This window comes from Pantherophis guttatus, chromosome 18, assembly GCF_059756535.1.
Source record: "Pantherophis guttatus breed Tessera chromosome 18, ASM5975653v1, whole genome shotgun sequence".
In the NCBI taxonomy this organism is placed as follows: Eukaryota; Metazoa; Chordata; class Lepidosauria; order Squamata; family Colubridae; genus Pantherophis; species Pantherophis guttatus.
The window spans coordinates 14,296,473-14,352,697 of NC_142080.1; the positions used below are offsets into that span (position 1 = coordinate 14,296,473).

Genomic DNA, 56,225 nt, shown 5'->3' on the forward strand with positions numbered 1-56,225 from the left:
GTTGAGAAACGTCGCATGCTTTCCAAAGGAGATCAGGGCCCATGGGAAGACGCCTTTGGGATCCAGAGGTTTTCCCGAAGGCTTTTATTCAATGCTCCATCTATGTGGATAATAATGAGCATCTTTTTGGAGGACATTAGATCTCCCCCCACGGAGTGTTCAGCTCTCTGCATCTGCCCTACTCTAGGCGTTCCTATTTCTGTTGGAAGACGAGCAAGAGTGGAGATGTTCCAGATATCATCGATGGTTGATGGTTGCTACCACCCTTCTCCAATAGCACCTGTGGCTCTGTGACCTTCTCGTGGAACCTTCTCCTCTCTCTGACATTAAATTGTTCTGTCTGTCTCCAGGGCCTGTTTCCACAATCTCCCTGCCAGGTCTTGTTTCTGCGACGTTCCTTCGTGGTCCTTCGCGATGTAAGAATTATCTTCACGCTTCCTCGCTTTCCCCAAAGACCAGCTGGAAGGCAGGTGCCCAGAGGGTCATGGGTTGCCCCTTCCCCACTTTGGAAGAGCTTTATAGCTCCCGCTGGCTTTAGAAAGTTCAAAGCATCCTTAAGGATCCATTTCATCCTGGGCCCCCCTCTTTTTGAACTATTACCATCTGGCAGACGGTACAGGACAATAAAAACAAGGACAAGTAGGCTGAAAAACAGCTTCTATCGCAGAGCAGTAACTATACAATTCTACGTACAGTGCAATATGAATACAATACGAGGGTTTTTTAATTCAATTGCATACAATGTGAAGGAAGTGTGTTTTTGTTTTATTTTTATAGGGTTTTTAAAAAGTATAATATACAGTGAGGATGGCACTTAATTTCATTCTATGAGGTGCCATGACAATAATGGAAACTATGAAACTATGAAACTATTATTGCTTGGTCTCGGAGATCCTCCTGATGCCTTTGGAGGGGAGTTGACTACTAACAAGACCCGGCTTGATCAGATGGCCACACTGCCGAAAGATTTCTTGCATTGAGTCAGCTGCAGCCTGAGCCACTGAGGCTTCGGAATCGCCTTGCAGATCCTGGAGACCTGAAACGAATCCAGAAAACAAAGGATTTCCGGGATCAACCGTGAGAACCAGCCCTGATCAGCGACAGAGCTTCTGGAGAAAAACTCCTTGTTTCAAGCGAGGGAACTTTGAAACTCACCCAGGAAAACTTCTTTCATTTGTTTTGAAGTCATCACTTCCGGTTGCATGTATTGCGCGCAGCAGCCTGGGCACGTAAAAAGAAAACGTTGGTGGGGTTAACAGAGACGGCTAAATCGACTGATTCAGGAAAAAAACGCGCAATTCATTGGTTTCCACTTGGAAGAGTCGCTTTGGGACTTTACGGGATGGTTCCAGGGATTGGGTCTGTCTAATAATAAGAAGGACGAGGGGTAGCCGTTCTTCCTCTGTTTTTGTCTCCAGGCCTCACTGGAGGCTTTCAAGAAGAGATTAACGAAGAGATTGGACAGCCACTGGTCTGAAATGGAATCGGGTCTCCTGCTTTAGCAGGGGGTTGGACTAGAAGACCTCTAAGGTCCCTTCCAACTCTATTACTTTATGTTCTAGGACTGTGCAAACAACCATCATCTTGGAAAAAAATCTAAGCAGCCTTGAATCCAGTTAATACTAGAATGGGAGGCCAGCTGGAAATATTTCCAGAGAAAAAGCCACGGCTGTGGGTTTGCCTATACAAGAGAGAGGGATACAGGCCAGGTAGTCCTCGACTTCTAACAGTTCATTTAGTGACCATTCAAAGTTACAATGGCACTGAAAAAAGGAACTTACGACTGCTTTTCACCCTTAGAAGCGATGCCACATCAAGATCAAAATCCGGATGCTTGGCAAACCGACTCGTATTTATGACGCTTACAGTGTCTTGGGGGTCAAAGATCACTTTTTGCGATCTTCGGCTGAGCCAAATCCGGGAGGAAGCCAGATTCACTTAACAACCATGTGGCTAACTTAACAACGGCAGCGATACCCTTAAGAAAGAGGGCAGGAACTGCCTGAGAAACTGTTGCGCGATCGTAGCCGTTCCGGAGAAGCCACACGGTATAAGAGCAGCTTCCAGTCTGATTAAGCGACATGGCTTAATTCTGCATAGATTCTTTTGGTGACAAGGCCGCCCGCCTGTCTTGGGTTTTCCTGCCCTCCTTCCAGAGTTGGCATTGGTGATTACCAATTAAGAGGGCAGCTGCCTCGCGATGGGAAGAGTTCCGGCTCCTCAGGAATCCCAGCATCTGATCCAACATCGCAGGAAGGTTTTGCTTGCATTTATTCATCTGGGGAAAACAAGGCAACAAAGAAGCCAATGAACTATAGAGTTTTTTTTTTTTTTTTACCAAGGGGCTGCTTTCTTGGTCAAAGCCAGCTGGGTGACTTTGGGAGTTCTAGTCCCTCCTTAGTCACGATGGCCAGCTGGGTGACTTTGGTGCAGTCCCTCTCTCTCAGGGCAACCCACCTCACAGGGTTGTTGTGAAGAAAAGAAGAAGTATTAGGGATGCCCACCGTCTTGAACTATTTATAAAAATAAGAAAGGCAGGGCAAAATAAAGAAATAAACGGTTAGTATACTCTAATCTGGAAGAAAACAGGCCAGCTTGGCTCCTACTTACAACCACGTAGCAGATGTTGGAGTACATGCTATGAAGACTGGTGTACATTTCATAGTCAAACAAGTTGCTGGGAAAGCCCCCCCAGTTCATAAAGGACACGCAGGAGTCGAGGGTCTTCCTGGAGACCTGGCCGAGGGAGGAAAGAGGGAGATCCTGTCACCTAGTTGGGTCAGGAAAGGTCTTCAAGGAAACAACCAAGTTCAGGGAGCACCAAGGACCCCACAACTTCAGGATTGTCTACAATGTCTTTGCATTCTCCAGAGTGTCCACGTGGTACAACCACGTTGCTCTGAGTGAAGATGGGGGTACAGAGTGGTCTCTGTGAAGGTAGCATGATCAGAGCAGGAGCTCAGCTTAGCCAGCCCTTCAACTCACCTCTTTTGTCCGATCATTTGACAGTTGTATGAGGAGGGGAATAAGGCTGTTCAGGATGTTTTCGGCCATATTACTGTTCCGTAACTCCTTCAGTCCTTTCAGGAGCATGCCAAAAATGGTGATGGAGGTATTCCTCAGTTCGATGTCGTCCTACGAAGGAAGAGAGACAGGTTAGTCCCTCCAATAGCAGAATAGCCATGCAGAAGTTTCTTGAAGTTTGCAGGAGAACACACAAGTTCAGAGCACACCTATTCCCAGTTCAATGTCCATGGAGATGGTCAATCATCCAGGTCATGGTTGCCCCAAAGATGGGGAGCCCAACTCCAGTATGCTGGCTGGAGAGTTCTGGGAGTTGAAGTCCTCACCTCTTAAAGTTGCCAAGGTTGAGAAATCCTGATCTAGACCAGAGTTGTTCAATCTTAGCAGCTCCTTCTGGACTTTCTCCCATCTTTATGGGAGAAAGAGAGAGATAGAGGGAGAGGGAGAATGAAAGGGAGTGCAGGAGGGAGGGAGGGAAGGAGGGAGGAAGGAGGGAGAGAGAGAGAGAGAAAGAGAGAGAGAGAGAGAGGGAGGAAGGGAGTGAGGAGGGAGCGAAAGAGAGGGAGAGAGTGAGTGAGGGAAGAGGGGGAGAGAGGGACGGAGGGAGGGAGGGAGAGAGAGGTGGAAAACCAGTTTGTTATGATTTGGTTGACTTACATCATGAAAATGTTTCAGAAGGAGCGGAATGAGGTTGACTGCCTTCACCGCATGGGTTTTGATATCGAGGTTCCTGAGGAGGAAATGCAGGGTCCTTATAGCTTCTTTTGCCACCGTCTTCTCTTCGTGACAAGCGCAGTTTAGCACTGGCATCAAGAGGGGTTCCAAGATGTTCTTCTGGAGGAAGCAGGGAAAGAAACGAGCAATTAAACGGTCACTGGAGTTCTCTGAGTCTCACAGCGATCATGACAAATGCAAGAGAAGGCCACAGAGCATAGAAGAAGAGGGTTGAAAGGGAACTTGGAGGTCTTCCAGTCCAACCCCCTGCTCAAGCAGGAGACCCTAGACTCTGCTGGACAAATGGTTATCTAAACTCTTCTTGAAAAGCTCCAGTGATGGAGCACCCATAACTTCTGGAGGGAAGTCGTTCCAAGGATGAATTGTTCTCAGGGTCAGGAAATTTCTCCTTTGTTCCAGGTTGTTTCTCTCCTTCATTAGTTCCCATCCGCTGCTTCTCGTTCTGCTTTCAGGGGCTTTGGAGAATGGGTTGACCCCCTCTTCTTTGGGGCAGCCCTTCAAATACTGGAAGACTGCTCTCAGGTCTCCCCTGGTCCTTAACAGAATACCAGAGATGGAAGGGACCTTGGAGGTCTTCGAGTCCAACCCCTGCTCAAGCCAGAACCCCTATACCATTTCAGACAAATGTCCTCCAAGAGGATCTGGCCTCTACTTGCACCTTCAGATCTTCCAGGGTTGCAGCCATCTTTGTAGAAGAGACACCACTCTAGCTGTCCTCTTTCTGCTGGTTGCCTTCTTCTTCTCCTTCTTCTCTCCTTCCCAGCCTTGTAGACTTCCCAGAGAGCGAGGTCACACCTGCTACTACCTTGGAAGCCACTCCCTTCCTGCCCCCCATCTCTTACCTCAAACGGGTGTTGGATGAGGTTCCCCAGTCCTCTAACGCTGAAAGTCTGTATCAGCGGATATGGCTGGGTCATCCATTCCTTCAGCACCTGGAGGATGTCTTGGATGACAAAGAATTGGCAAATTTCCGGGTGAAACAGCAGCTGAAGAAGAAGAGTGGAGATATGGAGCGTTAGCCAAGCCAAGGAAGAGAACTTCCCTGAGAGCCTCGACTAAGGATGCCACTTTCAGCCATTACGGGGAGAGAAAAAGAAAATAAACACAGTCCTCGGTTAATGACCGCTGAAAGTCACAACGGCACTGACAAAAGAGATACGTCCATTTTTCAGAATTATGACCATGGTAGCATCCTCATGGTCATGTGATCAAAATTTGGGTACTTGCCGGTCCATATTTGAGTTGAAGATGTGGCCCTTTCGTCAACTTAACTGATCCGTTATGGGTGTACATTGTTATAATTTTAAATTGTTTTAATTGGGTTGTTGATTTTAATTTATTGTGATTTGTATTGGATATTGTTTTTGTAAGCCGCCCTGAGTCCCTCGGGAGAATGGCGGCATATATATATATATATATATGACGGTCGCAGTGTTTCGAGGTTACGTCATCCCTTTTGTGACTGTCTGATAGGTAGTGTAAATGATAGTTGCAAGAATACAAAAAATAATGCAAAAAGTAAAAGGAATTTGGGGTCACTGAGTCTTCCTCCCTCCCTCAATCTCCTTCCTTCCTTCCTTCCTTCCTCCCTCCCTCCCTCCCACAACTTCTGGAGGCAAGCCATTCCACTGATTAACAGAATACCAGGAGACCTTGGAGGTCTTCTAGCCCAACCCCCTGGTGAAGCAGGAGACCCTCTACCATGTCAGACAAATGGCTGTCTAGTTTCTTCTTCAAGACCTCCAGTGATGGAGAACCCACAACTTCTAGTTTCTAACCATAAAGTTCTGTTGAACCCTGGGCAACTTTCCTTGAGCTCCAGAAGGTTGGGGTGCATCTCAAGGTCTCCTCACCTCCGAAAAGAAAACCATCCCAATGGTTTTGTGTCTTAAATCGGGGTGGCGCACGTAGGTCTCAGCCTGTCGGAGCATGACCTTCAGCTCATGTTTCGAGTAGTTGAACAAGATCCTAAGAGAATAAATATGGAGAGATCAGACAAGATCTGCTGTTTAGGGAGAAGAAAATCACCAAGCTAGAGAAATCATGAGCTGAATGATCGATAAATGAATTACTCAATGAATTACTCCATTTAGAGAATTTCTCACCCTCCCTCTCTCTCTCTCACCCTCCCTCTCTCTTTCTCCCTCTCCCTCTCCCCTCCCTCTCCCTCTCCCCTCCCTCTCCTCCCCTCTAATCTTTCCTCTCTCTCACTTTTGCCTTCTGTGTGTCTCTCTCCCTCTTTCTCTCCCTCTTTCTCTCCCTCTCCCCTCTCCCCTCTCCCTCTCCCCTTCCCTCTCTCTCCCCTTCCCCCTATCTCTCTGCCTCTTCTTCTTCCTCCTCTCCCTCTGCCTCCCCTCCCTCTCTCACCCACTGCCCCTCGTAGCCAAGCTCTTTTGACTTTTAATTTCTTACCGGACCAGGTGGAAAATGCCTTCAAACACACTTTCAGGACTCATCAGCATCGCCCAACATTGAACCATATCTAAGTCCTTGAACTCCTCCTGATAGCCGGTGCGCAAGATGAGGTGTTTGACGGCTTTGACTGCGTTGCTAAATGAAACAAAGGCAGAAGAGTTGGTGCCAATCATTCAGCTGATCCCACTGCACTTCCGACCGTTACAGTATCCCTATGGTCATGTGGTCAGAATTCAGACTCTCGGCAACTGACCCATATTTATGACGGTCGCAGTGTCTCAGAGTCACGCGATCCCCTTTTGGGACCTTCTGACAAGCAAAGTCAACGGGGAAGCCAGATTCACTTAACGACCATGGGACTTAACCAGTGCAATGATTCACTTAACCACTCTGGCAAGAAAGGTTGCAAAATGGGACAAAGTTCACTTAATGACTGTTTCCTGAGCTTTGCAGAAATGGAGAAAGGATCCAGATTGGGCCCAGGAGATTCCTTACCCCAGATGGTAGGTCTGTTCTGACCCGCTCTTGCCTGCTCCCAGCAGAAAATAGATGTGCGTCACGAGCGCCAGGAGCAGGCTGGAGAACTTATGCTGGACAATGGTTGCTGCCTCAGGAAGCGAGAGGAGGAAGGAGAGCGCATTGGTGGCCTAGAAACAGGAGGAGAGGAGAGTCAGCTCGGGCTCATCAGGTTACTTAGATTCATCATCATCATCTATTTCTTCTTTTAACGACCCCCTAATCCCTTGCGGGGTGGAGTCTGGGCAACTGAATGGAGCTGAGGCTTTCCTGGCTGGATGCCCTTCTTGTCGCCAATGCAGAGTTTTGTTCGGCAGATACATTCTCATTGTGCCCAGAGAAAGAAAAAAATCCTCATGTCCATGAAAGCTGAGCCAGGAAAGTCCATGTCTGAGACACGGAGCAAAAGGTTGCTAGAAGTGGGACTTCTGAAACTCCCATTCTACACCCCCTCCAGACTTTGAGAGGCCAGTGGGGTGTAGATACAGGACAAAAGGGAGACAACGAGTAGCACAAGTGAGACAGAACTGGGGACAAAGAGATTGGTAACCTCACGTTTCTCTGTTTGTCTTCATTCCTAAGTGGGCTCTTGACTCTCCACCTCTTAGGGGTCCTTGGAGGGGCCCTGGGTGCTGTCTGAGCGTGTGTTTTTTGGTTGCAGATGTTTCATGACCCAGCTAGGTAACCTCATCAGTGCTGGAAGAGTTAGGCTTAGAGGTAGGGTTAGACTGGTTGGGTCGTGAAACATCTGCAAGAAAACCACCAAGCTCAGTAAGCACCAAGGACCCCACAGTTCAAACCTGGACTACAAATCTATTGGTCTTAATTAATTAAATTTCTCCACCGGCCATCTGAGCAATCTGACACTGGGAAGTTTACAACAATGTAATAAAACAATATAACACATAATAAAAATACAGATTAAGAATATTTAAAATAAGATATGACACAAAGTACTCCGTTGGGTGTTTGCCTTTGTTGGTTCCTATCATGTATTTTCTTAAATCGAACTCTTTTTTAGTTATTTCTGTAAGAAATAACGTAAGAAATGAATAAAGGAATCAATTGAATTATGAATGATTGGATGAGTAAAGGAATGAATAAATGAAGGAATGTATGAATAAACGAATAAATCAATGAACGGATACATGAATGAATGGATTAATGAATAGATGAACCGATGGATGGATGGGTGGATAGATGATAGAGCTGGCTGGCTGGCTGGCTGGATGAATGGGTGGATGAATGGATGGATGGATGAATATCAAAGCTGTTCTGGTGAGGAAGCCCACAGATGCCTCTACTTTCAATGGGGCATTTTGGGGGGAAGGGGGGCTTACGTCAAATTTTGCTCCGATTTCAGCCCCCACCAGTTTGCCCTCTGCCTCCCTCCAGCCAGGGCGTGCCTGCTCCTGATGAGGAGACCCCCGAGGGTGACTCTTCTGCTCAGCCCCTTCCCCCTTTCCTCAGGCCTGGCCCACCTGCAGATCTCAGGAAAGGAGAGCCACCGGTTGAGGGCTTACCGCAATGGGCATGATGGATTTGCTTGTTCCCCTCCCAATAGCTTCGGTGCTGGGATCGTGGTCATCAAGCCTTTTGAGGAGGGGCTTCATGATCTTCAGGTTAGCATAGGGGTCTGCAGCCAGCGCCCTCCACAGTTCCCTGGCACTTCTGTGCAGGTGGAAAAATGGATTGGGGAAAAAAATCAGATTCTTTCCCCATTTTCAAAGAGACGGCCATTCCAGATAGATTAACCCCCCCAACGGAAGAAAGGGTTAGAGAACCGATGGCCAAATGAACTGCTTTAAGGCATGGAAAAAAATAAAGCTACAGGTAGTTCTCGACTTGCAACCGTTTGTCTAGTAGCCATTCAAAGGAGGGCCTCTGCGCCACCGGAAGTGCCAGAGAACCCAGAACTGGTCAAGGGGGGGGAGGTTTCTAGGAGCAGTGTGTCTACAGAATTAACCCAAAGGTGCTTTTCACAGAAGGACCGAGTTGGAAGGGACCTTGGAGCAGTGGTGAAATTCAAAAATGTTCCCAACCGGTTCTGTGGGCGTTGGTTGGTGGGCATGTGACCGGGTGGCCGTTTCTTGGTGGTCATATGACCAGGCGGCCGTGGCTTGGTGGTTATGTGTCCGGGTGGGCGTGGCTGCACAACTGATTCACACACAATGCAGAACCTCACTGAATCACAGAGAGCTCAAAAGCAAACGATCACACTTTACACAAAAGTAACACAAAAGCTACACAACTGACTCACATACAATGCAGAAGCAGCTGGACTTTACACAAAATGGCCCCTGCAACAAACAGGAACCTCACAGACAATCAGGCACAGCTGATTTTCTCACAGCTGACTGGTAGTAAAAAAATGCTGAAATTAGAAATTACAAAAAGGTTCCGACATTGCCCGGCACAGCTGATTGTCGTACGTTTTAAAGCGTTTTTTTTTTACTACCGGTTCGGGCAAACAGTAGCAATTATTACTATCGGTTCGGGCGAACCAGACCAAACCAGAGGATTTCACCCCTGCCTTGGAGGTCTTGTACTCCAAACCGCTTCTCAGGCAGGAAATCTTATCCCATTTCAGACAAATGGCTGTCCAATCTCTTCTTGAAAACCTCCAGTGATGGTGCACCCGCAACTTCTGGAGGCAAGTTGTTCCACTGGTTAATTGTTTGCACTGCTAGGAAAGTTCTGCACATTGTAGGTTGCTTCTCTCTTTGATTCGTCTCCACCCTTTGCTTCTTGTCCTGCCCTCAGGTGGTTTGGAAAATAGGTTGACCCCCTCCTCTTTGTGGCAGCCCCTCAGATATCAGAACACTGCTATCCTGTCCCCCCTCAATCCTTCCTTTCATCGAACTAGAGAGACCCAATTCCTGCAACTCTTCTTCATATGTTTTAGGCTCCGGTTCACTAATCATCTTCGTTGCTCTTCTCTGCACTCTTTCAGAGTCTCTGCATTGTTTCTACAGTGTGGCGACCAAGAAAGTTAAAAAACCAAGGAGGTCCAGCTGCCTTTTGGAAAAGCACCTTTGGGACAATCATGACCTGGATGGTGGAGACAACCAGCCTAGGAAGCTCTCAGAATTCAGATCGACTGCACAGCCAACCAGCGACTGCACTGGCCCTCAACCAACCCAATGCAACCTCCCCCCCAATCAGCACATGACCTGCCCACCCCAAGCTACAGATATTCACCCCTATCGCAAATGGTTGAGAATCTCTGTAGAGTACAAGAAAACAGGAGGCACATCTCCTTGAGGTTCTTCTTACCCATCGCACGCCACCGAGCACTCGAGGAGAATATCCACGACTTTGTTCACCCGTTTGGACGCCAGGTGACACACTGCCTTTAGCGTTTGTTGTTTGGTGGCAGGGTCCAAGATCTTCGGGAGACGTCGGTAGATCTCCTTGAGGATCATGGGCAGCTATGGCAAAAGAGAAATCCAAGGGATGACCAACTTTCTCAACAGCCCTAAGATTACCTGGTGGTCTCCATCCAACCCTAGCCTTCTTAAATCCAGCCGAAGTGTTGTCACCAAGTCAACAAGGTCTCACCCATTCTCATCTTTCTTTTCTACAAAATCTCCTCTATCCCTTTTGCTCCAAACCCTGCCATTTTCTTACCTCCTCCATGTCCATCCCACATTCTTCCAAGAACGAATTGAGCAGGAGTCCCGCAGTGTGTGAAATGTTTTTGTCCAGGTGTGTCAGAGCTGCCAGGGCTTTTAAGATCAGGTCGTTTATTTGAGACGGGCTCAGATGCTCGCCAAAGGCCTATCGGAAAGAAGAAAAGGAGACCATGAAGAGATGCATCAGGGTTTTGACAAGCCAGAGACTTTGACCCGTATCTGGGGACAGCACCCCATGTAGAGAGGCAGGCCGTATTCCATGACATCCACCACGTGATATTAGGATGTGGGTGAAAGAAGCCAACATGGCAGCCGAGATCGCCTGCTCCTAGACATTGTGGGGGATGGATATCCACCCTCCGGCCTTTGGAGCCTGCCGTCCCCACTGTGATATTGACTTTTTTGAGTATCTCCAGGTCAAGAGGAGGAGAAAAAGGAAGGTCAATAAGAAGCCAGGCAAAATGCTGAACGAAAACGTACCGTAGCCATTTTGGAGACGTTATTATAAAATATTGTTGGGCCCGAAAAGGAGAAGTCTTCCCTCAGCCAAGTGACGACCTTCCCCTTCTTGTTTCTAGGTTTCTCATCCATTTCTTTGGCTTTGGAGGGAGGAAAACAAGAGAAGGTCAGATTTTGGCATTCGGAACTTCTGAACATCCTTCGTCTGACGGCCGGTTTAGTCGTTCCAACAGAAGAGAAGATCTGTAGCTCAGGGCTGACCTGAGGGGTCCCTGGTGCTCTCTGGGCTCGGTGGTTTTCTCGTTACCTAGTTGGGTCATGAAACCTTCACAAGAAAACAACAAAGCTCAGAGACACCAGTCCTCCTCCTCCCCCCTCGCTCCCTCTTTCTCTGCCCCCCCCTTCTCTTATCTCACTGATCAGGAACGAAACAGGTACAATGACCTCTTTAGTGGTCCAATTACAGGCAGTCCTCGACTTACGGCCACAATTGAGTCCTAAGCAAGACAGTTATGAAGCGAGTTTTGCCTCAGGTTGCGATTTTTTTTCTTGCCAACCTGGTTAAGTGAATTGCCGCAGCAGTTAAGTTAGCAAAACGGTTGTTAAGTGAATCCGTCTTCCCCATTGACTTTGTTTGGCAGAAGGTCACAAAAGGGATCACATGACCCTGGGACACTGCGACCGTCATAAATCGGAGTCAGTGGCCAAGTGTCCAGATTTTGATCCCGTGAGCATGGGGATGCTGCAACGGTCGTAAGTGTGAAAGACAATCACAAGTCACTTTTTTTCAGTGCCGGTTAAACTTTGAATGGTCACTAAATGAATTGTTGTAAGTCAAGGACTACCTGTAACCCCTTTTCTAGGTTAACACAATAGATGGGACTGTAAATGGAGGGGAAATATAGGGCTACATAAGAGACAAATTACATAAATGAAGGAATGAAGGAATGAACCAACAAACGAATGAACAAACGAATGAATGAATCTAACCGGATTTAACCCAGACTACCTTGGTCTGATGTGCAAATGAAGCATTAGGTTGTGAATTGATTGTGTGCTGCCTGGGGAATTCTGGGCATTGAAATCCACATGGCTTAAAGTTGCCACTGGGTTAAGCTTTTAACTAGCCAAATTTAACCGATCCTTTTCTTTAGGTAAACCATTGATATAAGTGCCTGTCTTTCAACCGATTGTGGACGGCTCCCAATTAAAAATTAGAAGACACGTAAAATGGGGTTGAAACTATAAAATTAACAAATAATGTATTGCAATTATAAACCCTCTTTAGCTCTTTCCTTAACAATGCCCACTCAACCCGTAACTTGGTTAACCCGTTTTCTGGCTCCCTGCAATACATGCAGCCATCCAATGACTAAAAGGTGGCTTTGCAAAACACGCTAAGACCCAATCCATGTGCCAAGACTCACAAGCCCAGGCTGGCTGATGGCAGATGCCTAGCCTAACTCTGTGGTCGGCAAACTGCAGCTCGCGAGCCACATGCGGCTCTTTGGCCCCTTGAGTGTGGCTCTTCCACAAAATACCACCTGCGGGCGCGCACGCACAGTGCGATTGGAACTTCGTGGCCCATGCGCAGAAGTCGGTTTTCGGCCTGGGCGAGTCTATTCTGAAGAAGTGGCATTAGAAGAAGTGGGGGTGTCTTGCGGGCGAGAGACGGGAGACGGGAGACGCGGCGCAGGTGGGCCATGGGATACGCAGCGTGGGAGAGGCGCACGCGATTCATGCACGAGTTGAGTCAGCCAGTCAGTCAGCAATCTCCTTGTGCAGTGGTTAGTGCTAGTCGCATCCGCCAATCACGCGCGGGTGACAAAAGTAACTACTCGGAGCATAAAGTTACCTGTATTTTTCCAACCAGCTGCAAATCCTACAGGTATTTTTGTCATCAATTTAAGAATTGTAATTATTTTGTGTTGGTGGCTTTATTATTATAAAATGAAACATTTTTTTAGGTGCCCTGTTTGACATGGCTACAAAGAAGAAGCAAAGAAAAACGGAAGACGAAAACCATGAATTTAAAGTTGAATGGACCGAGACTTTCGCGTTTGTTCAAAACTTAAATGGCCTTCCGACCTGTCTCATTTGTCAGGAAAAATTGGTGCATAACAAGAAATCAAATTTGGAGAGACACTTTAAAACTAAACACGTGCCATTTAGTAGTAAATATCCTGTCGGTGATGCAAGGAAGAAAGCAGTTGAGGAACTTCAGAAGAGTCAAGAAAAATCAAGTTCTGTATTTGATTACTGGATTCAATCTTCCAACAATGTTAATATTGCAAGTTTTGTGGTTAGTCAAAAGATTGCTAAGAGAGGAAAACCATATACAGACGGCGAATACATAAAAAGTTGTTTTATAAATGCATCCGAAGAGCTATTTCGGGATTTTAAGAACAAAGCCGATATTCTAAAAAAAATTAAAGAGTTACCATTGTCTGCTAAAACAGTGAAAGACAGAACAGTCAAAATGTCTTCGAATATACTGATTAAACCTCTTAATCATCACCAATTTAAAGGATTTTTAGTTGAAATGGAGAGCGAGTACGCCGATCTTCTGCTGCATAACAAGGTACGTTGGTTATCAAGAGGAAACGTTTTGAAACGTTTCGCTTCCTTATTAACAGAAATTAAAGCATTTCTCCATGAGAAGGGGATTCGCTATCCAGAACTAACGAACGATCAGTGGATCCAAAAATTTTATTTCATGGTAGATATTACGTCTCATTTGAATCAGCTTAATCGTAAACTACAGGGGAAAGGAAACACCATTTTTTCGATGTTAGAAGAAGTTATTTCATTCGAAAACCAATGATCTCTTTTTGCTCAAGATTTTGAAAGAGAAACTTCGATTCACTTTCCAAGCCTGTTGAAACATCGCTGATGCTGATCAAAAGTATGGTAATGCAGAAAATCTGCAACAGAAGATTGAAAAAGAGATTTTAATGGTACAATATAATTTCACAGAATATGCGATAAGATTAAGAGGTTTGCAGGAAAATAATAGAGAGGATTTAAGGAAAATATCTTCTGAATTTCTAGCTGGGATTCTAAAGGTTCAACCTGACGAAGTGTTTTGTAGGATTGACAGAGTTTATCGAATTAACTCCTGGATTGCCAAGCAAAGGCAATTGCCTAGAGATGTGGTGATTTATTTTACAGACAAAGAAATTAGGAATAATATCGTGCAAAATTCCTTCAATTCTAATTTGCAATTGTATGGAAGAAAGATTTGGATTTACAAGGAACTCCCACCTAAGATATTGATGGAAAGGAAGAAATTTGGTTTTCTGGTGAATGAGTTAAAAAAGAGAAATATCTCATTCAGGTGGGACGCCCCAGTTGGTATTATATTTAGATACCAAGGAGAAAGATATCAGCTAAATACTGTTGAAAGAGCGGAAGAATTTTATCAAAATAGGTTGAAAATGAACTTAATATCTTCAGGTATAATACAGGATAAGCAGAAGGAGCCGGAAATAAAGGTAAAATATCGAATTACAGAGACTGTACTAGATGAATTGCCTTTGGATTTATTGGATACCCCAGCTGGACTATCTACAAATTTGAGAGAAGTGGCATCTAACATTAATGTGATGACTTATCAAGGCAAGGATAAGTATGGAAACCAATTAGGGGATGTACAAGGGATAAAAAAGAAACATGAGATACAAAAACAAAACCAACAAGACCAATCTACAAAGCAGAATAAAAACCGACCAGATGATACACAATTTGTAGAAAGGAAACCAGGATGGAAACCAAACCCACAAAAAGAAAAGAAAAAAAGAAATAGGTGGCATAAAAATAGAAATTTCTAAATTAGGCAACAGTGAAGCCAGTGACTTTAAAATATGAATGATTATGTCTAAACACAGAAGAGGCGATGTATTGGTTAATATCATCCTGAGGATTGTGGCAGATCTCTGCATGGCCGTAATTTGGGGACGTGAAACGAGCCTTAAACTGATGGATTTGAATTATCCATTTTGGAATTTCTTTTTGTGTTGATAAACATATTATATTATCTTGAATTACAAGGCAAGAGAATTATGCTGGGGCATGCAGAAGATCGGGTTGTTACCCACTACGATGATGGGAATTAATAATCCTGATGAAACCCACAATTATTACTATATGGAATATAATTATAATGTCACTCGGGTGGTTGTTTTTACTTTTATACATATAAGAAGATATTTACTACTGACGGGGGCAGATATGATTGAAGATCCTGAATAAACTGTTGCACCAGTAAGCTATGTTACCCGATTATGGATGTTGGTTCTACCAATCCAGTGGAAAGACCTCAAAGAAGATACTACATGGATTATAAATTTAAAGTCATTGTCTTTTCTTTTTTTTTATTTAGATATAATGGAAAATATAGACATATATTTTTAAGTAGTGTGGGCAGTGATTCAAAGATATTAAGAAATGTTGTGTATGGTAATTTTGCATGATAGTGGGTGAATAAGCTAGTTAGTAGATTGATTAGTCTAAGAAAAGGGATTTTTAAGTGATATATTTAGGGGAGTGGAGGAAATGGATAGAGTGGAATAAATGTTAAACTAGATTTTATGGGGAAGGCCACTTTGAAATGTTATACTAATATATATAGAAGATTAAATGTTAAAGTAGGACTTATTGTATAGTTTTAAAGTGGAGAAGTTATTCTATAATGTCATAGTATAATGTCTTTTTTTTTCCCTTTCTTTTCTCTTTTCTGAAATGTATGGATAAAGGGGGATGTTATAATATTAATAATATTTTTAGTAAGTAAAGGTCAATATCTAGAGGAGGGAGTAAGTAATCTGTTATGAATTAGGTTTTTTTTTTTTGTTATGAAGAAGTCACAGGGGGGGATGGGTGGGGAGGGGGGGTTAGGGAGGAGGAGGGAGAGGGGAAAAAAAAGGGGGGGAAATTTGTATTTGAAAACTTTTTCAATAAAAAAAAAAGAGTAAATTGAGAAGTTGTCTTATTGATGAGAACCTGGAATCGTGCCTAAAATTAAAAACAACATACAAACCTGACTTACTCAAACTTTCCAAGGAGATGCAAGGCCATTGTTCACATTAGTGTTTGTCAGTCATTGTCATGATTTAATTTTATGGATATTGTAAGGTCAATTGTAAGGAATTTAATTTTATCAATAAATAATATCGTTGTTAAGTATGAGATCAAGTTTTATTCAACGTACCTATAGTTTAACTAAGACTTAAAACTTTAAGTAAAGTTTATTAAGTTAATTTTAGGGAATGTTGTGGAGTGAAAGAAGATGTAGTGTCGAGGAGATGGTTTGGACATATAAAGAGGATGAACGAAAGGAGATAGACGAAAGAAGTATACAGGACGAGTGTGGATGGGAGAGATGGAAGGGGTCGACCTCAGCGAACGTACCTCCATCAGATTGAGGACGTTCTTAGCAAAGGCCAGTTTAGGAGTACCCTAATTAAGTTAATAACAATGTACCTACCTATCTAGTTTAAGTTTAACCAATTTGGCTCTCCAAAGAAATTTCAATCGTTGTACTGTTGATATTTGGCTCTGTTGACTAATGAGTTTGCCGACCACTGGCCTAACGGATCCACTTAACGTGAGAAACTCAGTCTTCAAATGACCCCTGGCCCTGAGAGGTGCCAATACCAACGGCCAATTCCAGGCATCTCTGCCCAGGCAAACGACCGGGGTCTTGGTCACGCCACAAGCTGTGCCACCCAGTGCTCTCCTGGGCAGTGCGCATCCCTGGGCTCCTGGCAGCCCTTGGAGTCCAACTTTCTCACCCATTTTGCTCATGATGAGGTGGTGGAGGTGGTAGGCGGCCTCTGCGGACGTCTGGCCAACTTCTTTGCTGGTGTCGCCAACGTGCAGGCCCAGCAAAGCCACCAGCTGTCCCAGCAAAGAAAAGTCACCTGTGGGCTAATGAAAGGAAGCAAAAAGGAGGGGAAAGATGAGAAGGGGGGCTCATGAAGGTTTCAGCCAACTGAAATCAGAGCATAGGAACCATAGCACCACAGAATCCTAGAATCCTACCTTTTAGAATTCTAGAATCACAGAATCTTAGAAACATAAAATCTTAGAATTTTAGAATTATCCAATATTTGAATCTTAGAAGACTAGAATCATAGTCATAGATTCATAAAATCAGTGAATCCTAGAATCTTTGAATAATAGAATCTTAGAATCCAAGAATCTTTGAATTTCTAAATCATACAATCTTTGAATCTCTGAATCTCTGAATCTTAGAATCTGTGAATCCCAGAATCATAGAACCTTAGAATCCCAGAACCTCAATTGCTGGAAGGGACTGTGGAGGTTTTCTCCTCCAACCCCTTCATCAAGCGGGACTCCTTATATCCTCCTGGTCACATCCCAAAGATGCTTTTTCCAAAAGGCAGCAGGACTTGCTTCTTTTTCTTCCTTTCTTTGAAAACATCTCACTGCGCATCCCAAACGGTGACTTACGTCGAAATTGACGTTTTCAGAAACGAACTTCAGGAGGTGTCTGATGCTCTTGATGGCCCTCTCTCTCTCGTGTCTCTTGGGAGATTCAATCCAGGGATTAATGTGCTGCCAGGAAAAACAAAGGAGGAGGAGGAAAGGAAGAATTTGTGATTCACAGTTGGAAGAGCCACAGAAGTTGCCAGGACTGGGGAGAAAATCTAAGGAGCTCAACAAATTTGAGACATTGGTCAATTGAGGTCTATTTTAGACTGAAAACTAGAGTAGCAATTGAAGATTTCTGGAATACAACTAGTCTTACAACAGTTCATTTAGAGCCGTGGTGGCACAGTGGTTAGAACGCAGTATTGCAGGCTAATTCTGCCAACTGCCAGAAGTTCAGCAGTTCCATCCTGATCGGCTCCAGGTTGACTCAGCTTTCCGTCCTTACCAGGTCGGTCAAATGAGGACCCAGATAGGAGAAGAACCTGGGTCCTCATTTAGAGAGGGCTGTAAACCACGGTGAAGCGGTATGTAAGTCTAAGTGCTATTAGTATTTAGTCACTGTTCAAAGTTACAATGGCACTGAAAAAGGGACTTACGACCATTCTTCACACTTATGACCATTGCAGCATCCCTATGGTCACATGATCAAAATTTGAACACTTGGCCAATGACTCATCTTTATGACGGCTGCAGCATCCCAGCTCGGTCCCTAAATGAATGGCTGTATGTCGAGGACTTCCTGTATAAGTAGTCCTTGACTTACGACCAGAATTTGGGGTGCTTACCAAGGTGGATGTTAGGCGACTTGTGACTGGCTTTATGACCTTTTTTTGCCAGGGTTGAACGAATCCCTGTGGTCCTTAAGTGAATAATGCAGTCATTAGCCGAATCTCGCTTTCCCCGTAGACTTTGGCTTGTCGGAAGCCAGTTGGGCAGTTCGCCAATGGTGGTCAGGTGACACCCCCCCCCCAGGATGCTGCAACCATCACAAATACAGGTAGTCCTCGACTTATGACCACAATGAGTCCAAAATTTCTGTTGCTAAAATGAATCCCATCGGCATCGACATAATCTGCATCGGTCAATTGCAGAAGGCAGCTTTACTCGGAACAGCTGCGAGGCTCTATGACAGGGGTGTCAAACTCGATTTCATGGAGGGCCGAATCAAGGTTGTGTTTGACCTCGAGGGGGGCGTGGCCGAGGTGGGAGTGGCCAGCTCAACGTCTCTCGTGTCAGGGGCACCTGTGGACTTCCCTGAGACCCTCCCTCACTCTTATTATCATCTCCTCCCTCCCTCCCTCCCTTCCTCCTTGCCGTGGGACAAGAGAGACACGAATATCAGAGAAATAGTGGAATAGAATCATTAGTGAAAAGATGCCAGAGGAGGGACAAAACAAATGTAAATGACAAAAATGAACATCATTTTTTAACTATTGAAATGAGTTCAATTGAATGGTTGAATTGTCCCATGGGACGAGTTGTCCACCCAACAGCCACATTTGCCTATCCCGGGTCCTTGGGAGGGGCTCGACAGCTGGACAGAATCGCCAAATCCAGCCTAAACATCTGGCTGACCAACCCCGAGAAAGAATCACTCTTTACCGTCAAGACATCCTGCAGGGAATCCAAATTGGGAGCCTCGGACAGCAAGGCGGTGAGCATGGTGTTGCAGGTGGTCACCATCTGGTCATAAAAATCCTAGAAGGAGAAAAAGAATATCTAAAGGAAGAAGTGGTGTAAAGGAAGAAAGAGGAAGAAATCCAGGGCTGGGGAATTTATGGCCCTTTTAGGACGACTGGTGGACTGCAACGCCCAACAATCCTGAGCCAGCCACGGACTTCTGGGAGTTGAAGTCCACCCTTCTGCAATCAACGGAGTGGCCCGTCTTGCAGGGCTGGTTTTTCTTCCAGAGTTGGAGGAAATGCTTTCTCGGCTGAACACGAGGAACAAAAGGACATTGGGCTCGATGGATGGATCCAGAGTTTTGGAGGAGATTTTGAATCATGCTTATTTCCAGGTGGATCTCAGATGGCTTGGCTCCATCTGGACTGCTCACCTGAGTTTGAGCTGGTTGTCCTGGGCCGTTCACGTTCAGTTTTGTCACCAGGTAAGCCGGCAAGGAAAACACCTTCTGGATGCTTTTTCTCACCACTTTAGACCTCATCTCGGAGTTCAAGGGGGGCTTCATACGGCTGATGAAAGACGAGAAAAGAGGAGGAGGGTGAGAAGATCATAGACTCATTAGGCTAAAAGGGACCTCGGAGGTCTTCTACTCCAACCCTTGCTTGATGGTCCTTAAACCATCCCAGTCATATGGTTGTCCCCTCTTTTCTTGAAAACCTCGAGGGATGGAGCACCCCCAACTTCTGGAGGCAAACTGTTCCACTGATGGATTGTTCTCGGTGTCAGGAAATTTCTCCTGGATCTCTCTTTGATAAGCTTCCATACATCGCTTCTCATCATGCTCTCAGCTACTTTGGAGGGGAAGTTGACCCCCTCCTCTCTCTGAGAGCCCCTCAAATATCAGAACTCCCCTCATCATCCTGGTTGCTCTTCCCTGCACTCTTTCTAGAGTCTCAACATCTTTTTTATATTGTGGTGACCAAAACAGGATGCAGGATTTCTCTCTCTCTCCCTCCCTCCTTCCTCTGTCTCTCTCTCTCTCTCTGTCTCTCTCTCTCTCTCTCTGTCTCTTGGCAGGTACATACCTCATGCAGGTGATGGTGATGATCGCTTGATGGAGATTTTCGATGGACAAGGGTCTCGCGGGCTCATCTTCAATGACTTCCTGAAAAGAGAAGGAAACCCATCTAAGAAAGAACCTGAGATATGGCCACCCTCCAGCTGGCCCTCTTCCCAGCCCTACGCTTTTTCTGGTTGACACAGGAAGTCCCCAGCTTACAACTGGTCACTTAGCCACCATTTAAAGTTTTGAGGGATCTCTTCAGGACTACTTATGACCCAGATGCCAAGTTCCGAGAGGCGCCCCTTCCTCAGCGATCCTGTGACCCCATTTCGGTCACTTGGCCACCAGCTTGCATTGATGGCAGTTTGCAGTGTCCCGTGACCATGATTTAAGTCAGGGGTGGGTAACTGTGGCCTCTTGATGACCTATATAAAATTGGGAAGCCAGATTCCCTTAACAGCCGTGCGATTAACTGAACGAAAATGATTCGGCTAACAACGGTGGCAAGACAGGTCGTACAATGGGCAGAATTCCCTTAACAAATGTCCCACTTAGCAACAAAACCTTTCAGGCTCCATTGATTGGCATTCAATTCGGTTCAAATTCACTTCCAAAAAGAAAGACGCCCAGGAGCACCTGCCTCCCCCCCTCTCCCCACTTACAACGATGTTTGTGACCAGTTCCTGTTTCTGGGGCAAATCGAGGTCTTGCCTCCTGCTGTTGGCAACAGCTTTGGTGATCATGATGATGGACCTCATGAAGGCTTTCTTCAGCCCTTCGTCCTGGAAAACCCCAGTGGGAATGAAAAGAAACCAGAAGGAAGAGGATGTATTTATTTACTGAAACCTTTACGTAGCCGATTGTCTTTGGTTGAACTCTGGGGGCCCCCAATCAAAACATCACTGGACACTCTGGGTTCTAGTCCCACTATAGGATGAAAGGCAGCTGAGAGACTTTGGGCCAATCACCAGGAGATGGTGAGTTCTAGTTCCTCCTTAGGGAAAAAGGCCAACTGTCTTTGGGCCAATCACCAGGAGACTGTGAGTTCAAGTCCCGCCCTAGGCACGAGAGCCAGCTAGGTGAGTTGGGGCCAGTCTCAATCCAAAACACGTCACAGAGTTGTTGTGTGGAAAGGAAGAAAGAGTGTAATGCAGGAGCGCTGCCTTGAGGATAATAAATGCAACAAGACCATAGATTCTCCTCCTCCTCCTCCTCCTCCTCCTCCTCCTCCTCCTCCTCCTCCTCCTCCTCCTCCTCCTCCTCCTCCTCCTCCTCTCCCACAACATGCTAGTTGGGTCATGAAATGTCTTTAAGAAATCAAACAAGCTAAGGACTCCGGATTATAATTGTTCTTGTGATTAAACTCAGCATTAAGAGAAGTAGAGGGTGGAAACCTGCCTACCTTTTTCATGCTGGAATACTGATAGAGTATTTCTGAGACAATGTTGTCCAGGAAAGGCATCATGTCCTCTACTTGCGCTCCCAGGACTGCCTGGCCATAGCAGAGTATTAATGTGGTCCGAATCCATCTCTCGGAGAGAGTCTGTGAGTCCTGTCAGTCCAAAGACGAGGGGGTCAAACTCTTTCCCAAAGCACCAGAAGACAAGACAAGAAGCAATGGATGGAAACTGATGGAGCTTCTTAGTCATCCAGGTCACGGTTGCCCCAAAGGGGCTTTTTCAAAGGCAACTGGACTTTGTTTTTCCTTGAAGAGGTTTCGCTTCTCATCCCAGAAGCTTCTTCAGGTCTGACTTGGGTCAAAAGAGAAGAAGCTTTTTGGATGAGAAGCGAAATGTCTTCAGGAAAAAACCAAGCCCAAGCCTTTGGAAAAAGCACCTTTGGGTCTACTCGAGGTGTTTGTTGGGGCAGCTCCTAATCTTCTCTAGCCTTATAAAATAGTTCTCCAGGAGATGGAGATGGAGAATTTCAGCACCACCTATATCTACGAGATCTATGACCAATCTGAGGAGACCAGACAGCCTGGAGCCTAAGTCCTTCTAAGCACATTGGACTTTCCTTCCCAGAATCCCCCCAGCCTCCTTCTGTACTGAGTTTCAGACCTTGCAACCCCATCCCTGGTCTTACCTCAATGGGGGCTTCTACTGCAAACGGTCCTTTTGTCTGCCTGAACTGGCCAGCCTCCTCCAGGGCCACCAGAATCTCAGGCAGGTGGCAAAAGGATGCCATTCGAATGGATTCCGAGATTCCCTAGGCAAAGCGATGTTTGTGAATTAGGACATTTATTGATTTATAGGTTCGATTTATATGCCGCCCTTCTCCGGAGACTCAGGGCGGCTTACAATGCGTTAAGCAATAGCCTTCATACTTTTGTATAGACCTGCTTAGTAGGTCTTTCCCCCCCCCAAAGCGGTGTTCTTTTTAATACAAAGTCAGCTTATTGCCCCCACAATCAGGGTCCTCATTTTACCTACCTCGGAAGGATGGAAGGTTGAGTCAACCTTGAGCCTGGTGAGATTTGAACTCACAGTAATTGCCGGCAGCTGGCAGCTAAGTGCTACTTAACAGCATTTTAGTCCGCTGCACCACCAAGGCTCTTATTTGCACCTAACCCTTTGTCTTTACCTTCCGCTTTCTCCTCCCCTTCTCCACCTCCTGCTCCTCCTCCTCTCTGCAAACCCCAGGCCCTTCTAGCACTGATGAAATTACCTAGCTGGGTAATGAAATGTCTGCAACAAAACAACCAAGCACAGAGAGCACCAAGGACCCCACAGTCCTCCTCCTCCTCCTCCTCTCTGTAACCCCCATTCTCTTCTAGCACTGATGATGTTACCTAGCTGGGTCATGAAACATCTACAGGAAAACAACCAAGTTAAGAGAGCACCAAGGACCCCACAATTCTCCTCCTCCTCCTCCTCCTCCCTTCACCTCTATTCTGCAAAACCTGTTCTCTTCTGGCACTGATGAGGTGACCTAGTTGGGTCACTAAACGTCTGCAAGAAAACATCCAAGCTCAGAGAGCCCCAAGGACCCCACAAAGATGGAGGTCTCAGCCCCCGCAGGCATCCCACTGCCACTCACCTCTCGGTCTGTTTCTTCCTGGAGTGAAAAACTTAGAAGGCTTTGGAGCTGTTCCGTCACCAGGTCCTTCTGTGTTGAGTTTCGCAGTTTAACGCCATAATATTTGTAGAGGCTAATCTGAAGGTGGGAAAAAGAGTCCGTGAGTCCTAGGGAGCTCCACCAAACGGCCAGGAAAAGGAAATATAGGAGAAATTAGGATCAGAAAAGGACTCCGTGTGGTCAAGCACACGGAAACTGGTCCTGGGTGACCTGATTGGGGAGATGGGCAGCATACGAATCTAATAAGTCAATAATTGCCATTTTGACTTTCTTCTTCTTCTTGAAAAGCTACTTTAACCCCCCTCCCCCATCCCCATAGGTGCCCTTTGCTGATTCTCTGTTTGGCCGTCCTGAGATCCTTTATGGTTTCTGTGGAGATCTGGCAGCTTCATCTTTTTACATGCATTAGCTCTCCGTGGTGGATTGGGACAACTTGCCATGGCCCTCTTGGCTTGGCCAACTAACCATGGCCAACTAGCCATGGCCTACTTGCCGTGGCCAACTCACCAGGGAACAAGAGTTACACTAATAGCAGGGTTCCAATACCTCAAGGGTTGCCAAAAAGAGGAGGGGGTCAGCCTATTCTCCAAAGCACCCGAAGGCAAGACAAGAAACAATGGATGGAAACTTATCAAGGAGAGAACCAATCTAGAACCAAGGAGAAACTTCCAAACAGTGAGAACAATTAACCAGTGGAACAGTTTGCCTCCAGAAGTTGTGGGTGTTGCATCACTGGAAGCTTTTAAGAAGAGATTGGACAACCGTTTGCCTGAAATGGGAAAGGGTTTCCTCCTTCAGTAGGGGGTTGGACTAGAAGACCTCCAAGGCCCCCTTCCAAGTCTGTAGTTCTATTATTCATTGTCTGTCTAATATCGAGGAAATGGTGGAACAGAAGCGTCAAAGAAAGGAGGCCTCAAAGGAGGGACAAATGAAACATAAACGACAAATGTTAAAATGATTTTTAACATTATTGGAGAGAACGGAATGGTTGAATTAACCCGCGGTGAGTCTGCTGTGGCTCGTGGGCAGCCACGGTGAGTTGGCCATGGCAAGCTGTCCTCTTCTGATGTTGCATCTAAGATAACTGCGGCCCTAAAAGTGTAAAACCTCCGCATATTTACCTTGTCTTTAGACAAGACCTGGGACGTGCTTTGCTTCTGGTCGATGGGCGGCAATGCGCTTGTTTTCCTCCTGGGCAGTTTGTGGTCTGAAGGAATCTGCTTTGCCAACAACAACAAGAACAACAAAAAAGAAGTTGTGAGAAAGTGAAGGAGCAGAGGAAGGAACAGCTTTCTGTGTGTTTCCAAGGGGAGGATTGGTTTCCCTTCTGCGTCCGGATGCATATTATAAGTAATTTGACTTTTCTAGCTGGGACAGACACGAAGCACGTAACAAGGAACATCCGGATTGTATCAGCTGGAGCAGAGGCAGCTTTTGAGATGAACGGTTGGAAAATCTCTGCCACAAATTGTGAGAACTTGATTTATCACCATTTATTGTTGTGGCCCTCCAGCAGCCGAATCAGAGGAGGAGGAGGAGGAGGAGGAGGAGGAGGAGGAGGAGGAGGAGGAGGAGGAGGAGGAGGAGGCGGCGTGGGAGTCAGGGCCAGCATCAAGGCAACCTGAGAGCTCCGAGGGGGAAGAGGGAATGGGGCTGGCAGAGAGAGAGACAGAGGAGGAGCCTGGGCCATCCGTCAGCCCTCAGATGGTGAGTCAACAGACCGCAGGTCTGGAGGTGGATGAGGAAGAGGAGGAACATCTGGGTCCAGTGCCTGACGCGCGGATACACAGAAGGCAGAGGAGAGGAGAGCAGTGGAAATCTATGGGCCGGTCCTTGGGACAGACGAGCCACCACTGCTAGCGAAGCCCCTCCCTAGCTCTGGGGATAAAAGGCAGGGGGCGGAGATGAATAGATGTGGCAGACAACGATTCTTCTCCCTGCCGGATGGACTTGTTAGCCTGTGGTGGGAGAGAAACTTTTTGTCGGGGCTGCTGGCTCTCCTCATAAAGGAATCTTTGAGTTCACTTCAGAGGGTTTGTCGTGTTTGGGTCAGAACATTTATTTACTGACTGTTCGAAGTTATAAAGGATAGTTTACAACTGAAAAAAATGGACTGTTTCTCACACTCAGGACCATTTCGCATTTCCGTGGCATGCAGAGAGCTTCCGGTCCCTGTTGTTGCTGCCCAGCATTCAGTGCCAGACAGTGCAACAGGGCGGATGGTTGTCTTGTAGGTCTCAGATTTAAGATGGGTGGCCATTCGTCTGTCCAGTAACACACTGGTGAGTTCTCGCCAACGTATCCAGGCTGCATTCTCCTTTGCTCTCACCTCGCCATTGATGTCACCATTGACATTGGAGGTGGGATCCCAGATACCAAAAAATGTCCACCTGCTTTAGGTTTTCTCCATTGATTTGAAGCATTCCAGGGGTGGTGACAGTCCCTAAGTATCCTGTCTTGATGTTGAGGTGGAGTCCAAAATGGTTGAGGCAATCATTCCATGGTCGTTCCATGATCCTTCCAGCAAGGACCCCCTAGTTCAGCAAATTCTCCATAACTACATTTGTCTACTTTTGGGATAAATGATCTCCACCGAGGCAGCCCTGGCTTCTGGACCCTCTCCACGATGGACCTCAGGGCCCACCGCGACACAAACCCAGCTGCTTACCTGGAAAGGACGAAGATGGTCCAAGATGGTCTCTAATATTTCTCTCTCGTCCATGAGATCCAAGATTTGTTTGACGGGTCTGCCTTTTAATGGCTTCCTGCTCTCCCATAAATTTTTGAAAGACTTGTCAGAGAGTTCTGAGAAGAAGAGACAGACAGAGATTGATGGGCAATTCGACAGGACAAGCCTTCTCAAAGCAGAGAGAGACAAGGAGTGCGTAGTGGATCACCAGGCTGAGCCTGAGGGAGGGGTCAAACGTGTCATAAGTCTCGAGGCCCTGATCTTCCTGTCCTTAGACAACCATCTTATATATGGAATTGGAATTTTTTATTGCTTTGAAATTTCATGATGTTGTAATCTTATAATTTAGATCTAGCCTTTGAAAAAGGCTAAGAGGGAGGGGTCTTTCCTCACCTCTGAGGGTAAGATGTTCCCTAATACAGTGGCAGCAGTAGAGAAGACCCTCTTCCTAGGCCCCACAGTCGAAACTCTTTGACTGATGGAGTCTGCACCATAACGTCCCTACCTGATGAAGGACGATTGCAGGATTTGGATTTGGGTAGTTAGGAAAAGGAAGGAAGGGTGTACTAGTGACATGAGAGCAGTCTTCCAGTATTTGAGGGGCTGGCACACAGAGGAGGGGGCCAACTTATTTTCCAAAGCACTAGAAGGTAGGAAGAGAAACTTATTGCTTAATGCAATTGGTCTCTGGAGAAGGAAGACCTCTAAGGTCCCTTCTGGCTCTGTCCTGATGGATTGATTGATGGAGGGATGGATGGATTGATTGTGTGGGGTGGGCTGATGTGATAGGACAAGGCTGGTTCCATAGGTAGCCCAGCCCTGTAGCATCTATACCTGGATATGAGGGAAGGATGGTGTCTTGAGAGCTTTTTCTCCCCGGAGCCCTTTCCCTCTCGGGCCTCCTTGGCAAGGAAGGGGGCTCTTTGAGGCCAGGCTTCATTTCCCCCTGAGAAGCCCTCAGAGGGGTCCTGCGCACCAATTCTGGCAGCACCAGTGCTGGAGGCTGCACCTTCTTGCTCATGTCCACTGGAGCTGGGGAACCCTTTACAAGAAGGGGCAAGACCTGCGTGGTTCTTTGAGTGGCCGAAGAAGTGGACGGGTGGGAGCCAGAGAAGTGACTGTTCCACTGCCATGGGTCATTATTCGTAATTTGTGGATGGGACTCCTTGCTGTCCTCCTTCTTCAAGAAGGGCAACTTTTTTAGCATGTGGTCCATCCTCTCGTGAAGAGGGAGTTCTTGAACTGGATGGAGATCCTGTCAATAAAGGAGAAGTTTTGTAACTCCAGGTTGAAAGGAGGGGTCCTTGGTGCTCCTATCTATCTATCTATCTATCTATCTATCTATCTATCTATCTATCATCTATCTATCTATCTATCTATCTATCTATCTATCTATCATCTATCATCTATCATCTATCATCTATCATCTATCATCTATCATCTATCTATCTATCTATCTATCTATCTATCTATCTATCTATCTAGTTGTCTATCTATCTATCTCTATTTATCACATGTTCTTCCTGGGTCAAGAAGCTCAGACTGCCCAAGGAGCTGCTGATCTACAGAGGAATTTGGGAGTCTCTCCTTTGTACCTCTACAACTGTCTGGTTTGGCACAGCAACCAAACTAAAAGTCCCCTAAAGAGAGAAGACGGCAAGGAAATTACAGGCAGCAGAGAGAAAGCAGAGTTGCTTAACTCGTTCTTTGCATGCAAAAAGAAACTATAGCCCAACCTACCAACAACGTAACTGTGAAAGACAGACTAGAAATAAAAGTTGAAAGGCTTCAGCGAGGTATTTGACAAAGTAGAACACTCCCCTCCGCTCTGCTCTGCTCTACTCTGCTCAACACAACTCAACTGAACTCAACTATCCTCTACTCTCCTCAACTCTCCACAGCTCCCCTCTCATCCCTTCTGCCTTTATATCTCTGCCCCAGGGGCTGTGACATCAGCGCATTATGTTCTCATGGGGGACAGCTGGTGTCATGACCCAAGGGGCCTCTTACTCCCCAAGATAATAGGGATGGGATATGGAGGGTCCCCTGGATAACCCCCTTGATAACATTAGCGACATTATGGGGAGCAAAGCTAGGGGTCACTATGGAATGACCCACTGTGATGGTGTCCCTCAACATGCTAGATCTCAAAAGAACCTAACCAAGATTAAGGCTGATCAACTTTGTTCTTTGATTGGCTAAGTCTGCCACTGAGCATAGGACTAAAACATTCCAAATTAGTAAGGGAGTAAGGCAAGGTTGCCCCCTATCCCCATTATTGTTTATTTTGGCCTTAGAAGTTCTTTTACGGAAAATTAGAATTAATGAGGAAATAAAAGGACTGAAGATCAGGAAGGAAATTTACAAGACGCAAGCATTTGCAGACGATGTAGCCTTAATCCTTGAAGACCCCATAGAATCAGGACCAAAAGTGCTAGAGGAATTAAGTAAATATGGAGAGGTGGCAGGCTTCACATTGAACAAAACCAAAACCAAAGTATTGATTAAGAATACAACTGAGAGCCAGAAAAACAAGTATTAGGACTACAGGTTGCCAAAAAAATTAAATACCTAGGAATTTGGATTACATCAAGATGTTCGACCTTAAAAGACGACAATTATACTCCCCTAATTAGGAAGATGAAACAAGACCTTGACAGATGGAAGAAAATAAGATGATCACTTTTGGGCAAGATAGCCACAATTAAGATGAATATTCTCCCCAGAATACTATTTTTATTCCAAAACATACCGGTAAATTTAGAGAAAAAGTTTTTTTTAGAATTAGACAAAATCATCAGAGAATTTATATGGGAGGGGAAAAAACCGAGGTTTTCTATTAAAATTTTAAGGGGCAAAAGAGATATAGGTGGATTTGGACTCCCCGATTGGGAAATATATTACAGGGCAGCTAAGCTAGTCTGGATAAGAGATTGGATCACCCTGGAAAATGAGAGGATTCTTACCCTAGAAGGCCACGATTTGCAAAAAGGGTGGCATGCCCACATTTGGGATGTAGAGAAGAAAAGGAAGACATATTTCCATAGACATAAAATTAGAGACTCATTGATACAAACATGGACCCCGATTAGGCAAAGATATTACAAAAAAATTCCAAGTTGGCTCTCAACGATGGAGGCCCTGATCCACCCCAATAGATGGGGGATGGAGAAAATGGGCAGATACAAAGATATCTTAGACGAAGGAGGGAATCTTAAATCAAATGATACTTTACGAGAGCAAGGAATAACTTTAGATTGGTGGACCTATTCACAAATAAAATCTAGATATCAGAAAGACAAAGAACAATACGGTTTAGAACTTGGATCAAATGGATTGGATAAAGTCCTGATGGGAACAAATAAAAAGATTCTGGCCAAACTATACAACTATTTATTAGGTGATGACAAGTCCGAAGATATCACAAAGAATCAAATAAATGCATGGGAGAAAAATATAGGGCGTGATATAAATTTTGGGGAATGGGAGGAGGCATGGAATAGGAATCTTAAATTGACTACAGCGGCGACATACAAGGAAAACCATTATAAAATGCTACATAGATGGTATTTAGTCCCGGCCAGACTAGCAAAGATATACCCTAATATACATCCTAATTGTTGGAAATGTGGCCACGGTCAAGGCACCTTCTTTCACATGTGGTGGACATGCCCGGAAGCGAAAGGATATTGGAACAAGATCAGGAGATGGTTATATGAAATAATTGGCGAAAATATTGAATTAACACCAGAGATATTTCTCCTGGGAATAGTAAAGAAGCCATATGGAAAGGAAAAGATACATTTAATGATCCACATAATTACAGCCGCCAGATTGGCATACGCACAGTACTGGAAAGAGAAAACCCAACCACCAGAAGAGCTCACAATTAGGAAAATATTGGAGTGCGCAGAGATGACTAAATTAACTCATGAATTAAACGATGATGAGAAGTCAGTTTATTATATTGTGTGGGAAAGGTGGTACAAGTGGATGCATGATAAAATGAAAGAAAGACCTAAAGGTGTGTTAAATAACGGTAAAAAGTGATTTGAAATATCACCAAGTATTATTTATGTATATAGTTAAAACACTGCACATCTGATACTAACTGTAAATGTCAGTACACTTATGTTTTTTTTCTTTTTTGTAAAAAATCTCAATAAAGTTTCTCAAAAAAACCACAAAAAACATTAGCGACATTATGGGGAGCAAAGCTAGGGGTCACTATGGAATGACTCAGTGTGATGGTGTCCCTCAACGTGCTAGATCTCAAAAGAACCTAACCAAGATTAAGGCTGATCAGCTTTGTTCTTTGATTGGCTAAGTCTGCTACCGAGCTTGGTTTTTTAATTTTTCTTATTATGAGATATGAGATATAGGAGATATGATATACTGGTGTAGGGTTTCCTGCATGGGCAGGGGGTTGGATTAGGAGACCTCCAAGGTTCCTTCCAACTCTCTAATTCTATTCTATTCTATTCTATTCTATTCTATTCTATTCTATTCTATTCTATTCTATTCTATTCTATTCTATTCTATTCTATTCTATTCTATTCTATTCTTATGGAGTCCTTGGCTTACAACCGTTCTTTTAGTGCTGGTTCAAATTACAACAGCACTGAACAAAGTATTTTTCACACTTATGACCATTCTGGCATCTCCACGGTCATATGATCAGAATTTGGACCTTTGGCAAGTGACTCACATTTATGACAGTCGCCGTGTCCCAGGAGTCACGTGATCCCCTTTTGCAGCCTTCTGACAAGCAAAGCCAAGGGGGAAACCGGATTCACTTAACAACCATGTTACTAATTTAGGAATTGCAGTGATTCACTTAACAACTGGCAACAAAAATGTTGGGCTCAGTTGTGGTCGTAAATCGAGGACTACTTGTATATATGATTTTTTGGGGGGGTCCAGTTTCTGCACTGCCCATCATCGCTGAAGTGTTGTAGTAGTTTTGGTAAAACTCTCCAACGATACAAAAGCTGCAGTTGAAAGCAAAGTTTTTTTTAAAAAAAAGCCAAACAGGTTTGTTTTTTTAAAAAAGGCAAAAGGGACAATTGCAGAGTTGAAAGGAGAGGAAGCTCCTTCTTCCCCAACCCCCCCCATGGCTTGCAGGGCCCCCCTGGGCCCCCAGACAGCTGGCAGAGTTGAGTCTTCATGCTCTTGGGGAAGGTCAGGAGGTTGGGGGCCTGCCTCGTCTCTGGGGCTGGGCTACCTAGACGTACAGCCACAATTCAGCTCAAGAGGCTTGGCAACTGGCATGTACTTATGACAGTTGCAATGTCCTGGGGTCCCATGACCCCTTTTCTGACTTTCTGACCAGCAAAGATGGTGGGGATGTGAGGGATCTCACAAAGATCGATGGTTCGTTGAGGCCACTTCCAAGAAAAGGCAGCACACAAGGATGCAATCACATTGAATCTTTATTTAGAAGTAAAGTAGAGTAAAATGAGTTCCCTGGCATGGAGGCATCCATGCCTGGATTGAGCCCCTGGTTCAGTCCTGTAGGAAGTTAGAACAAGAGCCAAAGAGCAGCCCCTGTGCAGGGATTCTTAGAGGGGCCCCTGGCCTCTCCCTTACCAAAGTGTGAGGGGGCCGGAGGGCCATTAACTCTCCCCAATGGGGCTGCAGGGGCCGGAGCCCTTTGGCCCACCAGTGGGATCAAAGGTGCCTCTTTGCTCCCATCTGGTGGCCTTTTAAGAAACTGCCATGGCTGGCACAAAACACCTAACAATTCCCCTTCTTGCCAGCCAATGACAGGTGCCAGTGAGTATGAGTGAGGGGGTGAGCAGGCGTCATAGACATGCAGATGCATCGTTTACAGGAGCAAACACAAACGCTTACACAGAAGGTTGTGTCGGTCAATGGGCACAGGTTTTGTGAACAGATCAGCTAACTGGTTGGTTGTATTACAATGTTTGATGTGTACAAACCCCATTCTGGCAAGCTACCTGACATTCTTGTAGCGGATGTCTATGTGGCGTGACCTAGAGCCCACCGTGTACGCCCCCGAGATTCCAATTGCGGCCGTGTTATCTTCTTGAATTTGGATGGGCAGAGTAGGAGGTGCCCAGATGCTCGTTACCAGAGCATTGAACCAAATCAAGTCGTTTGTTGTGCCCGATAGGCTGGCATATTCTGCCTCGGCCGTGGAGCAAGAATCAAATTTTTGCTGCCTAACATGCCAATGGATAGGACAGCCATTTAGCAGTATGAGGAAACCAGAGGTGCTCCGTCTACTCTTGGTGTCACCAGCCTAGTCTGCGTCCGAGTAAGCGGAGAGCTGGGCCGGCTTCCCCTTCTCTGGTTCCAGCATAAAGAGGGCATCGGCCGTGCCCCTGAGGTACCTAAGTACCCTCTTGACAGCATTCCAGTGGAATTCCTTTGGGTTTTCCACATGCCTGGACAATAGATTTACAGCTAAAGCGATGTCAGGCCTGCTCCAATTGCTAATGTATAGCAAGGAGCCAATCACAGATCTATAAAATTTATTATTTGTGAACTCAGGGCTGTCCTTGTCATTATGGCCATAGTAGTCACTTTGCATGGGGCTATGCGTTGAGTTAGACTCCGCCATTTTGCATTTGGCCAACAACTCCTCAATTTTTTTTTGGGGGGGGGATAATGCAAATCCCTTTTTAGTGGCCAAGATATGTACACCCAGATACCTGTCAACCCGCCCCAAGGACTTCAGGGTAAACTTTTCCCCCAGAGCCTTGGCAAATTCGTCACACCTTTCCCTTCTGGCTCTGTCCTGATGGATTGATTGATGGATGGATGGATGGATTGTGTGGGGTGGGCTGATGTGATAGGACAAGGCTGGTTCCATAGGTAGCCCAGCCCTGTAGCATCTATACCTGGATATGAGGGAAGGATGGTGTCTTGAGAGCGTTTTCTCCCTGGAGCCCTTTCCCTCTCGGGCCTCCTTGGCAAGGGAGGGGGCTCTTTCAGGCCAGGCTTCATCTCCCCCTGAGAAGCCTTCAGAGGGGTCCTGGCAGATGTCCTGCGCACCAAATCAGTATTGTTTCATTCACTGCAACAAAAAATTACATCAACAGAAAATTATAGCAGAGATTGATATTTTTATTTACATGCTCTGGATTTGCATTATTATTATAGCTTGGTCTGACATTGGGTTTTTAGTCCTATTAATTGAGCTGTCCTGTATCCCCACACCCACCCCCACCTCCAAATAAGAGACATTGTTTATAAAATGACAAAAAATGAACCCATGTTTTATAAAGGCAAAGAAATAATTACGGTAAAGCAAGTACCTAAGAGAATAAGAGAACTAAGAAAAGAATATTGGTTCCTAGCCACATTATTAAATAAACGGCATATACCATTTAGATGGATAATACCGGAAGGAATGGTGGTGTCGTGGCAAGGGAAAAAAATAAAAGTGGATTCACAGCACAGAGCACAGAACCTGCATGACCAAAGGATGGGCATAGAAGGAGCAAATAGTAACAGGGAGGAACCGGAACGGAGGACTTAAAGGACACAAAAACAAGAAGAGCGAGAAAAACTACTAGAGGAAGGAGATAAAGAGGAAGAAGGGGAACCTCAAGAGGAAGAAGGAGTGAAAAGAAGAGCTAAGAGAAAGGACAGGAAGTAATAGGAAATATCGCATAGTAGAACCACAAAGGAATGGAACAAAATTTTAAAATCTTATCATTAAATGTAAATGCTCTCAATTCTCTGGCTAAACGACATCAAATTTTTAGAAAAGTGATAAAACAAAAAATGGATATTGTGTGCCTTCAAGAGGTACACATAAGAAAACAAGATGAAAAATACTTATTACGTAAAAAATTAGGGGAATCATTTGTAACACTAGCGGAAGAAAAGAAAAGAGGAATAGTGGTGTACATTAAAGAAGGAATAGAGTGTAAATTGAGATATGCAGATTCAGTAGGAAGAATATTGATGATAGAAGTAAAATTTAAATATAAAAGTATGTTATTGGTGGTTATCTATGCGCCGAACAGTGGACAATTAGAATTTTACAAAAAAAAGTACATCAAAAGATAATAGAAGAAAAAATAGGGAATATATGTTTGATCGGCGATTTCAACGCAATTGTAGATGTAAAAAGGATTATAGCAGTGATCAGAGTAATAAAAAAAAGAAAAATGTACTGCCTAGAACTTTTATGGATTTAGTACAAGAAGTGAATTTAATAGATGGTTGCAGATTTTATAATTCCGAGGTAAAGAAATTCACATATTATTCTAACCCCCATAAGTCCTGGTCCAGAATAGACATGGTTTGGGTAACCAAGATACTTATGCAAGAAATAGAAACAAATGTAAAATTTATGCAAGCACAAAATTTAAGAGAAAATTTTTATATAATGTTTTACAGATGGCATTTAGATCCTAAAAAGTTGGCTTGTATGTATCCGAATTTGCAATCTAAGTGTTGGAGATGTGATTGTGATTATCATATATGGTGGACTTGTAAAAAAGTTAAAGCATTTTGGATTAAAATATGGTGGATTATCCAAAATATTCTTAAAAAGAAGATAAAGTTTACCCCACAATTGTTTTTCTTGGGTATAATTGTACGGTTATAGAGACTAAATGGATTTTAAATTTAATAACTGCAGCTAGACTTTTGGTGGCGCAATACTGGAAGAAGGAAGAATTGCCTACTATTGAAGAGTGGACATTAAAAGTGGCAAATTTGGCAGAAATGGCGAAAATTTCAGCATATTTGAAAGATCACTCACAAGAAAAATATATATTGGAATGGAGAAGATGGATTGATTATATTCAAAACAAATATCGGACTAAAAAGTATCAAATAGCTTATGAATGAATGGAAAAGTTAAGAGTATGTATATTTAGTTAAGTAAAAGGTGAGTTAAAGTGTCGAGGGGGGGATAGGAATCTGTAGTTAGTTAGCTTAGCTTAGCATATGACTGTTAATTGTTTTACCTGTATTTTGTTCTGGGAAGTCCGGGGGGGGGGTAGAGGGGGGAGGGAAAGGAGCGGGGGAGGGGAAATATTTGGAAAAAAAATTCTTGTTTGTAAAACTTTTCAATAAAAGAAAACAATTAAAACCCATCCACACCATTCATGGCCAGATCTCGCCAAATCGCAACAAAAATGTGGTGGAAGAGTCCTTTGACGTGAGTGTTTCTAGTAGGTATCCCAATCATGTCAGGAAGTTCCTGGCCTCCTTCCTTTGCCCAGGATGATGTTGTTAGGCTTGCCAAAAGTAGGTCGTTAGGAAAGAAAGACCCTCCACTCCGTTTTATTTATTTATTTATTTATTTTATTAAATTTCTATACCGCCCTTCTCCCGAAGGACTCAGGGCGGTGAACAGCCAGAAGATAAAACACAGAGATACAAAATTTAAAATAGATTAAAACGAATTAAATAATTTGGCTGAATTTTAAAATACCCCATAATTAAACAGATTAAAATTTGTATTTAAAATTTAAATTTAAAAGAGGAGAAGATTTAGGCCAGGCCAGCTTGATGAAATAAAAATGTTTTAAGCGCATGACGGAAGGTGTGCAGATCCGGGATCCTCCTGGACACTTGGTTGAAGTGTCACTTGGTTGAAGTGATAGGTTTTTAAAAGAGGAATTAGTGGTTGCAGCAAAAGCCGGCTAGAACTAAAGCTCCTGGTCAAAAATTTGCAAATTTCTCCCCTTCTCACCATCCCATCCACCCACCCCGACCGGTCCGTCTTCAACCAATGGTGTGCCGAGGAGGTGTTTGGGGAACCGCTCAGATGTTTGGTGCCTCTTGGTGGAGTTTGCATTCTTTTCTCAGGCTTTGTGGACTTGAAGACTGGAACAGGCTGGTTCTCACACCTGTGGTTTCTTTGAAGCCTGTTACACGCCCTCCCTGTAGGCCAACTCTACCCTGTCCGTGACAATTGCCTCCATCCTCTCCCCTAACAATTGGTGGCAGGACGCCAGTGAAGTGCCAAGTTGAAGATTGCAGTTCTGACATTCTGCCCCCTTTTTCAGAGATGTTAGTCCTGCAAAAATGCTTAAAACGTTTTTCTTTCATCAAGCTGGCCTGGCCTAAATCTTCTCCCCTTTTAAATATAAATTTTAAATACAAATTTTAATCTGTTTAAATTATGGGGTATTTTAAATTCAGCCAAATTATTTAATTCGTTTTTAATCTATTTTAAATTTTTGTATCTCTGTGTTTTATCTTCTGGCTGTTCACCGCTCTGAGTCCTTCAGGAGAAGGGCGGTATAGAAATTTAATAAAATAAATAAATAAGGAAACACAAATGGGAGGGGAGATAAAGACAAATACGAATGGAGAGTTAACTGATGTTCAATGAGGTTTCAGGGCTTTGAAGACTGGCATAGGCTGGTTCTGTTATGTATAAATGCCCACCATTCACCATCCCAGGTATGATAAGGGTTAACTCTACATCCACCTAGATCCTCCCCTGACCCCTCCTTACCTTAGCTCCGCCTCCCAGGTACTTAAGTCATGGTCCAGGAGTCCAGGGGCCACTTCCAGCTAAATACCTGTAATAGAAACATTGATCAATAAAGAGAATTGGTTCACTGCATCCTGTGTTTGGATTCATTGGGTAAGATCCTAGAAATCAGTCACAGGTTGGTAGCAGAGGACGGTTTACCCGCAACTCACAGAGATGGCAGAATCAAGAACCCAGACAGAGGCAGAGAAAAGAATGGCCACCAGAGCCTACATCAAACAGATGAAAGAACTGCAGGCTCTCGAAGGTGCCACAGCAAGGACCACCACAACTGAAGGTGATGGAGACTACAACCCGAGTCCACAACTCAGGGACGAAGGGCCAAGAGAAGAAACCTACTACTGCGAAAGGGCAGAGCCACCAAGCAATGAAGAATTCCGATCCACCATCCTGGGGATGATGGAAGCGACTGCCAGCAAAGAGGAGCTCATCGCGAAACTCCAAAGCCTACTCGAAAGCAATGGAGCAGCGATGAGCACCCAGCAACAGAGAGAAGAAATCCTCAGCCCGGCAAGAGGAAGGTATCCCGAAGCTGAAGCTCCGGACGTAGAGGATTTCATTTCCGCGCCATGCTCTCGGTGGCCATCTTGGAATGGCCAACAGCCAATGGGAAGCTGAGATTCAAATAGAATGGCGGGAAACAGCGAGAACCCCAACTTCGCTGGGGAAGACCCCCAAAACAGCACCCAAGCAAGATCACAAGCCTGCGGGGGCTCACCCATCGAGCCCGAAGCAGACAAAACGATCGAAAACCTGGCTGCAGCACTCGGCTCAGCACTCAAGTCCCCAGGAGCCAGGAAGAAACAAACCGACGCTCAGCACCCCCAAAAGAGCAGCAGGGTAGCCACCGGAACTCTTGCAGCACGCCAGCAGACACCACGTGGGACAACGCACCCCAAAAACTACACCCAAGACCCGGCCACTTGCAGGACTGAATACCTGCAGGATTCGCACTCGCCACCCGCCGCACCAACTTCCCTAGGCCGCGGAATGAGGAGAAGAAACAATGACTCACCAACCACGCGGCCTCCACCAGGCTTCCTGGCCCATCCGGAGGTCCTCCAACGTCGCCCAAGATCCACCGCCTGTCAGCCTCAGTTTTGCCTGCTTCAGCTGCCATAAGAAACCGCACTACCAATTACAGACTTGCTAAAAAGGAAAGGGGAAGTAGAGCCCAAACCCTCGAAACCACTAGAATGGACTATGGACTGTCAAGCCGCTTTTGAAAAATTGAAACAGCTGTTTGCGGCTGAACCAATGCTCAAACACCCCGACATGGAACAACCTTTTGTAGTACAAGCTGACGCCAGTGACGTAGCTGTAGGAGCAATACTCTTGCAAAAGAATGAGAACGGGATATTACAACCCTGTGCTTACACATCCCGTAAACTATCAGAAACGGAAAGGAGATGGGCCATATGGGAGAAAGAGGCGTTTGCAGTTAGATGGGCGCTGTTAACATGGAGACAATTTTTAGAAGGGGCGAAACACCCTTTCGAAGTGTGGACTGATCACAAGAATTTAGAGGCATTAAAAACACCACGCAAACTATCACCAAAACAGGCTCGTTGGGCCCAACATTTCAATCGTTTCAATTTCACCCTACGTTATCTTCCTGGTGGAAAGAACTTCATGGCGGACGCACTTTCCAGATTGCCGCAGTATAACAGCATCAAGAAGGAGGTGGTTCAACCTATGATCCCCTCGACACAATTGGCAACACCTGTCACTACCAGAGCGCAGGGAAAACCCGAACCAGAACTCTTGGGGGATTTACTCGAAAAATTGCGAGAAGCGCTAAAAACTGACGAGTGGTTTAAGAACCACTCGAATGAATGCACACTTTGTGACGGACTAGCTTGGGTTGGATCGAAATTGTATGTTCCGACCACATTAAGAACAACCGTATTGAAATATGCTCATGATGCCAAGGCCGTGGGACACTTTGCGTTTGTCAAGACTCTACATCTTGTTAAGAGACAATTTTGGTGGCCTGCACTTAAAAAGGACATAGAGGCATATGTGGCTAGCTGTCCAGTATGTGCCTCGGCTAAAAGACCTCCAGGAAAACCCCCTGGATTACTGCAAGGTGTGGCCAGACCGAATGCCCCATGGAAGGAAATATCTATGGGTTTTATTGTGGACTTACCAGAGAGTGAAGGCTGCACTGTCATTTGGGTAGTAACTGATTTGTTTTCCAAACAAGTACATTTCATCCGTTGCTCAAAGATCCCTTCAGCAAAAACCCTTGCAAAACTGTTTATTCGGCAGATTTACCGGCTACATGGATCTCCAAGGGGTGTGCAATTTACTTCCAGTTTCTGGACAGAGTTTTTGAAGTTGATAGGCTCCGCCCAGGGACTGAGTTCCAGTCACCACCCTCAGACAAATGGGGTCTATGAAAGAACCAATGGGGTTCTAGAACAATACCTGAGGTGTTACGTAAATTACCAGCAAGACAATTGGGTAGACTTGTTGCCATTTGCAGAGGTGGCATATAATAATTCCGTACACAGTAGCACCGGATTCACTCCTTTTAAGGTCGCTTCGGGCCAGGATTTCGTACCCATTCCCGAGCTACCACAAGATGATCCCCAGAATCCCTCTTTGATGGATTGGATTGAACAATTAAAGAGCACATGGGCAGTGACTCGGAAGGCATTAGATGAGGCACACCGGGCCCATAAGGCGCAAGCCGATAAGAAAAGGTCCCCAGCTCACATTTATAAAGTGGGTGATAAAGTTTATTTATCTACTAAATATTTACAGACTACCCAGAAGTCGAAAAAACTGGCCCTAAGTATGTAGGACCATTTTGTGTGATTAGACTGATTAATCCAGTAACAGTTGAATTGGAAGTGCCAAAAACGTTGAGACGTATACATCCTGTATTTCATGTTAGTTTATTAAAACCTGAACACTCGTCTCCCCTGAGGGCTGATCAAAGCACCCCTCCAATTCCCATTCTCATAGAGGGGGAGCAACATTTTGAAGTTAAGGAAATCTTGGACTCTAGGAAACACCATGGTAAAGTCCAATATCTGATAACCTGGAAACATTTCCCTTTGTCTCCGGCTGAATGGGTGAATAAACGGGATGTCCGAGCTCCCAAGAAAATACAGCAATTCTATACCAAATACCCAGATAAACCATAATTATTGTATATATTCTGTTTCTCTCTTTTTTCCCTTTCTCTTATTTAGGAATAACTTCTCTTCTGCAAGAGGGGCCGAATGTCAGCCTCAGCTTTGCCTGCTTCAGCTGCCATAAGAAACGGGGGGAGGGACTAGTAAAGGGGGCGAAGGGGGGGAAGGTGCAGGAGGTGTTTTTTCCATTGTAGGACGTGTCTTCCCAAGAAACGAAAGTGAATCTCCAAAGGGGCCGGCTGACCAACTGCCCTACATTCCTGATGAATGACGTTGCCAGACGTGATGCCACCTGACCTTTGGGAGACCTTTGGATTGGATGATGGTCAATGGACATGGGGGGGGAGAAGCTTAGTAGATGCTATTTCGCGCATTTTGCTCACTTCCAGCTTTACCTGGGTTGCGATCATTTCATATTCAGTAAAAATACTAAGCTCTTTAAAATGATTGAGTTTGGGTTTTTCTTTCCTGGATATTGAAGGAAGCATACCTGACACCGCCGCTACCGTGCCGCTGAATCCAGGAGATCCTCGACTTACGACAGCCGCCGCCACCGTCTCCAGGGATCCTCGACCTGCGACCGCCTCACCTCCTCGCCTTCTTCCAGCCTTCGCCCAAGATGCAGGGGCCCAGCCATGGCATCCGACGCCCAGGGAGGGCTATGGGCCCGCCAGGAGCGAGCCCAGCCCCCCACCAGCAGGCCTAGGCCTAGGCCTGAGAGCAGCAATAAGGAGCTCCTCACCAGACGACCTCCGGCGCGAAATGAGCCTCGCGCATGCCCAGTCGCCACCTACAGGAAGTACAAGGAACATAGAGATAAGTACAAGGAACATAGAGATAAGTACAAGGAACATAGAGATAAGTCAGTTCAGACTGGCAACAAGCATTCCCCCAGCATATTGTGAGTTCACTCACATAAAGAACCATGGACAGCAACAGACTGTAAGTAATATAACTTTCACTGCTGACAATTACAAATTGAAATTAGATGGGGCCAATCTTTTGGAGTGGTACCACCAACTACAGATTGCTTTTCTGAAAGAAAATATGTTGTACTTATTTGATGACCCACCCAAGAAGCCATGGACTTTTGAGATTGACTGTTTGCACCACAGGGCTTACTATCTGCTAATGTCTAGCTTGTCACCCAGCATTTACCCCAGTCTTGGCCACCACTTAACCGTGGCAGAGATACTATAAAAAATACTTAATTTATTTTACAGTAAGAGTGCAGCCACTACAACCAAAATATCCAGGGAATTTTACTCAGCCAGGCATAAGGCAGGGACACCCATGGGGGAACATATACTCAAGCTAAACACCACCAGGGCAGAACTCATACAAAGGGGGGGAAACCATTTCTGATAATATCATGAAAAGCATCATCATAAACTCCCTAAACCCCAGTTGGGAGAACTTTATCATGCAACTGGATAGTCTCAACATAGAGCACCTCTCTTTAGAGACGTTATCCAACAGGCTGATTGCGGAGGACAGCCTGAGAAGGGAACGCTCATCAAGCCTCAGGGAAAGCAGACCAACAAAAAGGGTAGACTTCCAGACCAGGGACCAAGATAAGCCAGAATGTTTTAACTGTGGGTCTAGGAATCACTATAGGAGAGATTGCCCAGAAACCAGAGGGACAGGGACCACAGCTACCATAGGGAAAGGCAAGGCCGCAAACCAGGTTACTCAGACAGGCGCTCCCCAGAAAGCAGGTTCAGGCACAGGGACTCACCCAACCCCAGGGACAGGAGAGGATATAGGGATAGCTCCAGGGATAGTCAGACTGGGTCACTATACGAACTTAGAGACCACCAACACCCAAACACCCAGGCAAAAGGAAGGAACACATGGTTCATTCACTCAGGAGCCACCAATCACACCACCAACAATAGGAACATACTGGAGGCATTCACACCTAAGGAATACCACATCAATGTAGCCAACCAGAACAAGGTATTGGTGAAAGGAGAAGGGAGCGCACACATAGATGGAATAGGGAAGATAGAGGGGGTACTATTCATCCCAGAAATACCCCACAATATATTAGCAACACTCAAACTAAGTAAAGACTTGGGCATTGAGACAACCTTCAGGGAAGGGAAAGCATATATGACCAAAGGAAAGAGAAGCATAGGAAAGATCATCATAGAAGGGGGACTATCCTACTTAGTGCCCCAAGAGCACTCAAACACTAACTCAGAAAGTAACGAGAAAGGGACAAGCATGCCCACAGAAAATAGAGGGGGTGAAGGAGAACACACCGCAGGAGGCAAACCCACCACAAACACAACACACAAAGGGAAACCACATATTGGCAAACCCATTCATGATGGGTGCGCCCACTTACTACACAGAAAACTAGGCCACGCTAGTTTTCCAATGGTACAAAAGATGAATGAATCGGCCTACCCGATAGTAATACATGAGGACAACAAAGCAGCCATAGACATATCCATGGCAGAAGCAGTAGGCCAAAGGTCCAGACATATAGACATTAAGCACAAACATGTCAGAAAATTAACAAACATTGGTTTTATTAAGGCTGTACATTGTAAGACCGCCGAGCAAGCCGCAGACATCCTGACCAAACCTCTACCCAGCAAACAACATGCCTACCTTACGACTAAATTAGGGGTACGGGTACAGAATACGCAAGCAGGTCCTGTCAGAAATAAATGCCTTACTCATGCCAGGGGTCAATAGGGACACAGTAGTGCAGGGGTTAACTACAATACTCACTTGGTCAGTACCACCCACTGACCACTCCTTACCTGAATCTCTGCCCACAAGTATAAAAAGTAGACACACTCTTCCCCGACTTCCACTTCCAGATGCAGTATGTGATGTAATGATGAACCTGTAAATAAAAGAGACTTATTCAAATGATTGACTCGTGCCAGTTATTGGGCCTGATCCATGGATTCTGTAACAATATGGTAGCAGAGGATGGTTTTATGGCCCAATAACTCCCGATCACGCAATGAGGACACATCGCTGCCAACGAGATGGCAACGACACCGAAGCAACGAGAGGGCAACCCAGCGGGATCGCCAGGGAAGGCAGAAACCTCGATCGACCCCAAGGCCACCGCAACAGAAGAAAAGGGGGAGGTCAAGAAAGGAAAAATAGCAGACCATGATGACCGGGAGGAAGAAAGACTACGACTCGACGTCCTATGATTACTAAAGGAGCGAGCCAGCGACAAGAACCTTCTCGCGGACCTGCGAAGCTTCATAATGGACCGCGATGTGGCGAGGAGCGAGGAAGACTAGGATCCGGAGCTCGAAAAGCTGAACTCGGTGAGTGGATCGCCCCAAAAAGACCCCACAGCAGTCACCGAGCCGCGAAGCCCCGCTCAAAATTTGAAACGGCAGCCATCTTTGACCACGTGGTCAGACAAGATGGCCGACTCCCGTCCAATCGGTAGCCAGAATTCAAAATGGCCAGCGCGCGAAAAATACCCGACCCTAAGCGGCGAAGAAAGTGACCGGGGTGAGGGGACAGAATCCGATTCGGACTCCAGATGCACCCCGACCGAGTGGCAAGTCGATAAGGCCATGAAGACCCTTGCCGCCGCCTTCAGCCCAGGCCTCAAAATTGCAAAAGGGGAACCGGAGGGGCCCAAGCAAAAAGGAAAGAGAGGAGAGGGGCACCGGAACACCCACCCGAGGACTACCGATGCCCACGCCAGCGCGCCAACCCCCCTACGCACCCCAAGGACACCGCGCCTCCGATCGCCCAGGCCACGCACCCCAGAACGCAGGGATTGGGGCAGCTACCTGCATTCGTCGCCGGGACTCCAACGCCATCAGGATCTTCACTTTGACGAAGCCGCTGCAAGACGACACCTTCCGGAGCACACCTGGACCCCCAAGACCGAAGCCGAGGCCTACCTGAGAGATAGAGACCTCTACGCCGGAGCTGCAATGAACAGGTCCTTCCACGATGACGGCAGAGCTGAAATGGACTTCGCGCATGCGCTGTTTCACCTAGAGGAAGAAAAAAGAAAAAAATTACAGAGAGGGACTTTTAAACTGCCGGCAAGCGTTCCCATGCCGTACTGCTGTTATAGGCACATAAAGAACCATGGACAGCAGCCTGCAGTAAGTAATTTTACAAATAATGCTGGGAACTTACCAAGTGACTTTCCAAAGTTGAGGATGGATTGGGGCAATATCCTAGAGTGGTCACAGCAGCTTCAGGTGGTGTTCCTAAAAGAAAACATGTCACATTTTATTAATGACCCCCCCAGAGAGACCATGGACTTTAGAGTTGGACTGTATTGCACCATAGGGCATTTTACCTTTTAATTTCTAGCATATCTCCCACAATTTACCATAGCATTGGTCACAATCTCACTGTGTCAGAAATCATACAAAAAATGTTTGGGTTATTTTACAGTGAAAGTGTGGCAACCACTACCCAGATTTCCAAAGATTTCTTCTCTGCCAGAGTCAAACCGGGGACCCCCATAAGCGAGCACCTGGTGTCCCTAAACGCTACCAGGGCAGAACTACACCTTAGGGGGGAAGTCATATCAGATCAGATCATGAAGAGTGTAATAATTAACTCTTTAGATCACTCATGGGACAGCTTCTTAGCACACTTAGATACTGTTAGTCTAGGCCTCCTGTCCGTTGAGAAGCTGTCTAACAAACTGATCGCTGAAGACAATCTGAAAAGGAGCCGCTCTGGTCCCTCCAGAGAACATAAACATGAAAAGAAAGTAGCCTTCCAAGACAGGCAGCATGGCGTAACAGAGTGCTATAGCTGCGGGTCAAGGGGACATCTCAAGAGAGACTGCCCCAAGAACCACAGAGAGAGAAGCAGACCGGAATATAGGTTCAGACAGACAGAGAGACACACTTCTGAAGAGAGGTACAGACGCAGGGACTCACCCAATCCCAGAGACAGGAGGGGGAACAGGGATAGTTCACGTGACAGCAGAACAGGATCATTATATGGGATAGGGGAGCGCACCCACATAACATGTCAGGATGGGGAGGCCAATTCGTGGCTTCTGGACTCTGGGGCCTCCAACCACACGACCTATAACCAAAAACTGCTCTCCTCATTCACAGAGGAGAATTTTTCAATCAAGGTTGCAAACCAAAGCGAGGTTAAGGTAACAGGCAGGGGGGTAGTTACGCTACCAGGCATAGGGAAAATAGAGGGGGTATTACTGGTCCCGGAGATACCCCACAACATATTGGCTGCATTAAAACTCAGTGAAGAATCAGGGATCAAGGTAACCTTTGCAGAAGGGAAGGCTCACGTCAGCAAGGGTAAAGAGGGAGTAGGTAGAGTGACAATCAAGCAAGGGCTACCATACATAACATTCCATGAGAATAACACACCCAGCATATACACCAACTCAGAATACACGAAGGACACTAACCAGGACAAAGCTGAGGAAGAACAGGTGAATGAGAGAGAGACAGAGAGTGAGGAGAACATGACACATGAAACACACTCCACCAAACACACCCAGGGAAGGCCATCGATAGGCAAACTCATGCACGACGACTGTGTTCACTTACTACACCGGAGACTAGGGCACGCCAGTTTCCCCGTAATCCAAAAAATGGCCAACTGTACCGAGGGCGTCAAAATAAAGAGTTGTGAAAATTACCTCGAGTGCTCGGTGTGCTAATGTTCTAAGCTAAAGGTCAAACCCAGACCTAAGAAATCCTCACGCGCCACCAAACAAGTATTCAATTTAGTCCATATGGATCTGGTGGGGCCCCTAAGGCCATCCATCAAATACAAGAAAAGATACTTTCTCACCATCGTAGACGATTATAGTCGTTATGGCTTCGTCTATACTCTAAAACAAAAGGATGAGGCCTTCCAAAAATTCAAAGAGTTCTACAAAAGGGTAGAGACTCAAAACAACACACAAATCAAACAAATCATGACAGACAGAGGATCTGAGTTCCTGTCAAAGGATTTCTCTCATTGGCTCAGATCCAAAGGCGTGCTTCACTTTACGTCGTCCCCGTTCTCGGCCTTTCAGAACGGTGTCGTAGAACGACGGAATTCCACGCTACAGACTATGATCAGGTGCGCTTTAGAGGACGTGGGAATTGGTCAACATTTTTGGTCTGAGGCCTTAGTTTACTCAAACTACACACTCAACAGAACCTGGTCCAGTGTAATAGACAAAACGCCATACGAACTCATGTACAACAAAAAACCACAGATAGCACACCTACATGTATTCGGCGTAACTGCTGATGTCCATATACCCAAACAGCTGCGCAGGAAGGGGGACAAAGTATCCAGGAGACTGAGATTTATGGGGTACGAGCCAGGTACCAAGGGGTTCAGATTTGTGGACAATAACGACAGATTCGTGATCTCTAGGACAGCGGTATTCCATGAACAAGCTAACTGGTCCAGGATACACCTCAACGAGGTATCCACCAGGCAGGAGACTAGGCCAGACGAGCAAGTGCAAGATAAACACGAAACGGCAGATAGACAGGAAAGGAAGGAACACAAACCCAAGCTCCAAGGCATCAAGGTTGAGGAATGGAAAGGGAATCACCCCAAGATAAGTGTAGACTCACTAACACAAAAGGAAGCCAGGTACTTACATGACACCGAACAAACGACAGATAGGCCAGTCAGATCAACCAGGAACCAATTACCAAGAAGGTTAAATGACTATGTGATGCACATACACACGAACCATATCACACCTAACTCATATGAAGAGGTATTGAGACTACCACAAGAGGAGAGGTCGAAATGGGAATCAGCCATGGCCAAGGAAATGGACAGTCTGAGAGAGCTAGAAGTTTACATTCCAGCCGAGGTTCCAGAGGGCAAAAATACGATAGGTACCAGGTGGATCTTCAAAATCAAGAACCTGGAGGGTGGCCAAAACCTGTACAAGGCTAGGCTGGTTGCCCAGGGATTTGCCCAGAGGTTCCCAGAAGACTACACTGACACTTACTCACCAACTGTAAGGACTGAAAGTGTCAAGAGTGCCCTGGTCATCGCTTCCCTGCTAGGACTAGAGGTACATCAGTTCAATGTATAGACAGCTTACCTGCATGCCAACCTAGATAAGGAAATATACGTTAGGGCACCACAAAGTAAAGAGACCAACAGGGGGGGACACCTGGCTACTTCACAAAAACCTATATGGACTGAAACAATCCGGCAAACGCTGGTATGAGTGCCTGGTTGAGGTCCTGAAGTCAATGGGATTTACAGCAACCATAGCCGACAACTGTTTTTTCACTAGGAGAGAGGGGGATTCACCAGAATACATCCTAGTCTACGTGGACGACATACTTTACATCAGTAAACACGAAGGGAACCGCAACGCCTTCGCCAGTAAACTAAGTGAACACTTCACATTAAAATACCTAGGGAAAATAAACAGATACCTAGGCGTGCAGGTCAACGAAACACCTAAGGGCTTTCAACTGTCCCAGAAAGAAAAGATAGAAGAAATACTACACAAATGCAACATGGCAGATGCCAAGGGGTGTGAATCACCCATGCAGCCGGACTTCCTAAAATATACACATGGTGAATCACCCGAGTTTGAAGACAACACACTGTACAGGTCAGTCATAGGCTCTCTTTTATATATCGCCAACTGGACCAGGCCAGATATTGCATTATCAGTTAATCTATTGTCCAGGCACATAGGCAAACCCACCATGTACCACTGGGACGCTGTAAAGAGGGTACTGAGGTACCTGAAGCAAAGTGCCGACGCATGTCTAGTCCTAGAACCAGAGCCGTCCAATGAGCCCGTCCTCTCCTGCTATGCTGATGCTGACTGGGCCGGTGACACCAAAAGCTGGAAAAGCACATCAGGATACGTATTCTACTTGAACAATAGTCCGGTGCATTGGTACACGGGTAAGCAAAACTTAGTGGCCACTTCAACCACAGAGGCGGAGTACATATGCCTATCCAAGGCCGCAAACAACCTCATCTGGTTTGACGACCTACTCGCCAGTGTGTGGTGCAAACCTGCGTATCCGATAAACATCTACGAAGACAACAAGGCCGCTATAGAAATCTCCATGGCCGACGCGGTAGGGCAGAGATCCAGGCATATTGACATAAAGTACAAGCATGTGAGACAGCTCTCTAAAATCGGATTTGTAAAGGCCATACATTGCGACACAGAAGAACAGACTGCAGACATACTCACGAAACCACTACAGGGCAGGCAACACTCACACCTGGTATCCAAACTCAATATCCGCCCTTGGGCACCATTTAAACAGTCAGATCCACAGCCACAGGTCAGGCATTTAGAGGGGGATTTGTCAGAAATAAATGCCTTACTCATGCCAGGGGTCAACAGGGACACAGTAGTGCAGGGGTTAACTACAATACTCACTTGGTCAGTACCACCCACTGACCACTCCTTACCTGAATCTCCGCCCACAAGTATAAAAAGTAGACACACTCTTCCCCGACTTCCACTTCCAGATGCAGTATGTGACGTAATGATGAACCTGTAAATAAAAGAGACTTATTCAAATGATTGACTCGTGCCAGTTATTGGGCCTGATCCATGGATTCTGTAACAGGTCCAACTGTTGGGCATTTAGAGGGGGATTTGTTATGGATAAATGCCCACCATTCACCATCCCAGGTATGATAAGGGTTAACTCTACATCCACCTAGATCCTCCCCTGACCCCTCCTTCCCTTAGCTCCGCCTCCCAGGTACTTAAGACATGGTCCAGGCGTCCAGGGGCCACTTCCAGCTAAATACCTGTAATAGAAACGTTGATCAATAAAGAGCATTGGTTCACTGCATCCTGTGTTTGGAGTCATTGGGTAAGATCCTAGAAATCAGTCTCAGGGAGGGGAGAGGAAGAGAAAGAAGGAGGGAGGGAGACACAGAAGGCGAAAGTGAGGGAGAGGAAAGGTTAGAGGGGAAGAAAGGGAGGGAAGGGAAGAGTGAAAAAGAGAGAGGGAGGGTGAGAGAGAGTGGGAGGCGAGAGGGAGGTTGAGGAATTCTCTAAATGGAGTAATTCATTGAGTAATTGAATTCACATCATGGTTTCTCTAGCTTGGTGATTTTCTTCTCCCTAACCAGCAGATCTCGTCTGAGCTCTCCATATTTGCTCTTTTGGGAACTTATTCAGCTTCTCTAAACTGGAGCTGAAGGTGATGTTCAGAGAGGCCAACACCTACCTGCCCCGTCCCGATCTAAGAGAGAAGACCATCGGGAAGGTTTTCTTCTCAGAGGTGAGGAGACCTTGGGATGCACCCCAATATTCTGGACAGCCATTGGTCTGAGGTTGTAGAGCAGGGGTCCTCCAACGTTTTAAAGAGGGGGCCGATTCATTTTTTTTGCCTTTCTCCTTCCTAAGCCCCCTTTTAAATTGTTTTTAAAGACTTTTAATTTGAAGGAGTTCTTTACAAGCCCAGAGCTGCTTTTCCAGGCTGCACCGGCGAGATCACCCCTCAGCTGGCCCTCAGCTGGCCTTGCAGCTGGCTCGCTGGGAGATAAGGCAGTTAGGGGCGGGGCAAGGGGCGGGGCTTAATCACACCACTCCGCGGGCCGTATTCTTTGCCCGTGGGCCGTAGTTTGAGGGTGCCTGTTGTAGAGGGTCTGCTGCTTGAGCAGGGGGTCTCCAAGGTCTTCTGCTAGTCTGTTAATCGGTGGAAGGGCTTCCCTCCAGAAGTTGTTGGTGGGGAAGGTGGGAGGGAGGGAAAAGAAGGGAGGGAGGGAGGGAGGGAGGGAAAAGAAGGGAGGGAGGGAGGGAGGGAAAAGAAGGAAGGGAGGGAGGGAGGAAGGAAGGAAGGAAGACTCAATGACCACAATTTCCTTTTACTCTTTGCATTATAGGCAGTTTTGTATTCTTACAACTATCATTTACATTACCTTTTGCCATACTGTAGTCCTCGACATATGACTGTCATAGAACCTCCAGTGGTCACTAAGTGACTTCAGCAGTCCTTAAGCCAATGCCGTGGTCGAATACTTAGGATAAACCAGATCTTTCAGTGATTTCCGTCTAAAAGTTGTCCTCGATATACGACCACAACTGAGCCCCAAATTTCTGTTGCTAAGCGAAAGTTCTTAAGCAAGTTTTGCCTCATTGTTTGACCTTCCTTGCCACAGTTGTTAAGTGAATCGCTGCAGTGCAGTTCTTACGGTGGTCAATCTGATGAATTAGTGAATCTGGTTTCCCCATTGACTTGGCCTATCAGACGGTCACAAAAGGGATCACGTAACCTCGAAACACTGCGACCGTCATAAATATGGACCGGCAAGTACCCAAATTTCGATCACATGACCATGAGGATGCCACAATGGTCTGAAAGTCTGAAGAATGGGCATGTCCCTTTTGTCAGTGCCGTTGTGACTTTCAGTGGTCACTAACCGAGGACTGTATTTTCTTTTTCTCTCCCCATAAGGGCTGAAAGTGGCATCTTTAGTCGAGGCTCTCGGGGCAGTTCCCTTCCTTGGCTTGGCTAATGCTCCGTATCTCCACTCTTCTTCCTCAGCTGCTGTATCACCCGGAGGTTGGAGACTTCTTTATGACGCCAGACGTTCTCGAGGTTCTCCTGGAATGGATGATTCAGCCGTATCCTCTTATCCAGATCTTTAGTGTGAGAGGACTGGGATATGTTCTTCAGCACCCCTTGGAGGTAAGAGATGGGGGGCAGGAAGTGAGTGGCTTCCAAGGTAGTAGCAGGTGTGGCCTCACTCTCTGGGAAGTCTTCAAGGCTGGGGAGGACAGAAGAAGGAGAAGAAGACAATCATCAGGAACAGGATGGACTCAGCTAGAGTGGTGTCTCTTCTACAAAGATGGGTGCACCCCTGGAAGATCTGAAGGATCAAGTAGATCCTCTTGGAGAAGATCTCAAAGCAGAACAAGAGGAAACAGATGGGAACTGATGAAGGAGAGAAACAACCTGGAACTAAGGAGAAATTTCCTGACTGTGAGAACAATTCATCCTTGGAACAACTTGCCTCCAGAAGTTGTGGCTGCTCCATCACTGGAGCTTTTCAAGAAGAGACCAGGCAGCCATTTGTCCAGCATAGTCTAGGGTCTTCTGCTTGAGCAGGGGGTTGGACTGGAAGACCTCCAAGTTCCTTTTCAACCCTCTTCTTCTATGCTCTGTGGGCTTCTCTTGTGTTTGTCATGATCGCTGCGAGACTCAGAGAACTCCAGTGACCGTGTTTGATTGCTCGTTCCTTTCCCTGCTTCCTCCAGAAGAACATCTCAGGGCCAGTTTTCATGCCGGTCATCAACTGCGCTTGTCACCCAGAGAAGAGTGTAGCGAAGGAAACTCTCCGGACCCTTCATTTCCTCCTTAGGCATCTTGCTGCGGACATCCATGCATTGAGGCGGTCCATCTAATTCCTCTCCTGTTGAAATATTTTCCTGACGAAAGTCAACCAAATCACGACAAACTGGTTTCCCCTCCTCTTTTTTAATTATTTCTGTAAGAAATAAGAAATGAATGAAGGAATCAATAAATACATGAGTGAATGGATGAATAAAGGAACGAATAAACAAAGGAATAGATGGATAAATGAATAAATAAATGAATGGATTAATGAATAGATGAACCGATGGATGGATGAATGACTGGATGGATAGATGGAAGGATGGAAGGATGGATGGATGAATATCAAAGCTGTTCTGGCGAGGAAGCCCACAGATGCCTCTACTTTCAGTGGTGCATTTTGGGGGGTGGGGGCTTATGCCAAATTTTGCTCCAATTTTTTTTTTTTTAATTTCTATACCGCCCTTCTCCTGAAGGACTCAGAGCGGTGAACAGCCACAAGATAAAACACATAAATACAAAAAATTTAAAACGAATTAAAAACGAATTAAATAATTTCAGCCCCCACCAGTTTGCCCACTGCCTCCCACCAACCAGGGCATGCCTGCTCTTGATGAGGAGACCCCCCGAGGCTGACTCTTCTGCTCAGCCCCTTCCCCCTTCCCTCAGGCCTGGCCCACCTCTAGATTTAAGGAAAGCAGAGCCGCGGGCTGAGGGATTACTGCAATGGGCATGGTAGACTTGCTGTTTCTTCTCCCGATGGCTTTGGTGCTGGGGTCTTGATCCTGAAGCCTTTTGAGGAGGGGCTTCATGATCTTCAGGTTAGCATAGGGGTCTGCGGCCAGCGCCTTCCATAACTCTCTGGTGCTTCTGTGCAGGTGGAAAAATGGATTGGGGGAAAAATCAGATTCTTTCCCCATTTTCGAAGAGACGGCCAATCCAGATAGATTAAATCCCCCCCACCAACGGAAGAAAGGATTAGAAAACAGATGGCCAAATGAACCGTTTTAATACAAACAGGGTGTGTCTAACTGATGAGGACTTATAAGTCCGAGATAGATCTATCATAGTCTCCTTAGTCTCCCAATGAGCAGCAGAGTGTTTGCTGGCTGCCAGAAAAAAAAAAGCCTAGAAACTAGTGGATTGTGATTTCACTGAATTAGGGTTCCATAAAAATCTTGGTTTATGTAGGAAGAACCTGGCTAAAGAGAAATACACATAAAGCCTATGAAAAGGAAAGGAAAAAAAACAAAAACAAATACTGTACCTTTACAGGGAGGATACATGGGATGAGGGTGTGGCTAACTGAGGAGGACTTATAAGTCCGAGATAGATCTATCATAGTCTCCTTAGTCTCCCAATGGGCAGCAGAGTGTTTGCTGGCTGCCAGAAAAAAAAAGCCCAGCATCAGACGCTTGGCCACTGGTTCAGATTTATGACCGTTGCTGTGTCCCAAAGTCAAGCGATCACAGTTTGCGACCTTCTGACAAGGAAAGTCAGTGGGGAAACCAGATTCACTTAACAACCATGTTTCTAACTTGAGAGCTGCAGTGATTCACTTAACAGATGTGACAAGAAAAGTCCTAAAATATCTTTAAAAGGTCATTCCCATATCCTCTTCCCCCTCCCTCTCCCCTCCTTCCCTCCTTCCCTCTTTCCCTCCCTTCCTTCCTTCCTTCCTTCCTTCCTTCCTTCCTTCCTTCCTTCCTTCTTTCCTCAACTACTGTTTCTAACTCAACAACTGCAGTGGTTCACTTAACAACCATGGCAAGAAAGTTCGTAAAATGGGGGGAAATCCACTTAACAACTGTCTTGCTTCAGAACAGCAATGTTGGGCTCACTTGTGTCGTAAGTCGAGGACCGCCCATATATTCCTCTGGGTTGGTATCTCCCTGTGAAGGAGCCAGGGTTGCCAACTGATCTGATGGCAGGAAGCTTACGTTGCTCCTGGGCCTTTGCTGCTTCTTCTCTGCAGCAATGAAAGCCTTCCGAAGCACGGAAACCCTGGTCCACTCCCGAAGTTTGCTTTCCAAGGAAGCCCAGGCAGGTAAAACGTTGGCCGTTCCCCTGCCACATCTGCTGAGGAGTTGGCAAGCCACACCGCACCCTCCGTGGCTGAGAGTTCAGTGGGCCGTCCCTCACGGAGGGCCTCTGCGCCACCGGAAGTGCCAGGGACCCCAAAACTGGTCAAGGGGGGGAGGTTTCCAGGAGCAGCGTGTCTCCAAAATTAACCCAAAGGTGCTTTTCCCAGAATGACCCTGTTGCAATATTTTCAGGATCAGACTCAATAAAGATAATAGAAGTTAAAGCTTTAAATATATTTCTTTTTAATTATGATAGGCATTCTATATTCACTGAATATTCGAGGTAGAAGCAACGAGAATGGTGAGGGTGGCTCCTTATATATACAAGGGGTGGAGCTAGGAATGGGAGTGGTAAGTTTGAATACATTAAAGTCCAAAGAATAAGTTAACCTCTGATGTTCCATATATACATTATTTACACATTGGAGAATAAGGCATTTACATCTGACAAATCCCCCTCTAAATGCCGGTTCGTTACACAACACCAATTACATTCTGATTCAGGACAATATAATACATATAATTTAGAAGTTAAATATTTGTGTTGTTTAGAAGGTAAGGGTTTTGTTAATATGTCAGCTAATTGTTCAGAAGTATCGCAATGTATTGCTTTAATGAATCCGTCTTGAGACAGTTGTCTCACATGCTTAAACTTTATATCAATATGCCTGGACCTTTGTCCAATTGCATCGGATCTGGATATTTCAATGGCCGCTTTATTGTCTTCATGCATAATAAATGGTAAGGTGGGTTTCTTCCAAACATCAGTGATCAGATCATTGAACCATACAAGGTTATTTGCAGCTTTGGACAAACAAACATATTCCGCTTCTGTAGTAGAAGTGGCTACTAGTTCTTGTTTACCAGTATACCAGTAAACTGGACAATCATTCAATAGAAAAACATAACCAGAAGTACTCTTTCTGCATGATGTATCACCAGCCCAATTTGCATCAGCATAACAAGTAATTTTTGGTTCTCTGTCATTATTGGGTTCCAACATTAAACAAAAATCTAATGTACCCTTCAGATATCTTAGAATTCTTTTGACAGCTTCCCAATGATACAAGGTTGGTTTACTAACATATCTTGACAATAGATTGAGAGGTAATGCAATATCTGGCCTAGTCCAATTAGATATATAAAGGAGTGAGTCTATAACTGATCTGTAAAATGTGTTGTCTTTAAACTCAGGGGAAGATTCATCAGTGTTTCTAAGAAAATCAGTTTGCATAGGGGTGTCACAGGTTTTAGCATTATTTAAGTTACATTTGTTTAGGAGTTCGATGATTTTATCTTTCTGTGTAAGTTTGAATCCCCTTTTAGTTTTGTTAATTTGCACACCAAGGTATTTATTCACTTTACCCAGAGATTTCAGTGAGAAGTGTTCATTTAACTTATTTACAAAGATTTCCCTGCTCTCTTTATGCTTTCCAATGTATAAAATATCGTCCACGTAAATTAATACAAATTCAATATGATCATTACTCTTTTTTACAAAGAAACAGTTATCAGCAGTGGTGGCGTTGAAATCCATGGTCTTAAGTACTTTTACCAAGCAATCGTACCATCTTTTGCCGGATTGCTTTAATCCGTACAGACTCTTATTTAATAACCAAATTTCGTTCTTATTAGTGTATTGACTGTGTGGTGCTCTTACATATATTTCCTTATCTAATTTTGCATGTAAGTATGCGGTCTGTATGTCATATTGGAATACGTCCAGATTGAGTGCAGATGCTACTACAAGGGCTGTTTTGACACTCTCTGTTCTCACTGTGGGTGAATATGTATCAGTATAGTCTTCTGGATATTTTTGTGCATAGCCTTGTGCAACTAGTCTAGCCTTGTATAAGGTATTGCCTCCTTCTAAGTTCTTAATTTTATAAATCCACCTGGTACCTATAATTGTTTTATCCTTAGGTGCGATCGCAGGTGTGAATACATTTAATCCTTGTAAACTTTCCATCTCTTTTTCCATAGCTAGTTTCCATTTTTCTCTTTCTTCATGTGGAAGTTTTAATACTTCTTCATATGTATTAGGTGTTATTTGTTCTCCATTCATATGCATTATGTAATCTTTGTATTTATTTGGTATTTGGTTTCTATTGTTTCTAATAGTTCTTTCAGGCTTGCTATGGTTATCATGCAAATATCTAGCTTCCTTTTTTGTTAATGTGTCTGTTTTTATTTTATGCTGACTATTAGTCCAAGTTTTGGTTTTGTTCTTACTTTTGTTAATATTTTGATTTTCTGTTGTTCCTTCCTCGCAAGATATCGTATCTTTACATTTATTAGGAAATATTTCATTAAGGTGCAATTTTGACCAATTGGCCTGTTCATGGAACACAGCTGTTCTGGATACTATAAATTTGTTATTACTATCAATAAATCTGTACCCTTTGGTTCCAGTTTCGTATCCCATGAATCTTAATCTCCTGGATACGTTTTCTCCCTTTCTCCTCAATTGTTTAGGTATGTGTACGTCTGCAGTGACTCCAAATATGTGCATGTGTGATAATTTGGGTTTTCTATTGTACATCACCTCATATGGTGTCTTATTCACAATACTGGACCAGGTTCTATTTTGAGTGTAATTCGAATAATGTAATGCCTCTGACCAAAATTGTTTGCCTAAACCAGCATCCTCTAATGTGCACCTAATCATGGTTTGTAGTGTGGAATTTTTCCTCTCTGCAACTCCATTTTGAAATGCAGAAAAAGGATTGGACGTGAAATGTAACATTCCTCTATCCTTTAACCATTGGGAGAATTCTTTAGACATGAACTCACATCCCCTATCTGTCATAATTTGCTTTATTCTGATATTATGTTGTGTTTCTATACGTTTGTAGAATTCCTTAAATTTCTGAAATGTTTCATCCTTGTGCTTTAATGTGTAAACAAAACCATATCGGCTGTAGTCATCCACTATTGTTAGGAAGTAACGTTTTCTATAGGTAATTGAGGGACTTAATGGACCAACTAAGTCCATATGTACCAAATCAAAAATATTGTTAGTTGATCTGTTAGATTTTTTTGGTCTGGGACTGGTTTTTAGTTTGGTGGACTTACATACTGAGCATTCCAAATAATTTTCACAATTTTTTATTTTGACACCTTCTGCGTGTTCAGTCATTTTTTGTACTACAGGAAAGCTTGCATGTCCTAACTTCCTGTGTAAGATGTGAGCACACTCATCATGAATTGGTTTACCTATTTTTGGTTTCTTTTCCTTGTATGTGTTTTTGTGATCATGAGTTATTCTACACTCATCATTGTCACTGTTACTGACATTTTCATCATCTGCTTCAATACAATCTTCCATATTTGAATCAATGTTATGTAAACATCTTTCTTTAGTTATCAGATAGGGTAGACCTCCTTTTATCATTACAGTACCTACATTTGTTTTGTTCTTTTCTATAGTTGCTTTCCCCTTTGAGAAAACTATATTGATATCAGATTCTCTGCTTAATTTTATGGCACTTAGTATGTTGTGAGGTATTTCTGGGA

At 45.2% G+C, this 56,225-nt stretch overlaps 2 protein-coding genes across 9 annotated transcripts; both read right to left on the reverse strand.

Moving 5' to 3' along the window:
• Nucleotides 1–744: 744 nt before the first annotated feature.
• LOC148111632 (maestro heat-like repeat family member 5) lies at nucleotides 745–37,298 on the reverse strand. 2 transcript variants are annotated; one of them, XM_087881300.1, is made up of 28 exons: nucleotides 37,201–37,298; nucleotides 36,147–36,213; nucleotides 32,560–32,735; nucleotides 25,673–26,948; nucleotides 24,126–24,221; nucleotides 22,966–23,082; nucleotides 22,012–22,134; nucleotides 21,329–21,478; nucleotides 20,589–20,708; nucleotides 19,949–20,028; nucleotides 19,297–19,432; nucleotides 18,843–18,938; nucleotides 17,259–17,363; nucleotides 16,577–16,712; nucleotides 10,806–10,924; nucleotides 10,321–10,470; nucleotides 9,967–10,121; nucleotides 8,214–8,361; nucleotides 6,670–6,821; nucleotides 6,172–6,309; nucleotides 5,613–5,727; nucleotides 4,602–4,745; nucleotides 3,682–3,858; nucleotides 2,986–3,135; nucleotides 2,611–2,736; nucleotides 2,176–2,278; nucleotides 1,156–1,221; nucleotides 745–1,036 (listed from the first exon to the last, which is right to left on the reverse strand). In XM_087881300.1, exons 4-28 carry the CDS (start codon nucleotides 25,724–25,726, stop codon nucleotides 873–875), a joined length of 3,120 nt encoding a protein of 1,039 aa, XP_087737426.1. In that variant the 5' UTR covers nucleotides 25,727–26,948; nucleotides 32,560–32,735; nucleotides 36,147–36,213; nucleotides 37,201–37,298; the 3' UTR covers nucleotides 745–872. The 2 variants fall into 2 exon arrangements, with proteins under 2 accessions (XP_087737426.1, XP_087737425.1); XM_087881299.1 differs by lacking the exons at nucleotides 32,560–32,735; nucleotides 36,147–36,213; nucleotides 37,201–37,298 and adding an exon at nucleotides 27,434–27,639.
• A 2,523-nt stretch (nucleotides 37,299–39,821) lies between these two features.
• On the reverse strand, nucleotides 39,822–52,885 carry LOC132709296 (uncharacterized). Of its 7 annotated transcripts, XM_087881305.1 has the most exons (9): nucleotides 51,306–51,495; nucleotides 50,306–50,779; nucleotides 49,211–50,059; nucleotides 47,744–47,829; nucleotides 46,303–46,406; nucleotides 43,475–43,548; nucleotides 43,117–43,326; nucleotides 42,109–42,194; nucleotides 39,822–40,121 (listed from the first exon to the last, which is right to left on the reverse strand). In XM_087881305.1, the coding sequence occupies exons 5-9, from the start codon at nucleotides 46,340–46,342 to the stop codon at nucleotides 40,070–40,072; spliced, it is 462 nt and encodes a 153-aa protein (XP_087737431.1). In that variant the 5' UTR covers nucleotides 46,343–46,406; nucleotides 47,744–47,829; nucleotides 49,211–50,059; nucleotides 50,306–50,779; nucleotides 51,306–51,495; the 3' UTR covers nucleotides 39,822–40,069. The 7 variants fall into 7 exon arrangements, with proteins under 7 accessions (XP_087737431.1, XP_087737433.1, XP_087737428.1 ...); XM_087881307.1 differs by lacking the exon at nucleotides 46,303–46,406 and adding an exon at nucleotides 51,893–52,008 and having other exon boundaries at nucleotides 43,231–43,326; nucleotides 49,211–50,779; XM_087881302.1 differs by lacking the exon at nucleotides 46,303–46,406.
• Between the last annotated feature and the right edge of the window lie 3,340 nt (nucleotides 52,886–56,225).

Coding starts and splice junctions, on each gene's coding strand:
- LOC148111632 (XM_087881300.1), bottom strand. CDS start 25,726: ATGGACGAGAGAGAAATATTAGAGACCATCTTGGACCATCTTCGTCCT. Junction 23,083..24,125: donor AGGTCTTGTCTAAAGACAAG/GTAAATATGCGG, acceptor TCCCACCTTCAG/ATTAGCCTCTACAAATATTA. Junction 5,728..6,171: donor GGCATTTTCCACCTGGTCCG/GTAAGAAATTAA, acceptor TTATTCTCTTAG/GATCTTGTTCAACTACTCGA.
- LOC132709296 (XM_087881304.1), bottom strand. CDS start 49,248: ATGACAGTCATATGTCGAGGACTACAGTATGGCAAAAG. Junction 43,549..47,743: donor ACTTGTGGGCGGAGATTCAG/GTAAGGAGTGGT, acceptor GTTTTCTTTTAG/GAACACCACCTGAAGCTGCT. Junction 42,195..43,116: donor AGTCCCGGCGACGAATGCAG/GTAGCTGCCCCA, acceptor TTTTATTTACAG/GTTCATCATTACATCACATA.